We start from the raw sequence: 72,089 nt of genomic DNA, 5'->3' as shown, positions 1-72,089 counted from the left end.
TTCCAGAGCTTCATGGTCAAAATTATGGCCAACTATTACACGAGAGTTCCTGGTCTTCTGCTGAATTATTCCAGCTGGAGAAGAAACTGGGGAATGAGTTTATTGTCTTTAAAGCTGAGTTTCTGTTATTTTGGGTAGATGATCTCTTTCTGTTTCTTTTTAAAGGCCACGACTGCAAGTCCTTAACATATGAGGAATCAAAAAGACATTTACCCAGGCCACAGCTCCAAGTCTTTCAATCAGCAACCTGGCTTACATTTTCTGCTTTTTCTGAAAGCTATACTAGTAGCATTAGTGTCTAGGTGGTAGTAAGCTTTCATTTCAGTCTCTTCTGTTTTTCACTGTTGCTCAGTTTTCATCACTTCTCATACTTTCCTTTACATAAAGTAATAGTCTGGAAAGCTCTCCTTAATTTTTCCCAGCAGCCTTGCATTCACCTTTAAGCAGAAAAATGTACCTAACTTTTCTTATCCGAAGTAAATACACCGGTTTCAATGAGGTTTAATCCAATACATAACAGAAATCTAATGCCAATGCAATACCATTCTTACATGCCTACAATATTTTTTAGTCCTAAAAATTTAAGTGTAAAATAATGGACATTTTCTGTTGATCATAAAGTCAATGTTACAACTGCAGACTCATATAACTTTCTGTCTTCCCTTCCCTGCTTCGCCCTTCATTAGCTTTGAGATTTCTCCTCAGTTATATAGAAGCAGTTATATAGAAGGGATTATATTGCAATTGTAGTTGTATCTGAGTAATCTTTGAGGGGAAAAAAAAAAATCACTTTTTTAAGCAATTGGGAACTATTTTACTTTCCCATAAATCAAAATAGGTGAGCAGATTTTAGTCTATTTCGCTGAGAAAAGTAATCATTCTAGGACTGAGAGCAAGTATGGAGAATTCATCTGGAAAAAGTGTTGGTTTTCAGAAAGGTAAAAGAAAATGAAAAGCAGAAAGAAGCCTTGAAATAACCTTATCTACAGAAGGAGTCAAATTAATGTCTTCCTGAGTCCTCTTTGAGCTATAGCTATGTTTAGGAAGGATGAAGCAAACAATAACATGTTACCTTTGGCCTTGTGTCATTCTCTGTGTGCTGTTGCTAACTTCTCAGAAGCTTCAGGTACATTGTTGTTTAATGTCAGTATCAAGCCCCCTATTAAATTCATTAGGAGCAGCTGTTCAACCTGACTCTTCAATGAGGTGATTCCGTGAGTTTTGTTGTGCTGAGCAGGAGCTAGACTCTGCAAATCTTTCTTGCCAGCACAAATAATTTTCTTGCCGAGCCCATTAGTGTGTGCTATTGAACAAGGGATAAGGTAACACCATTTGGTTCCTCAGTTGAAGCAAAGCCAGACTCAAGATGACAACCACTTAAGAAAATTCAATAGCACTGTGCAAAAAGTTAGATTCTGAAAATATGCTAAGTGCATGGACTTCACCATCGTGTAGCTGGTTTTACAGACTAGTTTTGCACTGTGATCTAACCATGATAAAATTATGAATTGTGTTTATTCACTTAAGGCTTAACTAATTCTGGTCTCACATCTTAAAAGACACTGTCACCGTGAAAGCTACCAGCCACATTTTGTCCCTCGCATCAGGTACTGCAGGAGATGAGGGACACACAGAGCTACACCTAAGTAAACACGGGCACAGCAGATGGGTCTTGAGCTGCCTCTTCTGCCGTTGATCCATGTACAGAATCATAGAATTATTTAGGTTGGAAAAGACCTTTAAGACCAAGTCCAACTGTTAACCTAGGACTGTCAAGTCCACCGCTAAACCATGTCCTTACATGCCACGTCTACACATCTTTCAAATACCTTCAGGGATAGTGACTCGAACACTTCCCTGTGCAGCCTGTTCAACACTTGAACAGGCTTGATTGGCAATCCTTTTGGTAAAGAAATTTTTCCTAACATCCAATGTAAACCTCCCGTAGTGCAACTTGAGAACAGGATAATTTCCTAATGCTGCCACTGAAAGCCTATTTGCACAATGTAACATTTTCCTTTTGTTTTAGGTATAAAAGATATAAAACTTAAGGTAGTGAAAATAACACTTACAGGGTTGTTTGTTTTTTTAAACCCCAGAGAAAAAGAATATCAGAGTTAAGGTTTCCTTTCTTTTTCTTTAAGCTATATTGTTAGTCATAAAAAAAATATGATGGCAACTTGTGATCTTTTGTAACTCTAGCTGTAACACCTATAGAGAACAATGTAAAGCAAGGATGCAGTGACATGCCTTAAATTAGATCTCACTTTAGCAAGCTTCAAGAGAATATTTTATAGTAGCACAATTTCGAAAAGCAATACATTCCATGGACTTTTTAATAATAAATCGCAATTTCTGTGGCTAGCAATTCCCAGTATCCCCTCTGCTATTATTTTAGCAGCAGTACATTTTTGAGTAAAATATTTCCTTCCTGAGAGTGCCTCAGATTCTTCTTGCATTCTGATCACAGACTGGACTTGAAATCACAGTCCTCTGGCTTAAGCCAGGAAACAGCACCACAAGTGGTTGTTCTCAGCCACACTCTGCTATCAACATGCATTCTGTTGACTGGCATGAAAGTGGTCTTTATCCAACAAATACAGAACAGAAGAGTATGAAGTTTATTTCCAATACAGTTTTGATACTGATGAACACTTTAAGATACTTAATGCAAACAATATTCACAAACCATTAGTGAGATGAGGAGGAACAAAAATGCAGCCAGAATTCAAAATACATCATTCTGTTATGGAATTTCCAACTTCTGTTTAGCAAAGGGTAATGTGGTAGCACAAGCACCATATTTCCCATTGTCAGTTCTTTTGCTGAGTTACACATTAACATTCCAGTTCTAAATGAGAGAAGGCTAACTTCTTGTTACTTTTTGTTGGTGGATGCAAATGACTTAGATTCAGCAAGTTATTTGAGCACACAATTGGCCATTGAATTAAATGGGACTTACTCACCCACTTAAAACTAAACGTGCCCTGCAGGCTGAGCACTATAACACTGAGATATTAAAAATAGATTAGGGTACAGCAGTACAAAAATTGAGACCATCCACCATCTGAAGTACAGAAAGAATGGAGATGCAAAAGAACAAATCCAGCAGATTATGTTCAATACCTTTAGGCACGATGGGATAATAAGTAAGTTATTGTTTTCTCAGCCATTAAAAGAATGCATTGGTTTTAGAGACATTCTTATTTCTAGTGAAATTTTAGTTTTCACAGGAAATACAGACAGATTCTTCCTATGGCTTGCAATGTGTTTGCTAGAAACAGCCATCTGCTTCTTCTGCTTTCTCCTAAGGGGAATAAATTCCTTACATCTGGCCTGTATAATAGGACTTAGTGCCAGATCCAAGACCCAATGAAGTTAAATGATGTCTTTCCCTTAGTCAGGAAAAAATCGGGATTGTATTGCTTTTATAGCTAACATCTCCTCCTGCTTTTGCTGTTTTTTTAGTTTGAGTCTTATCCTATTCCAGATAATGGGCAGATGTTGCTGCCTATATATCCTTATTTCTAGATTTATGCACAGAAACACTCTTACCTTGCTGACATAGATGTTCAGTATTATCCATTTTCCAAAGAACTTTTAAAAACTTTTAATTGCCTTAATCTTAGAATTGCTTAGAAAATCCAGAAATTGACAACCAGGTGATAACTTAAAGCTTTCTAGTTTTGCCAGTTTCTGTACCTACTTTCTGTTTAGATAATTATTTCTAATTTATAGTAAGGATCCTGTATCTGGTTGTAGGATTGGAAACGAATGCTGACAGTGTATTATATTGCTAGTAATTGTCACTATGTGTCCTTTTTTTAGGATCTTCTGATTACTTAGTACATAATAAGTTCTCATTATCTAATGAAATCACCTGGAAATTGTTTATTAAATTCAGCAGATTCAGCCTTAAATGCTTTGGTCATTCTTTTCAAAGAATCAGTGGTAATTTGTTGTCAGTCCAGATCTAATATACATCTCTGAATGTCCCTTGCAATTGTCATCCTGATCCTTCAAGACAATCTTCTCTGGCAGAGAATGCAATTATTAGCATTTAAATGGTAGTTTGTTTTGATGTAAACAGCAATAATCATCCTCCACAAGAACATTTATTACTGACTTTCTTCCTCGATGTGGGAATGTAACCATAAGAGCCTCATACACCTTTACTTGTGCATTTGCTACCATTGTGGATTTTTCCATTTTAAAATAGTGATTTATTACATGTGTGATGCATATTCAAAGAATATACCTTTCTTTGTTTGGGTTTCAGAGCTAGTGTGTGGATCTTGATATTAAATACGTATGTGTGTGCTGCTGCCTCATGCATGGAGCTTACTGTTTCTGATTTTGCATAGTCTTAGCAGTACTGCCAGAACTGATTGTGTGCCTGTTTGTTTAAGAGACTGATATCGACCCTGGTGCTCCGGTGTAGGGCAGCTACATAAGCCATGGGATGTGAAAGTAGACACCAGGGCAGTGTCTGATATGAAAACATCTTTCAGTACTCTGGGCTAGCAAATGCACAAGATATGTTCCAAAATTGCTTCTCTCCTCCATTCAATTCTACTTCAGGTACTTCATGAACTCGTCTTCATATTTTCTTTAATGTGTTCTTGAATGCAACCAATTCCTCCGTGCTCTGCATTAAAGCACTGCCCTCTGCTTATTCAAATGTCATCTCAAGGTGCTTTGATTTTGAAGAGCTTTTAATAACCCATAAATAGAGAAAGGTAGTGAAGAATGGGACATTCCACATTTTGTGGAGAGTGCCAGATTGTGAAAGAATTACCCAGTGTTGTAGGCATGTGATGTTTTGCGGTAATGCTTATTCCTGGACCTGTATCTGGACTGGGATGCCTTTTCCTCTGAAAGCACCAATGCAATAACTGGTTCCAGAAAAACAGGCTTTTAAATTTCTTCACATCCAACTAGAAAGAGGATCTTGCTACGGTAAGCAGTACTGCAGGGTACAACCAGCATCAAGTCCCTCCTGCTCTGTAGCCTCTCTTAGTGATCTCTAGTGGCCATCTAGTGATCCAATTTTTTTCCTCCATGCGTGCTAAGTGACAGATTTCTACCTTCCATGCTATCACCCTGTAGAGTCCTTCTGAAAGTATGGCATAGTTGTATCACTTGCTCCAAATATTACTTAGATGTTTCACATTTCATAGTGTGAAACTAATCAAAGGCTCTGGGGTACAAGACTCTTCAGAAGCTGGTAATCAAAGAAAGTGGGTGGGAAGGGTGATCTAGCTCCTTCTTACCCTGCTCAAGCCTCCTTTGAACATTCACTTGTCTTTCTGCACTACTGGTCTGGTCTTGCTTCATATGTCTGAAAGTCCTTGTAGTAAAGGTGGGAGACCCATAACACAAGTTACTAACTTCGCATAATAAACACAAAAAAGCATTAGTAATGATCACTTTTTTGGCCTTTCAGTTGAATATTACTACAGACAGGATGCATTGTATGGATATGCTTCCATATCGTTCTATGATTTCAAAGAACACTCACTTCTCCCTCTGCATCTAGCATTTTTATTCAAACCACCTGTTTTTTAGAAATAGGCAAAAAAAGGTTTAAACTCTCCTTCCTATGTTTGTTGGTTTGTTTGGTTTTTTTTTTCTCCTTAAAATATTTATCTTAAGTATTTCCCTCAAAATACCCATTTCAGCCAAACACCTGAGTCTTCCAACCTGGAAAACTCTTATAAGAAAGCATTTTCATATAAAAAACATATTGGTGACAGTATTTTATAGAACGGAGTCAATTAATGTGAGTGAACAGGCCATTTTTTAAAAAACCTGTTAAAAGTTTACATTACCACCATTGCATTTCTAAATACAAAGGGACAAGGGATATGAAAGTGTGATGCAGGCACAGATCTTGGATTAGACAAGCAAATTGTATTTCTTAAGATAAAATTGTATTGCTTTCTGTTTTCAATAATACATAATAGATATTTAGGGTCACAGAATCACAGAATATGCTGACTTGGAAGGGGTCCATGAGGATCATAGGGTCTAGCTCCTGACTCCACACAGGGCAACCTAAAAGTTAAACCTTCTGTCTAAGAGCATTGTCCAAACACTTCTTGAACACAGACAGGCTTGGAACCTTGACCACTTCCCTGGGGACCTTGTTGCAGTGCCTGACCACCCTTCTCAGTGAAGAATTTTTCTTAATATCCCATCTGAACTTCCCCTGACACAGCTTTAAGCCATTCCTCTGTGTCCTATCACTGGGCACCAGAGAGAAGAGATAAGAACCTCCCTTTCTGCTCCCCCTCATGAGGAAGGTGTAGGCAACAAAATGGTCATCCCTCAGTCTCCTCTTCTCTACACTGAACAAACCTAGTATCCTTTAGATATTAAGGTCAGATGAATTTGTGCTGTAACTATTAGTTTCAAAAACTTACAACAAAGATGTATTTTGCCCTTTATATTTAGTATTTCACTAACTAAAATACAATAAACATTGGGGTTTTTTTCAATTAAATGGATAAATAATATTAATACCATAAAAGAAATTTGCATTTATATAGCACTTCTCATTGACAAAGGATCTCAAAGCGATTTGCTGATAGCCATATGAATTTCTAATAAAGAATTCTTTTTCTGATTATTTCTGCTTAAATATGTGTCTTGTTAATCACCAGAACTTCAGGCTACAGTACATTAATTGTGACATACTCCATTCTACAGCCTTACAAATTATGAACTGGATTTGTAACTGCCTACTGCCAGCTAAATCCTTACTCAAATGGGTAATCCCAGTGAATTCAATGAAGCTACAATTGTTCAGTAGTGTATTAAAATATTGTATAGCTTAGACCCATGAATGTCTGAGACAATTCAATCCTTAAAATTTAGTAAACTATAACGTAAACATCAGGATAATATTAACTCGTTTTTCATCTGGAACCTAACAGAAAAATTAAATCCTGAAATGGGGAAGGTCCTTCTCAGAAACATGTGTCAGTCCTCATCTTCTGTTATTTGTTATTGGGCAGTGTTGGGGGGTGGCAGAAGTGGTGTTTCTGACTTGCTGCACAGAAACATGAATTATTTTACAGACCCTCTTGCCTTCAAACAAGGACCCCATGCCTGCAGTAAACTATTATTACAAAGTATCATGTATTACAACTTTTTACTTGCAATTTCTAGTCTGCCGATGTAGATGGTGAAGGAGTTGAGTTAGAAAATTAATCTGCTTTTGTGAAAGTTTCTCTTCAAGATTTCTACACAGATCTAAAGCATGAGAGAGGCAGTTCCAGCAGGAATATATGGATGAACAAGAACCTTCCTTGTTTCCCATCAGCTAGAAAAACTTCTTGTAAAAAAGAAGTGATAAAACCTAAATGGGGTGGAAAAATTGTCAGTAGCTCATTAAAACGGAAGCACAAAACGTTACTTCTGGCTTTCAATAGCAGTCTCTTAAAAATTAAAATTTAACTTTGCACTTGAAACATTCTGCGTGTTTTAATCTCTATGAAGTTTTTCAGTTCAGAAGAAACATGAATACCTCACCACTAAGGCACTGTGGCAGGGAGGAACCAGAAGTATTTACACAATCAAGGGCTATTGCTGTCACCTATGAGAGCTTTTTATCACTTTTCTCCTGGATATATCAATTCTGCATTTTCAGATGGCAATTTCACTTTTATCTCATCCCACCTATTGGAGAGCTGTCATGGAGCCCCTCATCCATAGGGCCACCTTTTCAAGCAGATTGCATTATGACTTCAAACACCCTGATCTTCATTCATCTGCTTTCCCTCTTGGAACCAGTTTAATCTCTTATCCACATGCCTCATGTTTGCTGAATTCAGCAAAACTATTCTGGATTTGCCATCAGAGCAACATTTCATACATTTATTTTGAAAGAGAAATTGCATGCAGTAATAATAGATTTTACGCTGATACTCTTCCATGTGTCCTACAAGCCTAAGCATTGTTAGGGATGCACCTTTATAATGGATACCAAAGGAACTGGCACTGCTGTGTTTAGGATATTGTTTTGAATCAAAAGCAGCAAGAATGCTTGTTTGAGGTGTTGTCTTATGTTAGACATGTGGAAATGGATGACTTTGTAATGGAGAGACTCTCTTTTCCAAACAAATAATGAGACCAAGGTTGGAAGAAAAGCTGGAAGGGAATTAGTATATTAAGAACCTTTAAGAACTGAAGCAGTGACTGCCAATACTCCTTTTACATTTGATTTTAGCTTAACATACAAATCAAAACATTAGATTCTATCCTCTTGTCTTTAGACCCAGCCAGTAACTCAAGACCACACAGCTGTTCGCTCATCCCTGCCTTCCCCCTGCCTCCAGGCAGGATGGGAAGGAGAATCAAAAGAATATAAACCCCACGTGTTGAGATAAGAACAGTCCAATAATTAAAATAAAGTAAAATATAATGATAACAGAAAGAATATCAATAATAATAATAATAGGAAACAAAAAGAGAGAAAAGGAAAGCTCAGAAAACACAAGCGATGGACAATACAATTGCTCACCACCTGCCAACCGATATCCAGCCTGACCTAAGCAGTGATCGGTCCCTTCCAGGTAACTCCCCCCAGTTTATGTATTGAGCATGACGTGCTGTGGTATGGAATACCTCTTTGGCTAGTTCGGGTCGTGTCCTGCCTCTGCTCCCTCCTGGCTTCTTGTGCCCCTCCTCACCGGCAGAGCATGAGACTAAAAAGTCCTTGATTAGAGTAAGCATTACTTAGCTACAACTAAACCATCAGTGTGTTATCAGCGTTGTTCTCAGACTAAAGCCAAAACACAACACTGCACCAGCTACTGGGAAGGAGAAAAATAACTGTTCCAGCTGAAACCAAGACACCTCTCCAAGACCTACTTAGATAGCAAACTCCTCCTTTTCTCCAGGTAAATTCCTCTTTTCTTCAAGTGCTATCTCTGCACCACTTCTCTCTCCTGAAGCAGGCTGCAGAAACTAGAAGCCCTTTAATGTCTTTAATGTGCAGGCAAGGTGCTGTATGGAGGCATCAAATTACTAATGCAGAGCTAAGAACAAGATATGATTCATTCATTCTTAATCTTTCTAGTCCCGCACAGCTATCTGATCAAGGTGATATTCAAGGAGGGTAGTTTTACGGTGTAACAATAATTTTTATGTAATTTTTTTCAAACATTTTGCATTTTAATATTAATGCTAAGTTTTGCAGGACAAAGAACATGTAGTTTAAAAACCGAGGTGGTGAAAACAAATCATTCACCAAGTCTGCTTCATCTCTTATAAGTATCAGAATAACTGTCAAAGCTTCCAGGTTGGAAACAAGTTTGATTTCTAGCATCTGTACATTAAGGTATATATAGGCACAGCAAATGGGACATACTGCAGACACCCCTGAGCTAATACTCAAAAAGTTGCCTCCAAAACTGAGAGCAGGCCTCACCAGATGAATGTGTGCCTCCATTTGATGCTGCTCCTAGAATCATAGAATAGTTAGGGTTGGAAAGTACCGTAAGATCATCTAGTTTCAACCCCACTGCAATGGGAACACCACACCTAAGTCCGTCCAACCTGGAACTGAACACTGACAGGGATGGAGCATTTACCACTTCTTTGGGCAATGACAAGTATGTGATTGCATGTGAGCTGTGCAGCTGCACAAAGCCTATACTGATCATTCTTAATAATTTTGATATGCTTTTATAAAACAAAAGAAAGGAAGAAAGAAGCCAGTGTTTGGAATTGGCAAAAAGTCCTCTTAAATAGTAGCCATTTGTTTTTAAAAGTATTATTTGCTTTGATTGGTTTTCTATCTGTAGAATAACAGATAAATAATTTCAGATTTTGGTGCATGCTATTCTCATTTCTACTTCTAATTAGAAAAAGTTCATATTAACTGGGTAAGAAGTATATGGCAGGCAGGATTTAGATGTTTCCACCATAGAGAATCCCATAGAAACCATGAATCAATTGTAGAACTGAAGTGAACTTTGGCTCCAGAAATTTCTGAATGGCACAAGCCTGAATGCAAAATGTTCAGAGGATTTTGAACTGGTAGTAGTAAACCAGATATAACTGTGGGTTATTCCTGACATTGAATATACATCTGATTTGATACAAATTAAGGCTGGTTACACATGTTGAAGGATGACACTGGAATTGTTACAGATAAGGTCAAAGATATTCTACAGCATCTGAGTAGTGGTCAAAGTTACTTTTTAAAAAGGATTATTCTGTCTCTAAAATTCCATAAATTCTATTTATGGTTTTGATTTTTATTTATCTCTAGTTAAAGACATAGTTTCCTTCTTTTTTTTTTACCCTTCCTATATCAGTTTCATCTTGTTATGCTTAATGAAATTACAATCCCTTTTACTCCATGCATTTTTCAGAAGATGCATGCATTTTCATACTAATGGCCTGTGCACTGCTTAATAATCCATGCCAGACCTAGTACAGTTAATCTGTCCCTGTTTCTGTCAGAATTAGTGGTAAGAATAATTTTGCTACAGTTGAATATAATTTCCTATCTCGGGATATAATTATTGTCTGACAAGATAGTAAGCAAATATTGAATATTGCGTTGAGAATGAAACCTTCTAAACAGTTCCTAAATTTACATAACTCAATTAATTAATTTTCTGCTAACAATACAACATGTGCAGCTGTGTTCAGTGTAAAACTTTCTAGTCTGGTAGCATCTTGGAAAGAGCATAGTGGGAACTCTCGAAACACAACAAACAAATCCAAGACCTTCGGTTAACTGCAGCAAACTGGATCAAGGAGCAGGAGCTCTCCTTGCCCTCATGGCCATTCCAGCCAGGTATCTGACTTTTCAGCCTGAGCTGGCAGAGAGGAGGAGCATTGGGAATCTTGGAAATCATTTTAAAATCCCCAGGAATTTCAGAGTCTCTGTGATGGACTCGTAACACACTGCCTCTTGTTGAATAGTGAGCCTGAGTACGGTTTTCCTTGCAAATAATTAGCATTTCTGTTGCAGTTGTATGTGTCAGGACCCTGAAAAGTGCTAAACTCCCTTCCTTCCCAGGAAGAGGCATGCAAGCCATATCAGATTAGGGAGAGCAACACAAGTAGAGCCTCTAAATATTTTGCTAGGATATCGCTTTGCAGCTCTCAATGGTGCAACGGTGTAGCCACAGGACTGTGTCCCTACAGTCCATTTTAGAATTTAGGAGTATCTAGAGAGATGATCAAAAGATAAATTGATCAGAGAAAGTTTACTTCTTTTTATCTATATGTGCTGTAGCGTATAGGGAAACAGTGAAACAAGGACTGGAGGTTTTATTATCACAGTGGGCCAAAAGTTTCTCAAAGCTTCAGTCCTTCTTACTTTTAACATCTTTCTTCGTATGGTTTGTATCCTTGAAACAGACCTTAGAGCTGAAAATGCCATGTGACAAGGAGTGAATTTACAATGTTATCATCAATAGCTGAAGCCTACTGGCCATCAAGAACCCACAGGAGACACAGCCATATGGCACCGTGCTGCCAGGCTAGCTCTCTTCTCATTCTTTTGAATAGTCTATCTTTGAAAAAAGGAGGCACATCAGCCAAATCTACTCTGCTTCAATGACCCCCAGCTTCCCAGAGCCCACAGGCACTATGAGGAACATAACACTAGCTAGATCAGAGTTTCTTTGAACTGTAAGCCTTCAGCATAAACCAGCACACTTAAGACAGATGATACCTTTGTTTAGAGCAATTCTTTGTGCCATAACATGGAGCAGGGCAATAATGTCTTAGGGGTTTTTCACAGTTATGTGCTCCCACCTTAGAGTTCTTGACGTAGTATCTACCCGTCTGCGTCAGTAACCCTTCTTCTTAGTGAGTTCTCTTTATCTGAACTATATCCCTTTTGTTTCAGGATCAGTTTTTAATTCTCTGGTTTCAGTTTCTAATTGATGCCTCTTCTGTACGTCTCTAATCTTTCCTTTGACTACCTGGATTCTCCCCTCTTACTTTGAGACCCAATTTAATAAGAACATTTGCTTGTCATCTGATGATACTTTCCTGTGTTTCAGGATTTGTGCTAAACGAGTTGTGGACTGGACCCATTTTCCTGGGGGTTAGTTGCATATGACTGAGCTTAAAAGGCAGTTTAAAAGACTCTGCCCATTCTTATGCTCCTAACAGTATACACAACACTCTCCTGAAATCTGGATTGCCTGGGTAATTTTTTTGCATGGATTAGTACATTTGCATGCTTTGAAACTGGCTGACAGGCAGGAGGATTAGGTTCAGGAGGGTTTTCTGGTGTGGTTACTGATAACACTTGTGGAACCAAAACAGTTCTGAACTTTTAGAAAACATTTTCTCTGGTTCTTTTTTGCTTCCTTGAAGTTCTGGGAGAACAAGAAACCAATTAACCAAAAAAACCCTTGCCTACTTTTAATCAAAAGCACTGTGATCTGGAACTGCTTCTGAGAAGGAGGACAGAGACTCATTTAACTTGTATATAATCATTGTTTTTCAGTGATCTATCTCTGTATGACAAAGTGAAAGAGTAGAGTCAATTCTGCACAAAAGATACAGGCATCAAACAGGCTCTTCAAATACATTCTCCTTAAAACACTTCATTAATCCCAAAATCGGCAGGCAGCTGGAAAGCTTATATTCACACAAGTGTGTGTTGCCATTACTTTTCTTTATTAGACTTCTTCCTGAAGCTGGTTTTTTGTGTTTGTTTTTTTTTTTATTATTTTTTTCTTTGTACATTGAAGCATACAGTATTTTGGAGCCCTTTGACTGAATGCGAATAAAAAGATAGCAGGCAATAAAAATACCAGTTGTTTTGATGATTGGAAAAAAAACTCAAACCCAAAAACCCCAAAAAAACAACAACCCAAACACAAACAAACAAACAAGAACCAACAGTATGAGGTAGCTACCAGTCTATGGCAGTTCCTCTATGGTAGTTCCTCAAATGAGTTCTGATTCAGGCTTGTGTCATATAAAGAGGGATTCACTCTTATTCAAAATCAATAAACCAGCCTGATGCTGGTTTTGGGTACTCTGAACTATCAAGTAGAGTTTCAAGTTGGATGGGAAGACTCTGAGAATCAAGAAAATCAAATAATAAAGTAATTAATGTCTATGTTCTGGTGTCATCTTGGCAGCATAATATTTCTAGAGCATGACCTGTGGAAGTTCTCTGCAAAAGATCAGTGGATTATTTTTTTTTTCTCATCTTACTTCAGGAACAACTGTCTATTATCTGACCACTTGGAAAGACAGAACAATACTTTCTTCTCACACAGCATATGCTTAGTTGGAAATGGATGGTGACTGCCACTGACTGTGGTGACACTTCATCCTCCTGTTAAACAGATACATCCATTTGTTCAGTAGGAGTGAAAGGTTAAATGGGTGCCTGGAAACACCTATAAGGAAAGGATGGACCCACCAAAAGTAGTGAATTGACCTGAACTCAGGTCATCTGGAGAGTAAGAACAGAAGAAAAGGGGTTGCCATGACTGCATTTCAAGATAATATAAAAACCCAACTACTTTAAAATTATTCTGAGAAGGATATGTCAACCAGAGCTGGTATGAAAATTTTAAGAATGTTGGAAGCAAAAGTGTTTTCTCTAGTGTCTCACTGAAATTTATCTGATACCATTTGACGAAACATTGAAGCACAGATGCAGCAAAACTATTTTTCTATTTTTAAAACTTCTAAGGGACTCGTTTATTAGCCTTATAACTGCATGGTCTTCACTTTCCCTTCTCTTCTTTCCTCCTCTTGCCTCATAACATTGATGTATCTTTCCTCTAAAGTCATTCTCTGTCTGGTAGAAGGTTTGTAGATTAAAAGTATGCCTGCTAGAAAGTTTTCTGTGGGAAAAGATGAACTTCACGATTTTCAGTTAGAAGAACAGAAAGAAGTAGTTCCACAGAATCCCATCCCTCCAGATAGCAGGACAATGAAGTACAGAGAAAACCAAGGTGTGCTGGTGTCTGCCTCAAATGCAAAAGGACAGCAAGGGGGCTCTAGAAATAGAGTGGAGAGATGAAGGATGTGAGGAATGTTGAACTACAGCTCCCATGAGGCTTCATGGGAGTCTGCATTGTCATGAAGAGCACTGGGAACCCAGCCCTAAATGTAACTTCACAGTATATTTCTTCCAGTTGACACAGTTCATAACATTTTATTCTCTCAAAGGCATTGTCATTTGTTTTTTCTATCTGATTTAAGATAAGAACTAATGATGAAATAGACTTTCTGAAGGCAAAAGCTCTGTTTTTGCAATCTCCAATTCTGATGGCCTTAAATGACACAATCCAACATTTATTTATTTCCTGAGGTCTCCTGGCTCATTTGGTGCAGAAAAGCAGCAGTGAATGAAACAAGATAGTTCTGTTGAATGCCTGCCATTCATTGAAAAAAAGAAATTGAGAAACATTTGCAAAAATCAACATTATTTATGATCACCTGTAGAAACCCATATTATGCATTTCTAATGAATTTGATCTTTTTTTCTCCATGATCATTTCTTTACTAGTAAAACTGGCAGTTTTAAACAATTTTAAATTAAAACAGATCAAGAAATAGAATAAAAAGAATGTCTTGCCTACAAATGCTGATCCTGCTCCTACTCCTTTTACTAAAGCAAAAGACCTTCATAATTCATTCATGCCTGTGTAGTCATGACTTATGGAGCTTTTACACTCATGAGAGGAACATAATACTCACCCTTCATGGCTGAAATATTCTATACAGATTTGGGATTTATTCTCTATTGGTCTCTCTTGAAATACTCATCATAAAGATCTAACAAAAAATTTTGTTCAAGGGTTAGATTTCTTTACAGAAATTACAGTGGTTAATTCCAGACCACTGACAAAATTTGACTAGTTTCTCTCTCACTATTCTGGTTTATCCTGACTTCACAGCTTTATTCCGATTTTCTTCATGTTCAGGTTGGACATGATGTGCCAAGACATTATGTAGAGGAGTTACCTGAGGGTACTGTACATAACTATTTCTAAACACAGCTATTACTGAGTATGGTGTTTACAGGTAGACATGAATTGCAGTCTGAGGAAGAAACTCTCATTGGTAGTATGGGTCAGCAAGTAGGTGTCAGCACCTCAAGACAGATTCCACCAAGCTAAACAGTCTGCACTGTATGGCTGATTTAAAGAATTTCAGAAAGGATTTTGAACAGGCTATTCAAGAATAGCAATTATGCTGGAAATAAAGCCAAGTGAAGCAGTCAGAAGTCTCATCCAGGACTTATCAAAAGTACCAGTGAAATACATTTATGTGTAATGAAGTTCATTACCTCACAACTGGATGCATGTGTGTATTGTTCAGACCCATGCACATGTGAGCAGGGTACCAGTATCAGTATGTAGCCTGGTTTCCGGTATGTGACCCATATCCTCTGCTTTCACTGAGACTCCAGTCCTGCCATCACAGTCACATGCACTGTGAAATTACCTTCACGCATTACGTTAGGTATGCATATGAGCATTTTAAAGAATTGAGTCTAAGGGCCAAATACACAGAATTGTATTCACACAGGAATGTGAAGATGCAAATACACAGCTTGTAGGATTCACAAAAGCACATAAAAGCTGGGAAATGAAAGTCTCATTAGGCACACAAAAATCCCTAAAATTCTGGCCTGAACTGAATGACCTTGTGCAAGATATGTTAGCCATTTTCTTACATTTCAAAATACCAAGAAAGATCTCAGCTCTCCTGAAACTCTGGCTCTGTGTGAGTGTGCTGGGATTTTTACGAAATCTGGACATAAGGTCAGAATATTGATTTTCTCCATATATTACTGAAAGCAATAGATGCTCCTCAGAAATTAAAGAATTTGAGCAACTTCTTTGTGTGTAGGTTTATCCTTATGTAGCTCAATGTATTATTGGCATTTTCAGACAGGTATTTTTAGGCTGACTTAATGTTCATATCACGTTCGGGCAAGTTCAGATGAAATCTGATGTACAAAAGTATATGTACAAATAGGGAGACAAGTACATTGTGGCTCAAATAAAATATTGGTGTCTGAAACATGAATTAGGGTTGTCATAATTCTAATATTGTAGAGTTGAAACATCTTATTGCTTTGGAGAAAGGGTTTTTTTGTCTGTTTTAGTTCTGTTTCTCACTTTACTGCTGACAAAAATGTATTGTGTAACACATCATTAGATAATTACTTGATTACAATTTAATTTCTTCTGCAGAATCTTCCAGAAGTAATGCACTTACAGTCTAAAACTTTCTGTGGATGGTATTATTAAGTTATTGTATTTTAAACAGATTGCATGATTATTATTATTTTATTAAAATACCAATTGTTCTTGTGTGTATGCTTGCTGGCAAGGAAATTATCAGATAATGGATTCTAAGGCCACAATCTGAGTTGCACGCTACTCCTCAGCTATCTAACCTGTAATTTTAACACAGCATTTTTCCGTTCACTAACACACACTGCAGTTATATTAAAATTATAACTAAGTTGCACAAAAGTCAGAAATTCTGAAATGAGGCGTTAGGTAAAACTGGCAGTTCTTTCCATGTGTATGATTAAATATTTAATATTAGAGGAGTGCTACAAAAAAGAGGGAAGAGGTGAGAGAGAAAGATCTGAGCTCTGGACTTCTCTTGTGCATCATCAGCAAGAAGACTTACTAATTTCTTTGTGGTGATACTTGTATGGTGTCACCATTGACTGGTTAAGGTGCTACAAATGCTGAAAAGTCCTATTTCTGGAGAGCCTGCAGTTTCACAGGGCTTGTTCAGTCTCTGGAGCCTTTATTTTCAGAAGAGACTTGCTGGGTGAATCTTTGGTCCTTTTGTAGGGGTTTGTAGCTGATTTTGATCCAGTTTTTAGGGCAGACTGCTGATGTCTGAAGAACCACCTCCTGTTTTCATGCACAGCCTCATTATGTACTGCAGAAAGGGGATTATGGTTATGATTCAATATATGCCTGCATAGCAATGAGGAAGGGATGTGCCTTGGGGAGGATGTTCTGTATGTCTCTTTCTCTCCCTAATCCATAAGTTTACGATATGGCATAGGTGAAATGCTTGAAGGCTGTTCTTGGTGTTCCCAGCACAACAGTTGATTCAGACTGGAATAGGAGAAAGAAATTAAAAAAGGAAGAGTAGAAAGATAAGGAAAAAAGGTGACAGGGTAGGATATGATTCCTGAAAGTATGAAAAACAACATCAGGGTCCTTCCTCTTTGTTCCCACTCACAGTTTGAAAATGTCTCCAAACTAGCTTAGAAATGACTGTGCAAAAGTATGACATGGAGAAAGCATTAAAAATAAGGTACAGGGCAAACACTGACAACAACTAAGGTTGGCCTTCAACTAGGAAGCCACAGGACAAAGTTAAAAAGAGGGATAAATAAGTTAGTATCACATTTTTTGTGAATAGTTAAGAACTTTTGTTAAGCAAAGGTATTTTGCCTCAAGGAAGCCAACACTTAAGCAGGGGTGAAGACTGAGCAGCACTCCTGCCATCTAGATGACAGTCAAAGCAAATTAGTGAGGTGGAAGGAGGAGTAGGGGGCAGGATAGTGAACCAGGACTGTCACTTGCGTTCTCTCTTTCTCTGTCCTGGGTTCAGCTATAGCAGTCATTTTTCTCCTGCTTAGTAGCTGGTGCAGTGCTGTGTTTTTTAACTTTCAGCCTGGGAACAACGCTGATAACACCGATGTTTTTAGTTGTTGCTAAGTAATGTTTATTCCAACCAAGGACTTTCTCAGTCTCATGCTTTGCCAGGGAGGAGGGGAAGCCGGGAGGAAGCAGAGACAGGACACCTGACCCAAACTAGCCAAAGGGGTATTCCATACCACAGCACGTCATGCCCAGTATATAAACCGGGGGGAGTTACCCGGAAGGCCCAGATCACTGCTCGGGTCGGGCTGGGTATCGGTCGGCGGGTGGTGAGCAATTGTATCCTCTCCCCTTGTTATTTCACTAATCGTTATTATCATTGGTGGTAGCAGTAGTGGTTTTGTGTTATACCTTAGTTGCGGGACTGCTCTTATCTCAACCCGTGGGAGTTACATTCTTCCCATTCTCCTCCCCATCCCTCCGGGAGCGGGGGGAGGAAGAAGGGGGGGGGGAGTGAGCGAGCGGCTGTGTGGTTCTGAGTTACCGGCTGGGCTCAAACCACGACAGTTCTTTTTGGCGCCCAACGTGGGGCACGAAAGGTTGAGATAACGACAGATCTGACCAGAGTGTGTTTAATCATATTTGTGATAAGCATTCATTGTTACTACTCGTCACAATGGTGATTATTTGGCTCTCAGACGTGTTGCGCTTGATCTCAGAGTTTCAGCATGTTGTACCTTACTTACAGCCACTATTTGCTGTTTTAGCATTTATCGGCTGGGGGGCCTGGGCTAAGGTTCTTGTTTCACTGTACTTCATGGTAATGACTTCTAATACAATAGACTCATTGATCATGAAACTGGTCTGGTTTGTGCTTCCAGCGTGGCCATCACCACTATACATTGGGAGGTATATAATGAAATATTTTAGCAATTGCATATCTTTTTTTTTCTCCTCGGGGGGTAAACTTACGAAGGAAGCATTCTCTTTCACCCCCCGTTCCCCCACCAGCCTATTTGCAACAGCAATTGAGAGTTCTGAAGGTTTTAGATGGCCTTTGAGTACCCTTGAAACCTGCCTGCTGATTGTGCTGGGGATCAGCATGTTGGCAAACATACGGAGTGTGTTTTACCCACGGCCATCCCGTCGTAGGAACATCCTAATTCGTTTAATGTCAAAAATTCAGCAGTATCAGGTTCGAATCTGGTCTAGGGTTAGACGACGATATAGGAGGACCACCAGGAGATTTTCCCTGAGGCTGGACAGTTATGAGTGGCAGGGTGTGTGGGATAGTATGGGCAAGTACCTAGGCCAGTGGGCCCCTCCAGTGCTTTGGAACTTCACCACTGAACAAGTGCAACATCCGGAAAAACTAGTAAAACACTTAAACGAGGTGTGCTGTCGTCCTGGTTATACCAGAGAGGGACAAATTTTGGCAACGTGTTGGGGCTTGGCCTATGCCTACAGAGCCCTGCTCAACACTATCCAGCACCTTCAAAGGGAAAAAAATGTCTCTGGATCTGATGGCAAAGCAACAGACAACGCAGCTATGCCAACGACAAGCACAACAGCTACTCAAACCCCGACAGCAACAGACAATGTGGCTACTCCAAGCACCGCAGCCACACCAACCCCAGTGACAAGCACAGTAGCTACTCAAACCCCGACAGCAACAGACAATATAGCTACTCCAAGCACCACAGCTACACCAACCCCAGTGACATGCACAGTAGCTATTCAAACCCCGACAGCAACAGACAATATGGCTACTCCAAGCACTGCAGCTACACCAACCCCAGTGACAAGCACAGTAGCTACTCAAACCCCGACAGCAACAGATAATGCAGCTGTTGGTGTTACTCAACTCCCAAGCACAACAGCTGCACCAACCCCAGCAATAGACATTGCAACCACTCCAATCCTAGTGGCAGACACTGCAGCCACTCCAACCACAGTGACAAACACTGCAGCTAAACCAAATGTCCAGTTTGTGACAATGTCTGTTGCCCCTGTAAGCAAAAGCAAACGAAAGGCACAAAGAGCAACCCGTGAAGCGAAGAAAGATGAAGACCCAGTGCCATTACTATATGCAACAGCACCTGAACAAGAGTTACTACTACGTGGGTCAGAGGAAGAGGAAGAAGAAGAAGAGGTCACTTCTCGACCCCGGACCTCAACCGAACTACGGAATATGCGAAAAGATTTCACCCGTCTTCCAGGGGAGCACATTGTCACCTGGTTGCTCCGGTGCTGGGACAATGGGGCCGACGGTCATGAACTAGAAGGTAGGGAAGCCAAGCAGCTGGGATCACTTGCTAAGGAAGGAGGAATTGACAAAGCGATTGCAAGAGAGAAGCGAGCCCTCAGTCTTTGGAGGCGGCTCCTGGCAGCTGTGAAGGAAAGGTTTCCCTACAAAGACGATATTACGAATCGCTCAGCCAACTGGACCACGATAGAGAAAGGCATCCAGTCCCTGAGGGAATCAGCCATTATAGAGATGATCTATTGTAGGCCGGATTCCAGGAACACATCCGTAGACCCAGATGAAGTCGAATGTACACGACCCATGTGGCGGAAACTTACACGGAGTGCGCCATCATCATATGCCCACACATTGGCATCAATGACCTGGAATGACGGAGTATCACCAACAGTGGATTTCCTGATTCGTCAACTCCGAGAGTTCGAAGACAATCTCACCCCTTCCATCATTTCAGCTGTGGAAAAACTGTCCCAGGAGTTCAAACAATTGAGAGACGATTTATCCGATCTATCCAGCTCTCCACGCGTACCAACCCATGTCTCAGCTATCAACAGAAGGCGCCCTACTGCTCGAGAAAGAAAATATACGAGGTACACGCCACGGGCTACCCTATGGTTTTACCTGCGGGATCATGGAGAAGACATGAGAAAGTGGGATGGAAAACCTACTTCAGCTCTGGAGCAACGGGTGCGTGAACTGAAGAGGAGAACAATGGTCAAGGATGATCCTCCCAGGAAAGCTGCTGCTCCAGTCTCTGGCGAGCAGTTTCCCAGATGGAGCGAAAGAGCTGATTTTACTCCAGCTCCTGTGATAAGGAATACTAATCCCTTTCTACAAGACAGAAGTGGAGAATTTTGTGATCACTATTAGAGGGGCCCTGCCTCCAGCCAGGTGGAGGAGAGGGATAATCGGGTTTACTGGACTGTGTGGATCAGATGGCCTGGCACATCAGTCCCACAGAAGTATAAGGCTCTAGTAGATACCGGTGCACAGTGTACTCTGATGCCATCAAGGTATCAAGGGGTGAAACCCATTTCTATTTCTGGAGTGACAGGAGGATCCCAAGCGTTAACTATGCTGGAAGCTGAAATCAGCCTGACTGGGAGGAAGTGGCAAAAGCACCCCATTGTAACTGGTCCAGGGGCTCCATGCATCCTTGGCATAGACTATCTCAGGAGAGGGTATTTCAAAGACCCAAAAGGGTATAGATGGGCTTTTGGTATCGCTGCCTTGGAGACAGAGGAAATTAAGCAGCTGTCCACCTTACCCGGTCTCTCAGAGGATCCTTCTGTTGTGGGGTTGCTGAAGGTCGAAGAACAACAAGTGCCAATTGCGACCACAACAGTGCACCGGCGGCAATACCGCACCAACCGAGACTCCTTGATTCCCATCCATAAGCTGATCCGCAGACTGGAGAGCCAAGGAGTGATCAGCAGGACCCGCTCACCCTTTAATAGCCCCATATGGCCAGTGCAAAAGTCTAATGGAGAGTGGAGATTAACAGTAGACTATCGTGGCCTGAACGAAGTCACACCACCATTGAGTGCTGCCGTACCGGACATGTTAGAACTTCAGTATGAACTGGAGTCAAAGGCAGCCAAGTGGTATGCCACAATTGACATTGCCAATGCATTTTTCTCAATCCCTTTGGCAGCAGAATGCAGGCCACAGTTTGCTTTCACTTGGAGGGGCGTCCAGTACACTTGGAACCGACTGCCCCAGGGGTGGAAACACAGCCCTACCATCTGCCATGGATTGATCCAGACTGCACTGGAACAGGGGCAAGCTCCAGAACACCTGCAATACATTGATGACATCATCGTGTGGGGTGATACAGCGGAAGAAGTTTTTGAGAAAGGGAGGAAAATAATCCAAATCCTGCTGAAGGCCGGTTTTGCCATAAAACGGAATAAGGTCAAGGGACCTGCACAGGAGATTCAATTTTTGGGAATAAAATGGCAAGATGGACGCCGCCAGATCCCCACAGACGTGATCAACAAGATAACAGCAATGTCTCCACCAACTAACAAGAAAGAAACACAAGCTTTCTTAGGTGTTGTGGGGTTCTGGAGAATGCACATCCCAAATTACAGTCTGATTGTAAGCCCTCTCTACCACGTGACCCGGAAGAAGAATGATTTCAAATGGGGCCCTGAGCAACAACAAGCCTTTGAACAAATTAAACGAGAAATAGTTCATGCAGTAGCCCTTGGACCAGTCCGGGCCGGGCCAGATGTGAAAAATGTGCTCTATACCGCAGCTGGGGAGAATGGTCCTACCTGGAGCCTCTGGCAGAAAGCTCCAGGGGAGACTCGAGGTCGACCCCTTGGCTTTTGGAGTCGGGGATATAAAGGATCCGAGGCCAGCTACACTCCCACTGAAAAAGAGATACTGGCAGCCTATGAAGGGGTTCGAGCTGCCTCAGAAGTGATCGGAACTGAAGCGCAGCTCCTCCTGGCACCCCGGTTGCCTGTGCTGGGCTGGATGTTCAAAGGCAGGGTCTCCTCTACACATCATGCAACTGATGCTACATGGAGTAAGTGGGCCGCACTAATTACACAATGAGCTCGAATAGGAAATCCCAGTCGTCCAGGAATTCTAGAAGTCATCATGGACTGGCCAGAGGGCAAAGATTTTGGGATGTCACCAGAAGAGGAGGTGACGCGTGCTGAAGAGGCCCCACCATATAATGAACTGTCAGAGAGTGAAAAGCAATATGCCTTGTTTACTGATGGGTCCTGCCGTATTGTGGGAAAGCATCGGAGATGGAAGGCAGCTGTGTGGAGTCCCCTGCGACAAGTTGCAGAAACTGCTGAGGGAGAGGGTGAATCGAGTCAATTTGCAGAGGTGAAAGCCATCCAGCTGGCCTTGGACATTGCTGAACGAGAAAAATGGCCAGTACTTTATCTCTATACTGACTCATGGATGGTGGCAAATGCCCTGTGGGGGTGGTTGCAGCAATGGAAGCAGAGCAACTGGCAACGCAGAAGTAAACCCATCTGGGCTGCTGCATTGTGGCAAGATATCGCTGCTCGGGTGCAGAACCTGGTGGTGAAGGTACGCCACGTAGATGCTCATGTACCCAAGAGTCGGGCCACTGAGGAACACCAGAATAACCAGCAAGTGGATAAAGCTGCTAAGATTAAAGTGGCTCAGATGGACTTGGATTGGCAACATAAGGGTGAATTATTTTTAGCCCGGTGGGCCCATGACACCTCAGGCCATCAAGGCAGAGATGCAACATATAGATGGGCTCGTGATCGAGGGGTGGACTTAACGATGGACACTATTGCCCAGGTTATTCACGAATGTGAAACATGTGCTGCAATTAAGCAAGCCAAGCGGTTAAAGCCTCTCTGGTATGGAGGACGATGGCTGAAGTACAAGTATGGGGAGGCCTGGCAGATTGACTATATCACACTCCCACCAACCCGTCAAGGCAAGCGCTATGTGCTTACCATGGTGGAAGCAACCACCGGCTGGCTGGAAACATACGCTGTGTCCCATGCCACTGCCCGGAACACTATCCTGGGCCTTGAGAAACAAGTCTTGTGGCGACACGGCACCCCAGAGAGAATTGAGTCAGACAATGGGACTCATTTCCGGAACAACCTCATAGACACTTGGGCCAAAGAGCATGGCATTGAGTGGGTATACCACATCCCCTACCATGCACCAGCCTCTGGGAAAATCGAACGGTACAATGGGCTGTTAAAAACTACACTGAGAGCAATGGGTGGTGGGACTTTCAAACACTGGGATACACATTTACCAAAAGCCACCTGGTTGGTCAACAGTAGGGGATCTGCCAACAGGGCTGGCCCAGCCCAATCAGAACTTTTACGTACTGTAGAGGGGGATAAAGTTCCTGTGGTGCACATAAAGAATTTGTTGGGGAAGACAGTCTGGGTTATTCCTGCTTCAGGTAAAGGCAAACCCACTCGTGGGGTTGCTTTCGCTCAGGGACCTGGATATACTTGGTGGGTAATGCGGGAAGATGGGGAAGTCCGATGTGTACCTCAAGGGGATTTGATTTTGGGGGAAAACAGCCAATGAACTCAATTGTACGCTGTTGCCTGCTCTATAACACTTTTATAGCCCACCAGCTAGATATCTTCAGGTCACCAGCCATTGACCTTGACTTCCCTCCGATCATCACCTCAACAAAGAATGAATTTTGAGGAAACCAGACGAGCTCAGCAGTGACCAGATGAGTTTGGCGGTATCATCAGCAGGCAACAACCCAACACTATGTACCGTCCCTCCTGCCCTGAAAGACTATTACAAGAGATGGAGCCTGACATCATGGACTGGATGAGTTCAGCAATTTTACAGGGATTGGTCCATGGACTAGGGAACGATATCTTTCTCTGTGTGTGGGTGTGGGTGTATATATATGTGTATATATGGGACAGGGGTGATGGTGTGCTGAGAGATGTGGGATCTGAGCACGACGTGAATGGTATGGAATAAGGGGTGGATACTGTCCTGGGTTCAGCTATAGCAGTCATTTTTCTCCTGCTTAGTAGCTGGTGCAGTGCTGTGTTTTTTAACTTTCAGCCTGGGAACAACGCTGATAACACCGATGTTTTTAGTTGTTGCTAAGTAATGTTTATTCCAACCAAGGACTTTCTCAGTCTCATGCTTTGCCAGGGAGGAGGGGAAGCCGGGAGGAAGCAGAGACAGGACACCTGACCCAAACTAGCCAAAGGGGTATTCCATACCACAGCACGTCATGCCCAGTATATAAACCGGGGGGAGTTACCCGGAAGGCCCAGATCACTGCTCGGGTCGGGCTGGGTATCGGTCGGCGGGTGGTGAGCAATTGTATCCTCTCCCCTTGTTATTTCACTAATCGTTATTATCATTGGTGGTAGCAGTAGTGGTTTTGTGTTATACCTTAGTTGCGGGACTGCTCTTATCTCAACCCGTGGGAGTTACATTCTTCCCATTCTCCTCCCCATCCCTCCGGGAGCGGGGGGAGGAAGAAGGGGGGGGGGGAGTGAGCGAGCGGCTGTGTGGTTCTGAGTTACCGGCTGGGCTCAAACCACGACATTCTCTTATCTTTCTTTTATATCTGTTCCTATATAAGCATGCTCTAGATAAGTTGAGCATATCGTACTACAGTCTATCATTTGACAATAGTCAAATATTCTTCCATTTTTTTAAAAACAGAAACAAAAGCAGCCTATGGAAATAATTACATCTGTCTTCTTTCAGCCACTCTTTGATTTTTTTCCTTTAAAATGTGCATCTAGCTTCAGTTATTGCTGAAGGCAGGGAATGAAGAAAACATGAGCTAGTGACAGCTGGTTACACTTTGGTTCACATAAAGTGCTCTTAATCCTTGCAACAGCAGTGAGAAGTACGCATTAAAGAAACAAACTGTATCGTATGCAGGACTAGCAGCTAAGATTGTAGTTGAGATTGCTCAGTACTTCCTTTTATTATAATAATAGCTTTTATTTCCCTAATTGCCTATAACTTTGCTCAAATGTAATCCTGTGGATTAACACTTGTCAACATAAGCATATACCTCAGCTGGAGTTACTGAGTTGAAATTTTCAACAACAACAGTTTATCCACTTCCAAGAGTAAGATTAGGGGAGAAAATTTGTTCAGTGCTATTTTAAAGTTTTATAGCAGCTCCTTTTCAGAATGAGCATATACATATAAAGGAATACAACTGAGGCTGCCCTTATAACCCTTATTTTGGCTTTTTCCAGCTGCTGAGCCTTTAACTTTCAACCTTGATGTTGTTGTCTAGTACTTCATGTTGGTCATACTATGTAATTTCACAGTGAATTCCTGCGAAAACACAGATTTGATCTGAATGTACAGAACACAAACTGCAGAGAAATAAAACCACCCAGTGCTTTTAAAAGGAACCTTGGTTTTATTTCTGCACTTCTCCTGCTTTTTTTCTAATGAACATGAATCTATTTCTTAATACATCTATCTTTGCATTAAAATCTGCTTCTTTTTGCTATAATGTAGTGTCTATGCAACTGTTCCTGCTGTTTCTTGTCCCAGTTTTGTCTGACACCTGTATATTAGATCTTTGGGGAAAGAGCAAAATAAATTGACTGCAGCTGCTTTTAAAAATATTAGGTTATCTCTGGAAAGTGTTTTTTCTCTTCTCTTACCACCCATGCCTGTCTCTTCCATGAACTTAATAATAATTTTGTTTCTTTTTTAGAATGGAGTTTCCTCCATTCCTGCCATTTAAAATGACAGTTTCTTCTGACATCTTCCCTTGACAATGCAAAAGGAATGGAATCTAAACAAGAACTTTTCTCTGTTTTGTGCTAAGAATACTGGCAAGCCTTTCCAGAGCAACCTCCTGGAAATCAGGAAAAAGATCAGATTAAACTACCAAAATTTCACTAGCCATGGAAGTTTTGGTTAGTGCAAGAATCTGTCTCTGCTCTAAGACTGAAACAAGCTTTATGTAACTACAGGATGGAAAGTGTATATCTTTTAGCAGTGCAGATAGGTAAGTGTCTAATTGCTATATCTCTTGACTACTCGTACAGTAATAATCTTTTTAAAATACTGTGTGTACAGTATAGACAAACTATACATCTAAATATAATCATTTAAGAGTCATATTAATTAAATCTGTTTAAAGTTTGGCTGATCAGGCATGTCTTGAGCTTGTTTTGAAAGATTAGAAAATATTTTTTATTTCATCTTCAGGTCAGTCTGAGGCAGAACTGTGGCTGAACACCCAGGAGTGTATAAACATGGAACGCATGCTCCTTAGATCTTCCAAGTTCTCTACCATTAACTTCAGCACTCTAAGCTGATGCATTTTTCCTGTGTAAAAGGCTGAGGTATATTTTTCGAAAAAGCCATATTTCATGGTCTCCATGAGAAACTCTGGGAAAATAGCTTTGCCTAATATTGTCTATAATCCCTTGCCTGGCAAATTGTTTTGCCAGTTAATATATTGAGGAACACAGAATACAGAGCGAAGTAGCAGAAGGATGTAAATCCCTGAAAAGATGAAATTCAAGAAAGAAGTTTTCAAGTGGCTTTTAAACTCAGGTCTCCAAAACTCACGAATAATGAGCAATAATCTTTCAGCAGAGCATGCATGTATGTTGAGAATAGAAGAACTAGCAGTTTCTCAGAACAGTTTTTGCAAAATATCTCAGGAAGGAGATCATCAAACCTCTTCCCAGAGTTTGCATGATCAGACTGTAAAGACAACACTAGACCTATTAAAGTCAATAAGAGCATTATCCTTGGGATTTCATCATTAACATTTATTCCCCTCTTGAGACTTTGGTTTTAGGAAGGGAACAGTAGTGGATTTTATAGAAGGAAAATGTGGAAAAATAGGGAGTTCAAGATATGCTGCCTACAGGAGTTATGGAAATAGTGCACTAAAGTAACTACAGAAGGAAACAAAAGTCTAGAAGCAAAATGACATAAAAGGAGAACTGAAAAAGAGGGAGTGAAATGAAGGGGTTGCAGTTCTGGATTTGGGTATTTCTTTGTCAATCTCCTTCTTGCTAAATGCGTAATTACCATCCTTACAGACTAAATTGTGTTAATCAAAAAGAGGTAGTGGTTAGCAGCAGCTCAGCAGTTTGTATAAATAGAGTTTTAGATATTAAATGGCAATTAAAGGCTTTTAAAAAGTAAATTTCCAAGTGATGAACTCAGCCTCATGAGGTCTGGAAGGAAAATAGTAAAGCTGGATTCAGCCACAAACCACTAACTATAAACAAACTACTGGCAGCATGCCTGCTTCCTAAAATACCTTATTAACACCCTGTCTTTAACTCTTCCATCACAGAACAAACTCACCAAGAGCTACAAAAAAAGTATTGAGAACACTCTCTCAGCTTCTGAAACAAGCAAATCTGGAGAATGCCTTATTTTAATGGGAATATAGCTAGCAACCTAAAACCAGGATTATTCTCTTAAATTTCATTGCAACCTTATATCCTTAAGCTTAAACTTCACCTGAACAGTCTTGACAAGTTTTGAGTTATGATCTATCAAAAATCTAGCCTGATATGTGGCTGATAACAATGAGTGACAATCAAGAAGAGGGAGAACTAGCCCGGCCAGAACAGCTAAGCCCAAAGGAGGGTCCTGGATGTCCCAGAGTGACTGTAGATGCTTTTCTGGTGTGACATTTATGGCTTCTCAGTGCTTGTCTCACTCATTTTTATAGACTGTGTGAGATAGAGTAGCCGTGGCTGGTTGCTGGTGAGGACCTCTCAATTAGGGGAGCCTGTGTGACTGTCCCATAGTAATGCAGTTGCATATTTTCCTCCCAGAGCTCCTCTCCTTTGCCAGAGCCAGAGGAAAAAGGTGAAGCCATGGTTCTCTGATGAGGCAGTGATGCTCCATGCTTGTCTCAGGTCCTGGATTCATCCCATCAGTGTACTGAAAACCTCATTTTTCTGTCACCATAGAGTATCCCAGAGTCTCATGATGTTCATCCTTTATACAATTTATGGATACATAGTCACTTCGTGTTTGGAAAGGGAGAGAAATAAGCATTTTGATATTTTTTTTAATTGTCAGTGGTGTTAGAAAGAGCTACTTGCATGGCCCTGGAAATAGAAGACCTCTACTGCAGCGCTGAGTCAGGAAGGGGAAAAAGGTATTTCAGTGTTCCTACACCATCCCCCGCACACTTTGCAGAGGTGCTATTTTCTCAGTTGTGGAGAAACCATATTAAAAGATGGTGATTTGATATGAAGGCGAGCTTCATCCTTTAGGATATGGATTAAGATCACCAATTTATTTCTATGCTAGGCATTCAACAAATCTTGGAATCAGTGTAATGACTTAATCCTATCTGAACTTCCCTGTGCCACCTGGTCACCCTCCTCATCCCTGTAGAATACACCTCATTTAAATTTCATCTATTTTCTTCTTACTGCAGACTTTCATTATCTTACTCTTTATCTGCCCTGAAGTGTGAAATGGTAATAGTGTTGCTTATATAGCTCCATTCATTTTCAAAGCATTTTACAAACATTGACTAATTAATGGAGAAGACAGAGCATCAAATAATGGGGTTTTTTTTTCAATCTATTGGTGAACTGATATAGACATAATATGATTTGTTCACCACCTGAGTAGTTCAGAGGTGGACTCTCATTTAAAGCGCTGACCAATTTGATTGTCACTGATGATGACAGAGAGAAAAAAAATCTATTTGTTTCTCCTACATGAGGCACATTATTTTCAATTGAATTCATACTTCAATCCTCCATTTAAATTTAGTTCTGTTGAATGGGATGCCAGAAGCACAATATACTGATTTTCACAGAAACGAAGAAATTAAGATCCACACAATTATTTCCAAATCATCAAAATCTGTGGAATTGACACTTCAGCTGAAAAAATAATTTCATACAACTTTGAAAGCTACTTTCATGCAATTTCATGCTCTACAAAAAAATCTATTTGGATACAGAACTGTGACGCTTTGTGCAAATATCTCACTTATTGGTTAATAATGATGGTTTAGTTTAGGATTTTCCATCTTCATTTTCATTGACCACCTACCATCATTTTCTGCTGAGGAGCAAGAGAAACTGCCAATTTACAACCAAAGTTAAAGACACATGGTCCAAGTAAACTAAACTGGGGATGGGGGAGAACTGTTAGTGCTGTAATACAGCAGCAAAAGAGTGTTCTCTAAACTTCCCTTTTAAAAAATTTATTCTCTGATTTGTGATGTAGTAGGAGGAAGACTGAAGATTATCAAGCTGTGTTTCTTGTAGTGGATGTGTATATATATATGTATTCAGGGAAAACAGAAGGACATGGGAGATCAGCACTGGAATGTGCAACTTTTTGTCTCCCAGAGTCTCAGCATGTCTGTGCTGGTTAATCAAGGTGAAACTGTGCAAGGGCTGGTTAATGGTGAAGTCTTGTTCTTAGTCCAGAGGTAATTCTACTGGAAATAAGTTTGCACTGAATTCAAATGTGCATCCAGAACAGCTGAAGTCTGAACAGATCATGGAAAAGAGATGAATCATTCTGATAGTATAAAAATAGTGGGAAGGAACCACTTACGAAGTCTTTAAAAAAAACCAAACCCCAAACCACATTTGGTTTGAATTGGAGTGTGGGTTCCCATTACTCATGACTGCTGGCAACTATTGGCAGAGCGTCTAAACTGCAAAAGCATGGGGGAAGTTAACATAAATTATTACTTATTCAAGTGCAATTACTCTCTGAAAAGCATTCTTTTCAGAAAGTGGCAGTAGGTATGGGCAACACGAGCTTCTGCTTGGGGCAGCAAATGGGTCAGAGCCTCACCAGCTGCTTTACCTAACACAGATCTGGAAAACCTACTGGAAAACCAAGATCAGGCTTTGTGAGATGCAACTACTGCTAAGGAAGGGGTTTTTCCCCAGAGTAGCGGTTGCTGGTCCTTGTTCACTTATATTCTTCTCTAGCCGTACCAGGAAGTATGTGTTTTGAGGGACCTTCTTCCCCTTTTTCTCTCCCAGCTCTATCCCTTCTCCCTTATGTACCCTTCCTGTGAATGAAGCAGCATGGTTTTGGCCTTCATCTGCAGGGTTGCAAACCCCTGTCTTGCCAATAGGATCACAAAAGCTTGAGCTAGCTCCAGTTATTCATTAGTTGCTCTCTGTCACTCTACTTTTAAAAAGAATCAGTCCTCCATCCAAGGACCAGGAGCTGTATCACATGATTTGGGTGACCAAACACACAACAAAGATCAGTCGAAGGCATGCTGATGAATCAAAATTATTTAGCAAATATTTGCAAATAAAGAATATCTTTCAAGGTGAGTTTCTTGTTAACAATTCATTAGCAATAAAAGGAACCTTTTTTGTAATGACTTGTCTCTGTGTAAGCTCTGGGAAGAGCAGTCCTTGTCTCTATTGCATATCAGTAGATTTCATTCTTTGTGACAGTACATCCACCATAGTATCAGGAGACTGTAGCTGCAGGCGAAATCAGTTTTAGGAATAAAACTTTCTGCTGTCTCAGAATTGCTGTGGTAACGAATAGAAGTTTGAAACAATGACAAGTTTGATTCAAAGAGATTATTTCAACAATTTACCCAGAAAACGTCTCTAAATTCTGTTTAATCCAGACAGGGAAAGAGGAGGGAAGGGGAGAGGGAAGAGGCTATTTAATTTGGTTCTAGATTAATTTGCAAATTGCTTGGCAAACAAGTTTATGCATATTAATTACATTTCTAATGAAAAATATTTGCAGAGGCACCTGTTTTCATGGCAAAGTATAGATTGGGCTTGCAAAGCTAATATAAATCATTCAGTAACTGTTGACTCAACCATTTTGATAGAATACATATTGCTGGAGGAGCAGATGCTGTCACATAATTTTTTTTTTCTGATATCAGACTGTGCAAGACGCAGAGTGGCTGGAGTTGGTGGTTGGTGGAGACCCGAGATTGAAGAGGCCTGTGTGAGCGTAGGTGACAGCGGAAACATCCCACAGTAACACAACAGAGTCATTTTTTCTTGGAGCGAGGGACTAACCAGAAGACAAATGTTGATAGAAGTCCATAGTTTATGTATGCAAAGACTTGCCAAGTGTATTTGCTTGCTCTTTCCCAGGGTTTTACCATGAGAACAGTGTTTTGAAATACGTCGTCAGTGTTGATTCAGCTAATACTGGACTTGTTCTTTTATTGGCAAAACGGCTCACGTGATTGCCACAGAGAGGAGCTGACAGTTTGAACCACATTGGTCAAAACCTGAGCCTAGGCAAAATTTATATGATGGGTAGTGCATCATGCAGCTACAGTTTGTTCCTCCAGGTATCTCTGAGCAGTATATTTGATTTTTACTGGTACAATTTGAGTTTCGCAAATCACTCTTGGTTTTGTTATTTAAAAGAAATTTTGAACTAAAATGCTTAATGTTCACTGTTTATTTCTGCTTCATTATTTAAAGTGTTTATTCAGTACCACAATTTAGTCTTCACTGAGCTTGTAATGCATCTTGTATAGAATTGCCAAGACTAAAATATAACGTTAGCAAGTCTAATGCTAAATGGTGCTTGGTAGTGGTTGAAATTATAGTTTAGATCCTGAGAGTATAAAAGCATCATGAGATCCTTTGCATTTCGATATGGGGTTTGGAATTCATATTAATGTTGTTGAAATTTATGCTCAGGGATCAGGGAGAAAATATGCACCACACAAGCTGAATGTCTCATAGCTGTGCTTAGCCACAATATGTAGTGCTGCAATGGTCCCCGCCTGTTGCAAGCCTCACTCAAGGCACAGTAATTATAGTAATTACAATAATTAATGGCATTGTAAAGCACTACTTATTTTTAGTAGGTGTAATTGCCAAGGATGCTTCTTTTTAAAATGCTTTGAACTGCATTCTCTGACAGTAAGCATTGGGGCTGTCAGGTATTTTTTTCTAATTGAAAAAATAAATCAGTCATCAAAGTCAAAAATCTTGGGAATAGTGGAGCCATAGTTCATGCTGAGAAAGGACTTGCTTCCTCAGGAGTGACACTGATTGATTTTTAATGTGTCTGCTTGTGAAGTAAGATACTGTTTTAACACCTGAACAAGGCTGTGACAAGCGATGGTGAAAAGCGATGTAAAAAGCTTACCCTGTCACCTATGTTCAGCTCAGATTGTGCTTACAGGGATAGCCTGTGCTTTCTAAGTATCAGTTTCTGACAGGTAAGCATCCTGTTTTCCTTGTGGCAGGCTTGTATGCTTTCTTCAGAAATACACTGTAAGAAACTGACCATTTTTCCGCAGTTTAATGGGTAACATTTAATAAATACAAGAAGAACAAAAGAAATATCTAGGTATGAGAATGACTTTTGGTTGAACAAATGGATTTCACCTCTGCAAAATCAGAAGCATCACGATTTTCTGTAACATTTAAATGACTAAGTAACACACAGAAAAAGAAGTAAAACCAGCTAAGTGAAGAATATATGAAATTATTTACGGCAGATATCCCAAAACCCAGGAGACTTATGAGGAGAGAAACAGTGAACTAATATGAGAAGCACAAAATCCCCTTTTCTATGTAGTTACAAGACAGATGATCTTGAAAGATAGAACAGAAGGTCAGCATATAATGAAACATGATTTAGTAAAATAGTACAGATGTTAACTAAAGAAAGTAGCTGTTAAAAGGAAATTAAAAATAAAAATGGTAGAATCCTAGTAATACATACTCCTGGGGTCTGGATCCATCACAGTATTATCTCCCTTCTCCTGGTGGGGCTAGTGAGTGAAAAGATCAACAGTGTTTCATTGCACCAAATCCAGGGTGCAAAACATCAAAATGCAGCCTAACATTTCTTGACATTTAAAGTCTGTTATCTACTGCAGAGTACTGATAGCATCAATGCTCATTTTTACAGGTACTGAAGACTAAGCACTCAGCATGGAGTCAAATCACCAGAACTTGACTGACTCACAAGAAGGTAGCCCTGTCCCAACTAGCTGAAGACTCAGCTTTAAGCAAGTATGTTTAGTTAAGAACTAAATGATTAAATTACTATGTAAGACATAAGGAAATTAGCACCACACAGGTTTTATACCAGAGATACTCATCCGACTTGAGACAAATGACTTCTAGTTTTCATGTGACTATAACTAGTTAAAACAGGAACTGTTGTGTGGTGGTAAAGAGACTAAGTTGCAGAGTGCAGCCAATCATACAGACTGGTTTAAACTGGAAAAGTTTAAAGGGGGTGCAGAGCAGTCTGAGAAAGAAACCACAAAATTCAGGCAACAGGAGTTTTCTGGGGAATAGGCATTTACTGGCTTTGTCTTTCTCTCCTGTTTGTTTCTGTTTTAAAAGGTTAAACACAAAGAATGTGCAAGTCTTTCTTGAGGGGGTGGGTTGGGCTGTAGCATGGAACAGATGAGAAGTCCAGCTGCTTGTGCTATCAGAAAAGCCAGCCTTTGCTAGCTGCAGGTCTGTGTGGAAGCAAGTGATTTGCTACACTTTGCTCTGCAGAGGACAGCTGTCAGATTAGAAGGACTGACTGCAACAAATTAAGTCATTAGATCTGCTCAATCCAGTCACCTTAGACACTATTCTCTGCAAGTTTTATCAAACATTCATTGACACAGTGGTGTATATATTCAGCTGTGTGAGAGAACCAGCAGCCGGTGGAGATTTTAGAGCCTTTAGTTTCAGTGTGCACTGAGTCTGAATGTACTTTATTTCATTGCTGGTTTTGGGGTGGGTTTGGTATTGGGGATTTGTGTGTGCGTATGTGCGATTGTCATTCCTCAGAGGAACAAAGTCTGTCTCAGCTAATGTGGGTGTTAATATGCGGAAAGACTTGGTCTGGAAATCACCATGTAGGCTGGCAGACTAGGATCCCTTTTGTTGTTTTGCTCTACCTCTGATTTAATATCCACATCTCACTGGAAACCCAAACACAAATAACGAGGAGGCAAATGGCAAACCCACTTGTGTCAATATTTCCATTTTCTGATGATTTCTCAAGCAGGACTTTCCATGGCTGTGTTTGCAGTTCAAATAAAACTGTAGGAAATAATGCAAGTATACAAAAGTGCTAAAAAGTGATGGTCAACAAATAAGGGCTAGGCATATGTGCGTTTTAACGAGGTGTTAATTGAGAGTAGGGTGATGGTAAACAGAGAGCTAGAGACCAGAACCATTTAAATGCTGGGCTCTCTAATACAGGATAAGAACAAGTTCAATTCTAGTTTTTCCTACTTCAGGCTGTGTTACAGTTATATGGCTGGAACCTTTGTAATTTATTTACTAAGAGCTATCAATCCAACTTCAAAAAAACCAGATGGGTAGTATATAATTGCTGAAGCAGGATTGCTCACATACTTACATATAGAAAATGAAGGAAGCAAAATATTCATTCTGACCCTGTCCCTTCGTTAAGCCTCCAGTTAAACTGAAAATTTGTCTAGTGATGTGTTCCCGAATCACATCGCAAAACACTGAAGTAATTTCCTAGCTTTTCCTTTTCCTCCTGAAAGTGTGGCAACACTATACTTCTCTATTTTGAGTGTTTCAACCAAGGAGGAAGTCATATGAAAGGCTCTCAAAAGTGTTACTTTATCTCCATATTCACTATTCAGGCTTGAAAGTGAACCCTTTTTTGGCTGCTTCACAAATAAAATATTTAAAGACATGCCTTTGATTTCCTACTTTAAATAGAAAACAAAAACACTGTTTCTATGAAGCTAAATCACTTTTTACTCTGATACTTCATTAAGCTCACTAGGGACTTGTGTCTATCTCAATTTTCAAAATGCTGCAAGAGGTTTTAGTTTTCTAATTCCTGTTTTACTGAATCCCTTATTCCCTGCTTGGAAATGTCATAAAGCTGAAATGTCAGTCTGATGATAGCTGGGAATATTCTTGTGCATTTTTTCCTGCAAAACTAGCGTGCATGTAACTAACGGGCATGTTTTTAAAGTGCCTTTGATCTACATCTGGAACTTGAAGGGAAGCATTAGGGTTTTCTGCAGGGGGCAGTTATTTTTACCAAAGTGTGACTCTCTATCCCATTTGCTTATCCAGTGACAAAACTGACCTATAGGATGTGCAGCTGTCAAAGGGCTGCATGAATGGGCACTTGCCTTGTGATTAGATGAAGGGAAATCCCTGAGTGGCAGAAAGCCAGCATCAGTATTTTACCTACGTATGCTCCTGGGTTATAATACCCTGAAGAAGAAAACAGCCAAAATAAGCATATCAACCTTTGCAGAACTATTGTCTGCCCGTACTAACTGACTAGAGCAATTCAAAACTCTTCTGTTTACAGGAAAGCCAAGCTGCCCTTCTGCATGGCCATTAATTAGGGAGAGCACAGTATGCCATGTGATGTTAGGATCAGCTGTGTCCCTTTATTCTGTCCCAAGCGTGAGCAGGTCAAAAACCATCTGCTTTCAGCCTAAACAAAAGTGTCATAATGCCACTGGACAGGCTGTGTTTCATGTAAGCCCTTTGCAACTGGGAGACATCCAAGACCCACAGCATTTACTGCTCAGATGGCTACTCAGAATGGTTTGGCTCTCCAACACCATGTCTCTCCAATGGAGCACCTGAATTTCTCTCAGTCCCATGCAGAACCGTTCAGTTGCCATCCTGATCAGGGCAATGGTCCTGCGGAGCGCCGCATAAGTTGGTGATCTATCATCTTGATAACACCTGGTCTGGGACCTTTTTTGGTCAGTCTGGATGAAATCAATTACGTCACAGAGAAATGTAATGTGGCTCAGTACACATTTCTCCAAATGCCTATGGAACTTAATAGAATAATAAAAAATATATTCTTACTTATAACAATTTTTTTACCCGCCTGCAGAGTTCTCTTGCAAAAATGTTTTCCCTATTAAATTTCACCAGATAGTTTCAAGAAGTTATTTTGAGTTTACTATTTTCTACAAGAATTGGTGGCCCTTTTTTTAATAACCACAGATGTAAGGATCAAGAAACATAAGAATATGGGTAGATATGCCAGCAGGAAAGAAGTCAGGTAAAATGAGGAATGGCTCATGTGCTTTTTCTCTCTTGCTTTACTCCTACAGCTAATTCATCTAGACCTTACCCTGCGCTTTACCTCTAATCACAGGTGCATTCAAATATGTTGCAGTGTTAAAGCATTGGTGTGGAAGCAAATGAACTTAATTTCTCTAAATAGTCAATAGCTTATACTGTTTAAACAGCTTTCTTTTTATGCACTTTTTGTAATCTGAAATTTCAGTATTAAAAAGCCAGAGAACCTCAAGGTTCAGCATAATACAGCTCAACTACAGATATTCTGTACATTGAACTTTTCGCATCCATTTTGATTAAAATCCATTAACATTTCACCTACAATGCGCAAAAACCTGGCATGCCAGGATCTGCTCTGGAGGAGAAAGGGTTGACCAGTAATAGATTTCACCTTTCAAAAATGAGGAAAAAAAAAAAATCCATGAAGCATTGTAAAATAATAATTACATGGAAGTGGTGTGCAAATGATAATGTCTGATTGAATACCTTCTTTAACTGGAGATTCTACTACTATGGTAACAGACAAAAAGCCTAATATATTCTGACTAATCAGGATTGATGTTAATTAAAGAAGAGTTCAAGATAATGACTTCTCATTACTATGTGATAGCTAGAAATAGATTGTTCTACCTCTAGGTAAAATAAGCAATTAGATAACTTCTGTTTTTAAGGACTTCTTTTTCAAGTCTTGTTTCATTCTCTGTTATTTTTCTGTTGTCAAAATATTAATATGTACATGTCTGATTTTTATCGCTGCTCATCTAGATGGACTTATTTAAGTGGTTCTCAAACTGCATTATTCTTTCACTTTAGTGAATTTATTTTTTCCTGTTGCTGCAAGTACAGCACATCTTATTGGTTAAAAAAATTAAAAACAGGGATGCTAAAAATAAACCCTTGGGTTATACACTGGAAAATACAGACAATATGAAATAGAAGCAGAGTTGAATCCTTCACCAAAGTGGTAGAGTTTTCTTTAGAAAAGGAAAAAACCTTTTAATTTTGTATTCCTAGTCATTTGGCTTCCCTGATAGAACACTGGAATGCTAAAACCTCCATTTGGAAGGTGTTTCTTGTTTCTGCAGAGAGTAAAAAGCAAGATGACAAAAGCCCTCTGAAAAATCACTGGCTTTCCAATCCTTTCCTAAACCCACTATGAGTGGTGGTTTCAGTATCATCAATTACATTTCTCACTTCTGAATGTATGAAGAAACCAACAGCCACTCCAGACCCTAGGTGCTTACGGCCTGGCGCTGACTTCCTCAGAAAGGAAAACAAGAGTCTACATTTCAATGACAAACCTGAACTGAAGGTATCAAACAAGGTGAGCTGTGTCATCGCAAACTTGTAATTATCCTTAATAATCAAAGGACATTGACTTAAATTCTGGCTTTCTATGTGCCATTTGTCAGAGTGGTTACCCAGGACTGCTACTGATACAGGAGCAGACCTGGGATCAGTCTCTGTGGAATTAAGTTATTATACTTTTGAAAAAAACGTTTTAAAATGGTGGTTTGGTAACACTTGAGGTTTAATAAATACTTTCTGAAAGTATGTACAGTCATTAGAGCTGTGTAAAACCAAATAAAATTGAAATCTCATTGGACTGGAGGTTTCACTGAAAACCAGGCTTACGAGTCTTTTAGAAAATCCAGACTTAAACATGTAGGATGAAGTTTGAGAGAAACAGAGCTGAATTTTCTATAAACACAGAGTTTCTTGGTGGATGAATACTTGTAATTAAGCTACGAGGCTTTCCAGGTCACTATTACTAAACAGAATACAATGGCTTTGTGTAAGACTTCCTTTGAAACCTGAGATTTATTCAAATCCAGAAATATCAGGTGATACTTTAGGTGCACAGACACATGCAAAATAAAGCTAAAGGTTTTCTGTTGCCATGCACAAGAAAACAAAATAAAACAAAAAACCAAACACTGAACATAATGACAAGGAGATGGCAGATGACATAGGTAAATTGCAGAGGAAAGGGCTAATGAGTTTGCCTGTTTCTACCTGTTTGCATACATATAAAACTGTTCCTTATGGTATATCCTTCACAGTTTTATTTTGCCTTGCTGTAAGTTCCCCTTGAAAGCCCAAATAAGCAGGACCTCATGAAGCCCATGCTGTTATATATTCTTGGAGAAAATTGGCTTAGAAACCATTAATTTGTTTCAGAATGAAATTAAGTGAAGCACTAGACACTAATGGAAATGTAGTTCGTATTAACTGTAGAATTGTAGCGACGTCTTAGAATACAGTATATAGATTAGAAACAGAAGGACTCACAAAGGGGAAAACATGTTTATGCTATCTGTAAAGGAAGAGTAAGGAAATATTTGCATCAGAGAAATTAATGAGTTCACATTGTACCACTGGATTCACAGTGTTCCATGATACAACTGCTTGGAACTAAATAGCAAATATACTGTTCCCTAAAAGTGGAATTTGTTGCCACCTGAAATAAATTTTCACTAACTACTATCAGCAGAAGGCCAATGGCACACAGCTGAGACATTAATCACACATGAATTCTCCAGACAAATCTTTATAATATTTTACAAAATTGGGCCAAGCTATATAGGACCCTTTCAAACTAACCTCTGTGTTGCTATTTAATAAGGATATATGTGTAGAGCGTTCTAAATTGGATGATGTGATAGCTCTTTAAGTTTTGCAACTTTAACTCCTTTAAAGAATGTAGAAACTAGTATGTGGGAGACATTTGGTGACGTATAGGGATTCCCAAAGCACTTGAGAAGCTTGAAAATAATTTAATTATCCTTGTATCACACTGATTTTCCCCCTGATCTCCTGGGAACTGTATAGTTGCCATCTGTGTTCATCGTAGAATATTTGAGGCCCCTAGCTAGAAAATCCTTGGTTTATTATGAGATTTCTGTTTTATCACATGTATCATTGTCATAGATTGATGATCTAATGGAAGTCTTTTCAGCTTTCACCAATACTTAGTACCAAGGAACATTTGATGAGGAACGGGCAAGTATAAATGTTAGGTTACCGTCATTATCTGACTGGGAGAAAAATAATTAATGCCATAGTCTGTACTGAGGGAGCTTTAGAACAAACGAAAAATAGTTGGCTTTAATGAAGAAGCTGAAGCAAGAGAAGGAAACTTAGCAAAAAGGTGAATTAAGGTGCTGTTGGATATCTCATTAGTGAAAAACAGTCAGACAATAAAATGGAAATAACAGTCCACTAATAACTTGCTTAAGTTACATAGGTGAAACAGAAAATTATCTTCAATGTATTTCTTTATGAAAGAACAGATCAAGCAATATATCCCAATTTCAACACAGTCTGTTTGGTTCATAATATGCTTTTCTGATTCCAGATCAAGCTTTTCAGCAGACAAGAGCAATAAGCACCCTGCTGCTTCTGTGTTACCGCTTCTTACAAGAAACAGAATATTAATAAGGACACTCACTCTTATAAGTGCCATAATGAGGAACAAACTATGGCTGCTTCATGTGAAATAAACCAAGTTAGAAGTGGTTTATCCCAGTGGCTGGTGGCAATGCCAACAACAGCCAGTAAGAAAATGAGGATAACCAGACTGAGCCATGATTTCCAAGGGGTTGCCTGCAGTCAGATTTGCTGTATGGGATTGTTCCTGTATAAATACCCTGACTGATGGCTTCACAACCAGACCTGTCATGTCATTCTGTTCAACCATAAGTTTTAATTTATTTTTCCAATGCTTAAGAGCTTAGCAATTTCTTTTGCTTTGTTTTGTTTGTTGTTTTGAGCACCTTTCCCTTTCTTTTTCTTGTCATTTTCAGGTACAAGGAATGGTTCATCTCCCTTCTTCCTTGTGACTTTCCACCTCACGTGAACAAAGGAATGCCATTTTTTAAATAGAAGGTTTATGGGATTGGTCTTTTTTTTTTTTTAACATCCTTTTGTCTCAGTTGCAGTTTCCTAGAAGCAAGCCTATTCTTCACAATATTTTCACAAATAAATCTTATAATTTCCCTGTTCACCTATTGATTCCAATAATTTCTTGGATACATCTTTAGACATTTTTTAAAGCACTGAAGTCAATAGCAAGCTTGGGCAGTAGAGTAGACTGCAAGTGAATAGCACTATAAAGGATTGTAAATGAACTCTGATGCTGGCCTTACAGAACAAGAAATAGGATACAGCTGTAACCCTTATCTCTATTTTATCTTCCCATATGGCAAGAAAACTTGGTAGATCTGAAAGCAGCTAATGAAAGTAGTATAAAACTAAATCTACTGTAACTTGTGGTCAGCCAAATATGCAGTAATATGCTTGTTAAAATCAACAATAACTACTTGGAATTGGCCAAGAAGCATACTACTTTGGGAGGACTTGAGGTTCATATGTAGAAAAGGAACAAGACCTAAATGTTACATTACAGGGAAAATGAAATAGTAGAAGGAAAAGCAGCAGGGCTTCAACTATAATTTTTAGCTAAGATTTTTTTTTTTTATGTAGCAATTAGAATGGGAGTCAGAAAATATCTCTGTAATCACTGACATGATCTCTGACAAAACACTTATCATCTGGAGTTTTGGTGCTCCTACCTGTAAATCTGTACACCTGGAAATTCACAAGGGAAAGGTGTTATAGATAACATCTGGATTATGCTGTTCAGAAAGGCTCCACCTATGGGCAATATGTAATTCTTCACTCATTGGCCCAGTTCCTTCTGAGACTAAAGATTAAACTAGAACCATCAGCTCAGATTTTAGTCCTTTAAAATTGTAAGGGCTAGGAAGCTTTTTATTTGAACATGCAACTGCGTTTATAGCTGGAGGGAACCTAAAGGAAAAAGAAATCCTTTGTATTAGCACGTAATAGAGATGTCATATCACTGTGATTTTGGCCTGCTGCGTAAGTTATGCAGGGTGCACAAACTACAATCTGCTCTCCTAGCAAATAGCTGTCAAACTGATTAGAAGACACTCTACAACATGGTATGATGGAAAGATTTGCCAAACTTCTCTCTACAATTCGCCCTCTTCAAGAATTTTCAGGTTTTAGAAGAACAGGGAAGACATTCTGAAATGTTGATAGTTGTACTCCTCTGCCAAAACCTCGCAGTGCAGAGCAGGGGTAGCATCACAGAGCTCTTCCCTTGCCCTCTCTGTTGTACTTTCCAGCTCTTGAGGTCCAGGGGCAGGGGCTGACCAGCTGCTTCTATCAACTGTCCCCTATTAAGGGGGTCCACCACCATGCTGCAAATATGAGCGAAATTGAGATGTAGGACCTGGCATCAGGGTCCTGAGTTATACTTTGCTCTAGCCCTGTGCCAGCTATGCTGCACAGCTGACAGCTGCCAGTGGCTGAAAGACACTGGAAGTGTTTATCACAGGCATCTTTTCCACACCCTTGTCACGCAGGGAAAATGTATGAAATGTAGCAGGGAAGTGCTTCTGAGTCCCATTTATGTGCTGCAGCAAGGCAAGGTAACTGCCATTAGTTCACTAAGCCTGAAAGAAGAGAAAGTGACTCTGGCTGGTGTTGACCAGAGTCCGGTATGGAGAAAACTCCATGGGAAATTTCTTAAGGGTGGTGAGAAGAAAATTTGGGATGACCTTATGGTTTTGCTGCTGTTGCTGAAATTATCAGAAAACCCTTAGTCTCTGGGTGTACTTTGGGGATTCAGCAGTCTGTTTATCCAACTGAATTAAACTGTTGAAGCTCTGTTGATTTCAGGAAAATTGATGAAGATGCGACAATTTGCCTTGGTGGATGAGATGGCCTGGGATACCACTTTCAATGCTGAGCGGGAACTCAGTCTGCTGACAAAGAGCTGTCAGCATGTCATAGTGGTTGTAAGATTCATTGCATAATGTCACTTAAAGAGATGGTAAGGGGAAAAGGAGACACCAAAAAATAGCGGCTGTTGTCAGAAAGCCAGAAGCAGTTATTTCACTGCCATATCCATTAAAAGAAAAGGGGGAAAAAACCATCTGTGGCAGCTAAATTGGTATAATAAAGTCAGCAGATGAAAGCAAAAAGATCAGAAGAAACAGAAAATGTAGAAAAATGAAACTGGAGAAGTTTAAACGTGCTTTTTATTTCCGGAAGTTTGCAATGGAATAGGAGGTAGAGGAAAACATTTGATTAGAAAAACATGAAGACTTGAGACTGTTTCCTCCTCATGTAAGGAAATCGCTCGCAGAAGGCAGCCAGGGTTGTAGCACAGTGTATTCATCTGCACTCCCAGCCGTGAGGGAAAGATCCTGTCACAAGTGAGACCAGGGCATGGTTGGTACTGGAGAATCTCCAAGGGGGTGCCGTGATTTCCAACAGTTCTGTTGCTTTTGCCTTTAGTGTGACACTTCTTAAAAATGAGCTTTCAACTGCTTTTCACGAGTGACTTCATGGCACATTTCACAAACATGTTGATCCTCCTGTGCTGGCAAAATTCCAGTTTGGGTAATTACATCTGCATTGGGTAATGACATCTGCATAAACTCAGTTAGAGATATCATCCAGAGCACAGGAAGAATCCTGCACACAAGCTGCTGACCTCAACTTTAAAAAGAGACCCTGAAGTTTGTGTATTGTTAAATGGTATTGTAATTTTTAACCCAAGGGTGGTAAATTCAGTATGACTATTTTGCTGCCTGCTTACGGTGTGCTGATCAGTTAAAGTTTGCAGAGTACTTTTACATCCTTCAGGGTAAACAGAGTCGCATAAATGTGCGCTACTTCACAATGAATAAAGTAGGGTGCATATATTAGGGAAAGCAAAGAAAAAAGTAGGAAAGACTAAAGCTATAGAACAGAAAGAGAGAGACTGACTGAAAGAAAAATGGTAAGGAAGAAAAATTCATTTCACACATTTGGTGTCACATCCAGGCTACTACGAATAGTCTATAATATTATTATTACAAGAAAATCTTAAAAAATGACTGAAGACTCACATAAAATTTAGTTGTCCTATTTTATTTTAAGGCTATAAATATACTGTTAAACACTGCACTTAAAATACAGAAGCAGAACTTTGCTTGCTGTTATTCAAATACGAGTAATGCTTGATGGCTGTTGTGAAGTTCCAGTATGTATCCTTGTATAAGGTGCCATTTAAATGCACAGGACCTCACTGAAGTTCAGTCCGGCTGCCACTGAGATTTTTTCAAAGTATGTGTAAATATACCAGGCTTGTGAACACATTTATTCATACAATTGTGAAGGAAATGTGCTTTTTTATGAAACACTGGGACTTTGCTTATAAATAGCTAATTGTATATTCACAATGTGCATCATCAATAGAAACGATACATTTTGGCCAGTAGAACTGGTACTGCTCTGGCCACTGTCAATTTGATTCATGGATCACCGACATGCTGATGTACAATTGTGTTAGCAAAGGGAGCTTAGGAAACGCAGAAGTAATGAATTCTGAAAAAATCTGTTTTTTAAAAAAAGCATTTATTGTATAGAATGCGTTTTTGGGATGACTGCTGAAGAACAGGACTGTGGAAAGAGGATAACTTGGTAAAACACATTTTTGATGCATGATTATTTGCCAGTTATTGCAATGTCAGAACCAGGCATCTCTTCTTGTAGTGAAATAAATAACAAAAGCCTCTGAATACAAACAGACTATTTGCACTTCATTCATTTAAGTCTAGCCTACTTGGCTGCACCCAGTTCCAGAAAATGGAATCAGCCATGCAGAGTATTCCCATGTTTTCTCTATGGTGGCTTTAGCCACTAATCTATTGTTCAAAAGAAAGAAGGGGCAGAACAACTTGTATTTCTCCCATTTTATCGGTGTGCTATAAAATGTAAGCGATGGCTATGATTTTCTTTTCCATTACTACAATGAGTCACATTCAGAGCGTTCCTAACCTCCTCAGGTGGGTAAAAATCTGCTTTGTAGATCCTGTTGTGCCACACTGGCCGGAAGAAGCTTCTAAGTAAGTTAGCATTGCCAAGACTGAGAAAGTATTGGAGATGTATGGAAGGTGATTTTCAGATGCCCTAAAATGCTGCCAGGCAGGATTGCATGCACCTGAGAACATCAGGTACCTAGATCCTTTTGAAGGTTTAGCATTTGGAATTTTTTCATGCCAGCCTAATTAGTCAGCAGTCCATGCTATTGATCGTAAATAGGAGAGATATAGAAAGGGTTTTAATGCAATAGGTTGCGCAGTGCTTAATTAAGATCAAGCCTTTGATTTAGTATGCATAGTAGTATCCAAATGCATCCTGCTTAATTGTAAATAATTTAAGATTGCAGTCTCTCTTCTATAGAGAATGGTAAGCAGACAGTCTCAAAGATAATTCATGCCTTAATGGGGTTCAATCATGTTCTGGAGGTGCCTATGGCCTGGGACAATAGGCGATTATATACTTGGAGTACTTCAGTTAGGTGAGGCTTTTAAGCCACAGTTTTAAAGCCAGAATGAATTCAGCCAGTGGACCTCCAGTGCGGTGTAAGCCATAGAATTTCACCAAGCACCATTGCTTGTGTGCCAAGCCTTCCACTTATACTGGAGCACCTGTCTTAAAAAGATCAGCTGGAGAAACTGCCTGTTTAAAACCAGGATATTCATTTTTATTATTATAGTTCCAGCATATTTCCTAAAATTGTTGGAATGCCAGATGCCACTTTGGTGAACTCCAGATGGTGGAACTTTAATCAGTAGTGAGATGATTTACTAGAAATGCTCCTTTACAGAAAAAGTAGGTCTCAGGCTCCTTCTTTTTTGAAGTATTTTGGTTTGTTCTTCAGACCATGCGCATAAAATTTCTTTGCTGTACAGATTTATGAGAAGAATCATTATTGTATAAAAGTACCGCAGCACTAAATATTGCTTGCAATGCAGGATGCTAAGAAATATAATTCTGCATTAGAAGGATTACCCAAGAACCTAGAACGCCAGACTATCTCTTCTTTTTCAGGCTGAAAGCCTATTTTTGTTTAGCGTTCACAGTATGCCTTAAAATACTTCCTCCACTTCTTAACCTCAGGATGCTGTTTTGTATGGTAACAGCATGCATAGTTTTAAATATTTGCATAAGGACCAGGTTAGCTGGTCTGTTTTGTTTTGTGCTGCCTGTAGCTTCCCAGCTGGGGTTCCTGCATTGATGAGAGAGCATATAATCAAAGATAGCTCTCTTCGTCTTCCCCTTTTCCAGCCCACTCACAGGAGCAAAGCAGTGGGCAGCAGCCAGAACATGATACTCTGCTATCCCCATCCGTCCTATATTCTCTGTGATCACATCTATCATCTTTATTCAAGGAGACTGAGCTGCTGGAAGGAACGCAAAAGATTTGACTGCATGTTTGTGTTCTAGAAGCCTTTTATGCTCTTTCTTTCAGCTAGAACAGCACCTGATAATACGTCCAATTTCCCCTATGGGCCTCAGGAATAACATGACACTGCAGTGTCATATAGAAAGAGTGGAAAAGTGCAGAGACCTGTTGTGATTCCCTGCTTATGCCTCCATAGACCCTATTTGTTTAACCAAAATTGATTTTTTTTTTTTTTTAACTTCTAACTCTATGTGTGCGTAGTTCAGAAGGCACAAGAGATTAGTGGTGTGAATTTTACTTATTATAACCTGTGAAAATGGATAGAAATAATTTGGGGCTGGGGAAGTAATTCACACCAAAGAAATCATACTCTACATCTTGAAATAGCATAGATATACAAAGCTGTATGAAAAGCATAAATATTACAGCATGTATAACTTTGAGTGCCCTGGATTTACTCCCACCTGAATTCCAGTGCTCATACTCTTGCTTTCCTAGGCTGCATCTGCTCTGCAGCGCTGCTTTCAATGTGACTCATTCAGATTTCATGTCCATTAAGCAGGGGACATGTGGGCTGATACAAAGCCCAGGTGCCTAAATACCTGCTGGTTTTCGGGTTGGTCCTGAGCTTTGTGTTGGTACAGTCGCCCAGGGTATCAGCAATAACAGCTTTAATGCAGGATTAGAGAAGGCTACGGAACAATACACTATTAGAAGTAGCGGTAGTACCAGCTGCGTATGTCTGACATAGATTTATGGGGGAACTAGGAGGGCATTACCTGAGAGGCCTGTTGTCCTGCTAGCCTCATTCCCCCTCCAGGCACACTGAAGCTGCATCCACACCTGATGGCATACCTCTAAAATCAGCTAGGTTAGAGATAGAGGTGAGGTCAACACTTCAGATAGGTTAAAAGCAATTGGTCTCCCCATTTCTACCTCTCTTAATTTCTCTAGGATAAAGAATAAATCCTGCTACAGGGAGAAATTCAAGGTATTGATTTGGTCTTACCCAATTTTTGTTTTCCCTCACCCTCAGTTATAGGGGTCAATGAGCAGAACATATGTTGAAAGAAGCAGCAGCATGGCACAGAGTGGTCAGGTCAGATGATCACTATGTGAATTGAACCCTTTGAGCCTCTGCCTCGCTACCAGCAAAATCATAAGACAACTTTCATCCTCAAATATCTCATTGCTGAGTGCCTTGTAAAAACTTGACCTGCCTCTCTAAGAATGACTTCATGCTATGCTGAAACACAGCTCCTTTGGGACTGCGGAGTGCTGCCTGTTAAGGGACATACTGTAACATGAATGAAGCTGAAATTAATACTGGGTTGTCTGGTGTATTCCAGAAGGCATTTGGGTCAAGATTTTGGGACTGAATCTCCGTTCAAGCCAAAAAGTTGATGGGATAATCAAGGACAAGAGGTATTCATGAGATCAGTTTTACACCTCATCTGAAGTGTGCCATCAGTCCCATCCTTTCTCAGGGTATAATGAAGTCATTACTTCAGTACACACTAATAACTTCTGATCACATAATTCTGCCAGGACCTACAACTTTTTAAGTTTTTCTTGGAAGTTATTCTAACACTAGCCCTGTTCTGGTTACCCTTTGAACATTGATAAAATCTCAGCTTTCAGTAACAATGCAATAAAAGCGCACTGTCTTTGTGTGTGTATCTTCTGCTGCTACACCATTAACCGACCATTTATCATATAATCAGATCCTTGCTGAACTATATGCCGTCTGTGATCAAAAGAATGATTAATAAATTCAGAATGCAATTTTAGCTAGCCTATTTTTTGTTCATATTTCATTCTTAGTAGAATTTGAGTCTTTTTGACCTGGTGAAAAATGGTTGCATTTGAAATAAAAATGTGTTTTATTTCTAGATAATGGACTATGCCAACTTCCATTTCTTTTGGAATTCAATAGAAACTGTTTGGTGTATCAGGACATTTTCTACATCCTTATTTACTTATTCTTCCATCCACACTATACTCTTTGATACAGCTAAAACTCCAGTCTTATATCTCCTGGCTCCAGCAATTCTTTTTTGATTTCCATTGTTTTCTGTGTGGCAGGAGCTCTTGCTATCAAGCATTACATTTAGTTTTCCACTCATGTAGCTATGAGCTAACAAATTACACCAATTTCTTGAGGCCTTCCGAGCTAAGCGAATTTGGCTCAATCTTTCTCAGCTATCAGACCTTCCATTATTGTTAGGGAATGCTTCAGTGATATTTATTTGTCATTCTAGTAATGCAAGTTCTTTTGCTTTGATGCTAAGACTTTGAAACCTGGATGTCTGACAACATAGTACTTCCTTCAGAAAGAGTCTAATTAAAATCTGCTAATGCAGTGACCGTTGGTCACTTGCAACCTCTGAAGACATCTCCTACGGATATCTGGGTTTCTTGTATGTCAGCTTTCAGGAAAGCAAAAAAGAGTTGGATTATTCACAACATTGTGCAAGGGGCAGTGTGGGACTTTACGCAAGGCAACAACCATCCCTTCTAAAGCTGCTTGGGAACGGTGTGATTTCCATGGCCCTTGGGAGAGATGCAGACTGCTCCTTCCTCATGAGGTGGCCACTGAGCTCTGCGCAGGAGCTTATCAGACATTTTCTGCAGCTTCTTTAATAATCTGATTTGCATGTTTACCTGTGCTGTGTGCACAGCCATAAACATTGCCTTTGCTAAACAGTGTTTTGGCAGAAGTGATCAGCATCAGATGGAGACTTGAAATGCTTGACAGAACTCCCTGGGGCAGAAACAGCAGATGTGGGGAGGCAGAAATCGCAGCAACCCTCATAAAAATACTAGGCAAAGGCCTTTGGGAAGACAGAAGCAGTATGAGCTAACCAGGGGAGCCTGAGGTGGATGCAGTTGCTCAGCAGAGGGGAGCCCTCCTGTGAGTTTCAAGCAGATTGCCATTAGCTTCAGTAACTCTTGGCTTTTCTGTTGGGTCCTGTCATCCCATTCTGTTCCCTCATTAAGTCCTCAACTGCTTCTGCTTTTCTCTAGCTCTTCCCATCGATATTTTCATTTCTGTTTTTTCTCAGGTTAGGCTCTCACCACATTCCACCTTTCCACCTCCAGTTCTCCCCATTGACACAGTTTCTCCCACTTTCTTCTTGCATGGTTCCTGTTCTTTTCTGTCAATTCCTCACCACAATTTTTTCCCTGCTAATGTGCGGTAGTGACACTGTTCATGACACTGCTGCTGTCTCAACCCTTTTTCCTCTGTGGTGGAAGCCCACAGAGCCCTTTGGTGCCTGGTTTGAACTTCAGTTTGGATACACACACTTGGTGGAAGCCCAGTCAGATAAATAGTATATAAAGAGTAGTTAAGAGCTGTCAGACAGAAGAGGAGTAATCATTTGCATGCATGCCAGCCACAAAGTGCATAAATGACTGCGATGTCTTCATCAGGCTTTGAACATAGGACTCCAGGTAGCTGTAGCTTCGGCCAGACTCTCAGTGAATATTCTTCATTGGTAAAGGTGTACAGACAGCTCCATCACAGTTGTATCACACAAAAGTTGTAGAGATGACAGAACCTGGCATGCTGAAGCAATTCTTCTGACACAAAATAGCAGGACAGATGCTATACCACTTCCCTTCCTCTCGAACACAGAGGAGAGAAACATCTTTATATAACTTCACGTGCCAAGACACCCATGGAATTTAAAGGACTGGTTAGAGTAATCCGTAGACCATTTGTACTTCATGAAGGTGAGCCTCAGGCACAGGGTTTTGCAAGCATTAAAGGTGACTCACTGGCAACTTAGGCTGCTAGTACAAGCTGTGCTAAGGCAAAAGAGCTGAATGCAAGCCAGAAGATAAAGACATACACTGTCTGATCAGTCAGCGTAACATATGTTGTTGAGAAAGTCTCTTGAGATGTTCCCCCCCAGGCTTTGCTTGAAGAGGCTGTTCTCTGCCATTGCGTGGAGTCTTGCACTACAACATGTCTAAGTTGTGACTCCTGAAATTTTCCCTCATAATACTTCTTGTACAGTGAGTTTCTGCCTGTAATCTGCACCTCAAAGAAGATATATTCAGCAGTGTGAGCTCTCCACCTTTACTCGGATCTACATGCCTTGTAGCAAAACATGTTCAACAGGCAAATTAGGGGGGTAACTTGCTGCCACACACATTGACCAGCTAGATAGACTGAAAGGTGGTGCCCCCTTCAACTGCCCTATGTCTGGAACGTTCTAGGTAGAGCACTTAGTTATACTTCTGCACCATCATAGAAAAGTTTAGAAGGGAGCCAAAGGATTTCTAATCCATCCTGTGACCACAAAGAAAGATGAACTGTGTGTAATCAATCATATGGGTTGGGGGATTCTTTCCTCTTCTAGTTTATGAGAGATTAGAAATTATTGGTTTGATACTTGGAATTTTAAAGGATATATGTTTGATTTTTCTGATAAAGAGTGGTTGCTAGTGGTTGATAGTTTAGGATGATGTATTATTAAATCATTTTACACTGAGCAATATTTAAACAAAAGGTAAAAGTATAAGGCAGTATCACAATATAAAAAACCATGTCTAAAACTAAGGTAACTGCTTAACAAATTACAGTTGTGATAAGTTTACTGTATCTGAGTGAATACTACACTGCAAAGTGCATTTGGAAAATTTGCTCTTTTTAATGTCAGTTTTTAATTATTTTGGTGTTTTCAAAAGCAGTCATTGATAGAAGCTATTCATCTCATTACTTGTTTTATCAGGGGGTAAGGCTGAAAGAACTAAACACACTTCTAAGAAATAGTAGCATTTGCAAAAGTTTGTGTGTGCTTTACTATACATTAACAACAAAAGGAGTGAATAAAACTTTTTTTTGCTTGAACCTTCAAGCCATCTGTAAGCTTTACCTATGACGTCTACGACTGGGCTCCAAGTTCAGCCTTACTGGTATACTCTGGTCTACCATCATATGTTCAAAATTAAGAAAAGAAAGTTTCGGTTTAAGATTCTTTCTGCCTGTCCCTTAGTAGAGGTGACAGGCAGTCTCAGTACATTGTAGATTGCTGGATATTTGGATCTAGCAGAAGTACTGCTGGGGACAGCACTTTTAATTCAATCTTGAAGGGAATGGAAGATGTCTGTTGCCAGAGGAGTGACTGCAGTGACAAAACAGGGCTATAGATCAAATGGTTAGGTTGAACAATAAGTAAGATGATGTATTTTAAATTGCACAATGGTATAATAGTGGGGACGTACCAAGCACTCTTTGGAAAATGGTTTCAGATGTTTCCTACCCAGAACAATACAGATTTTGGAGACTTTATTTAAAAGCAATCACAAGGCAGAAGGTCACCATGCAAGCTGACTAATTGGTTGCTGGCCAGATGGAAATGTGTACTTAGTTCATTTCAAGGACAAGTTGCTGCTGGCTAATGCATGGCAGATGGGGAGCCAGGGGAGTTTATTTTCATGAGTCACACTGATGTGAGGGCTGCATAACTGTTTGTACTGGGGGTTAAACTAGATCTTGCTTTTCTCATTTGAGGGACTGCCTGTGTGTGCCCCATGTTAAAACAAAGAAGAAGATGTGTATGAATCAAAGTAAAGATCTCACTGAGAAATCCTATTTCACTGTGAACTCAGACTGCAGTATCATATGCTTACTTAGTCAAAGTACTATATAGGGCTGACCCTTTCCATTCTTCTGTGTCCTCTTCAGGGTGCTTTCTGGATGATATGATATTCATCTTCATCCACCATTTTGTGGTGGATGTACTGTCTCCATAATACAGTACATAAATCGAAACATCTTTCCAGAACAAATCTACAAGATGATATCCCTCTTTCTCTTCCCAAAGACCCGAAGTGGGGAGATTTTCTGGGAATTGCATGGTAGCTTAGAGAGGAATAAACCTCTCTAACCTAGGTGATTGTCACTCGTATGAAGTATTAATTAGAATAGCTTGTAGATAATTCAAGTAATATTTTTGAAACAAAGATTATTGTGTCACCTGGCACTTCTATGAAGATCCACCCATTCCCATCTTGAACATGGTCTCTTCTGTTGCATATCCTTCCACATCCATTGCACATCCTTCAGCTTAGTCTATATCTCTATTTGGTAAGATCTTTAGAGTATCTCCTTTTTCCATTTTTGCTGTGGAAGTCAATTCTTTAGCTTCAGGCAAAACATACAATCTAATCCTTGCTTTCAGAGCTTTGTAAAGTTGCCTTTCAATTCTGTTCTGGTTTCCAGTATCCTAGGAACAAAGAAATGTTCATGTTTGAAATATCAAAACTTCTCAGTCTTACTTTAAAAGCAAAAATCCAAGATTCATGAAGTAAAGAATAGCCAAGATTCCATGTAAAGTTTTTGTAGGTTTTGTTGCCTTTATTTTGTATTATGCAGAGAAACAATGGAGTTAAAGGCCAGCTTTCCTCAAGTACAGGATTGTCCCATATGTGTGTATCCAGAAAGCACTCTCATAAGTTGCATTCGGATTTGACAACTCTTCTTCATAATATGAATCCTTATTTTATTTTATTTTTACTGCCTGTCTTTTCTCATACAATAGGTCCTCTAAAACTTTAGCTAGCTAAAGAGAATGCACAATGCTATGTGTACTCTGTGCAGATGACAGCTCTGGGCATACCATCATATGTTTACATCGTAGAATATGACTTTCATAAATATTTTTCTCCAGTGACTTAGGTTGTAAATATACTGATATGTAACTTGGTGTCAAGCTGGAGAGCTAATGTGAGGAGGCAGCTGTCAGTACGGGCTGCTATGTGTATAACATTTGGACTATGCTTTCAGAATAGACATAGATCACACTGAAAGCTAGGTGAGGTTGTGACTTAACTAATTTCTGCAGTTATGAGGAAAGCTGCTTACTGTTTAGACTTAGATGTAATTTTGACTCTATGAAGCCTGAAGAGAAAATAAATTTACAGTGAGAAGCATTAAATATTACTATTTTCTGAAAATGTTGCTCTGAAAATTAAAATCTTGCATTTGCAAAAAAAGGGAAAATCTAGAAAAGCCTCAGTTGTTCCGTATGCTTTTCCAAATAAAAATAAATATTTTTTAAAATTTAAATGGAAATGTACATTTTTAAAAGTGACCAATTTTTAAAGAGATCCTAGGTCATTCCTCTGAAATCACAGCAATGGATTAAAATTGCAATGAATTCTATCAGCAGTAAGGATCTCTACTTGCAAGTGTAAACTCTCAAGCTCCAAAGAATTTAATTACTCTAAAAGGCACGATATGTGCAAATAAGCTTTTTCATTCAGCAGCAGCAAACTTTGGTGTTTGTCTTTTTTTTTTATTTGCTTACTCACAAAGGTATTGAAAAATGTCCTTAAACAGTCAAGAATAAATAACCTACAAAGCCTAATACCAAGCTAGCCAGCCTGTAAATGCCAAGCTAAACCCAGGGGAAAACAATTCAATTCTTAGCTAGTTAGAGGAAGTGGGATAACAAAAATAATTAAGCCAAACCAGGAAGAGATAAAAATAGATAGGCAAGCTGAAACAGGGAAAACTATTTGCACTCTGATAATTTCTATACTGTCTTGATCCTTGTAGTTATGAAATTGTTTTAAAAGTTGTCAGTGGAAGTTTTTAAAAACTGTATAGAATTAATTCTTTTTATGTTATTACCTTGTTCCTGGGCTTTCAAGCGTGATACCTTGCAGAGTTTCTCTTCAAACTTGAGATCAGAAATTTACTTTAAGGAGAAAGATGCATTAGAACTTATCCTGCAATCCCATGACTGCAAGAGCTGGATATTTAGGTGAAATGCCAGATGCTGGCGCTCTTGGAAATTAAAGAGCATTAATGGCACTTCTGCCTGAAACTTTCTCCCTGCTGATATTTGTGACCCTGTGCCTCCAAGGGCAGCTGACCCTCTGATTCTGCAGCCAAGGGGAGGCCCAAAGAGGTTGCCGGTCTGCAGAGTGACCACAGCACACAGCCTGACTTCTTTGGAGCATGGCATGGCAAAAAAAGGCTTTGCAGTGAGGTAGAGAAGTGTAGAGCAGACACCTCTGAAACAGCTGGTACCTGTGTCTGGCAGTGTTTGTGTAGGTGTGTTGGTGCTGAGCTCTGCACACAAGAATCTGACCAGTTTGCAACACAGAACAATATCAAACACAGCTAAAACCACTGTAACCTCTCCCTACACAGCACATAAACCCTCTGCTGATCTGTTTTCCCTGGCAATATCAACTGCATCGCTGGTATCATGGGGAACTTTCCATGTTGGACTCTGCAGGAGGGTCAGTGGCCTCAGCTTGTCCGGTATCAGAGCTGATCAGGAAAGGGAAATTGATAGACTGAACAGTAAAACAGATTTATAGTATTTTGAAAACCAGCTTTCATCATGTGAGGGGCTCCTTTGGCTCCATATTGATTTGATTGGGTTATCTTCAGCAAAGCATCTGTTTTAATTTACAACTAATGCTCCAAAGGCTTGAATCCTGAGTCAGAAATTCTTCTCCACCCCCTCAAAATGAACAAAGGTAATATTTATCTCAAACACAGAAGGCAAATGAGTGAATGGAAAAAGACGTGGGCATGCAACTACTCTTTGATTTAAAGATACATCATATGAAATCCAAAACTGTTTCTCTGTTATCACCCTTAGGTGTTTGCTGTCACACTGTTGCTTTAACAAGAGCAAGCATTGGCTGGAGATTTTGATCAGATTTTGGAGAAAGTTGACTGGGGTTTGATCCAGAATTTATCAGGAAATACAATTTTGTAGTGGCCAAATTCATTTGAATCTGTTAGACAAAAATTTTGGCCGGAAACATGGGGGGAGAATCAACAACAAACCAAACCAAGCCAACCAACCAAACAAAAAGTGCTCTTGTTTTGTAACAGATCTATTTTTTCACAGCAAAAAGAGAAAATATCAACAACAGTAAAACAGATTACAACCCCAAAACAAACAATGCGGTAAGTCAAAGAAAGTGTTTGATTCAACCCAAGAGAGCATTTCGAGGTTGTTTGTTGTTGCTGTTGTTGTTGAAGAAAGTAGTCATCATTTCTGTTTTAGGTCAACCCAAATAAAAACTAATGTAAGATTCTTCAGGTTAGCAGCAAACCCAGCAAAACCATTATTCATATGGATATGTTTTTCTTAACGTTTATTATTGTAATATGTTTTATCTGTGCAGTATGAAAGCTGTTATTCTAATAACTGTTGTTATGCCTGAAAACATCTTGCATGTCCTGATTCTGAAATTTTCCTGTGCAGACAAAATTGTTATTTACACAGTTTAGGTTTGTTTCGTGATATAATCTACCTTCTGCTGCTGACTGGCTTAAGATTTTCAGGGTAATTTCACTTGCGACTTTGAGTGTATTGGGCCCAGGCAGAGGAATGAAAGGCAAAGGTCTGAATTCACAACAGCCTCTTCATTGCTGCCGCTTGGCACAGACTCTGCAACTGCACTTCAAACTGCAAAGCCTTAATAAACCCAAAGGATGATTTCAGGAAATGGTCTCCCAATACTCAAATAGGTCATTGGCCCTCGAAGTTGTCGGCAGTCTGTGAAAGATGAGCACAGTGAAGCTGCCAGAGGAAGATAAAGACAAAATACAAGCCATGTGCATGACACTGAGGCAAGGTCAATGCCCCGAAAAGGGGCACTCTGAGCTAATTTGCAGCATGTAAGTTGATCCAGAGCATGGGAGGATTGAAAACTTCATTCCTCAAAATCAAGACTCAGCATGAGGGAAGAGGGAGTGGGATAGAAGAGCTCTAGAAAATGTCTGCCAACTAGCTATCACTGGCTTGTCTTATCAAGCAAGCAAAGTCATCTCAGTTACTGGCATGTTCTCTTGTCTTCCAAAATGTCAAACTGATGAAGAAAAAAACCTGATTTTCTTTCCTGCTGCTGGTGTTGCTGTTGAAATTGCAAAGGTTTTAGAAAGTGCTGATACAGAAGATTTGCAATTGGGTATAGCTGTTGACAACTCCTTTCCTGAGTAATGAAGTCTAACAAAGGCAGTGCCTGCTGCTGCACGGAGCTGCGTTGCTGCCACTTAGCGTGGCGACAGCTGAAATCTGTACAGCAACTTTTCTTACGACACACCAAACAAGCCAGAGCTCTTTCAGCCTGGGAACAAGGGAGTGAAATATTGATCTAGGTATGGCGAAATAGTAAGACAAGCCAGGCTGCATCTCCCTTCAAACTGCCAATCTGCCATCTGCTACCCTTTCATTTTCCCTCGCACCACTGATGCAAGGAGTGTCCAAACTTCAGCACATGTTTTGCAAACAGCAGTGCCCAATGGGCTGTTGCTGTAGGTCTGCCATCACCGTCAGGCCCGTTCCAGCCTACTTAACTATTTAATTTGGTAAATGTCAATATGGCCTTTTTGTTCTTCTCGTCACCATATGCTATCCGATTAAAAGTCAATCAGGTTTCTCTCAGCTCCTCTTTCTTTCAGGAAGATCACAGGCAGCTGACAGCCCCATTGGGAGTTTTAGGTAAAGGAGAGCTGTGTGCTGTGGACGTGCTGCTGCTATTGTAGGCATTGCAGTTCTGCTTCATAAACACTGCCATGAAGTGGGGCATCACTGAGCAACTCACACTACAAACACCGTATGGAAACTCACGTGAGCCCTTAAGGGAGAGCAAGGGAAAGATTCGTAGATAAGGTAACAAGTATGCAGGTGAGTATGAACCTGTGGAGTTTTACTAATAAACCAGTTAATAGGAAGTGTACTAAACTTGCTGACAGAGTTTTATTTATTTCCCTTAATACTTGAATCAAAGAGTGACACGAAGAATGTTATTAGGCAAAAGTCAAAGGTTGATGAAGATAAGAGGTGAAAAAGGGGCAACAAAAGAAAAAGAGAAAAAAACAGTAACAGGTCCTACCATCATTCACTTAGAGACATTGCTCACAGAGATTCAACATAGAAATCTGTTTTACAAATTCTACACTGCTTTCTCCTGTCTCTCATACGAATGCTCTGTGCACACGCTTCTTGTTCTTTGAGGGCCATTAATTTATCTTCTCTTCTTCATGATCCTCTGGATCATCTGGTTTGATTTTTTTAAATAGGAGCAGAGAGGAATACATACAAAGCAGAGGGAAAGGCAGGGTTTATTTGCAGAATTGGCAGAGTTATTTAGTCGAAAAGAGCATTAACCTTGGACAGGACAAAGGCAGCCTTAAGTCTTATTTCTGGCACAGCCACTGATCTGCATAACATTAGCTGTACAGCACCTTTCTGGTTGGTCTCTCTAACTCCTACAACCCCATCAGAGGAGTCCCAGGAGCGCTGGCTCACTCGCATTCACTCTCCAGCTGCATGTTTGCCTAATCTAGGATTCAGCCCACATGGCAGAGTTCACCTTGGCATTTTCTTCCCCTCGCACTGGAAGTGAAAAACTTCTCTTTCTCCCTAAGGGGTTTCTCTGTGCAGGGAGGAATGTCTCTAGGAGGCGGGGGGGTGAGGGGGTGAGGATTAGGTGTATAAGTGAGCACGTGACAGAGAGAAGTCCTCCAACCTTTCAGCTAGCATGCTTTGAGGCACGGATGGGGAGACCATGGGTGCACTGCTTGCAAGAGATGGAGAGAGGAGTGGTGGTGGAAATAGGCGGGAGACCTGCCGCCAGCTCAACCATCAGTCTGCTCCAGCACCACTTTAAACTTCAGCCACCACAGAATCCAGCCCAAGGTCAGGCTTACAGCCAGCACATGCTGTGGCTTGATCAAAGACAAAAGACCCAGGGCTGCAGTTACATTTGGAGAGTGCCTTTTCATTGGTTTTGTAATATGAGCAGGGGGAGACTGGTTATAGAGATGTAGCTTTTCCTTTCCTGATGTATTGAATTTGCGCACTCACTGTGTTTTTTTCTTTTTAACTTGCCAGTTTGGAAAATGCAGTTCAGCTATGTCTCATCACAACTGGACTGCCAGCTCCCAGCTGAAAACAGGGGTCTGAGCTCCTGCTTCAGGAGCTAGGTCTTATACCCCAAGATGAGTCATGAAGTGATAGGCAGCAAACTGTGAGCATGGTGATGACTGCAACAGCTGCTGGGTTTTACTCTATGGATTAAAATATCTGTCACTTTTTAAACATCTCCTTCAAGTTTTAAACCTCTCCTTCAAGTTTGATTCCTTATGCAGCACTGGGCAGCCTTAGACTGTCCGTTGGAGGGAAGATGGGGATTTAGCTTCTGTAAAGGCAGTTTCACTGAGAATTGTTACTTGGAGATATATATTTTTTTGTCATTCCTACTGCTGCAGAAGGATCTGTGTATCTGGGTTGTTATTACATTCATTTGCTATCCTGTTTTTTCCATCCTCTTTTTTATGTATCTCATCTTTTGGACTGTACTTTTCAAGCAAGGACTAAGTTATCGAATGTCTATACATTAAAATACTTAACGTTTAAAAGGACTGATCATGTTACAGCTCTTTGGATGCCATCACAATGATCTGTTTGCTATTAATTATTAGTAAATAACAGGTTACTGAAGCTTATCCTCAAAATATAAAGTAGAATTCTAACTTTATTCATTAATTGATTACTTATGTTAAATATTATCTGTAAATTTAACAATCACTGTTGAGGACAGGATTTGGAAGTTGCTAGATAGCCCATGTCATGCGATTAGTCTAAAATATATTAAATTTTTTTCTACCCAGTTTTTTAACTCATGTGAGTCCCTAAAATTATTGTCTAGATATGGCATCAGATTCTCTTACAGAAAAAAAGGCTACATACATGTCAATCTTAAAAAGTTGAAGAAAAACGTTTCTCTTGTTTCCAAGACAGATGCCTTACACTGTCGGGCTAAAGTAACCACAATCATAAGTGGTGGAGAGTGAATTTTTTGATCTTCTGAATGTTGATCAAGCCCAAGAAAGAATCTGTCCTTTTAGTCCCACCATGGTCCTTGCAATTCAGAGCTGAGTTAGATTAGTGTGGCTTTGCAGAAGTGTTGCACTCCCTGTCAGCCATGTGCCAGCGCTGTCGCTCTAACATCACTCATGAGTGTTCCATTCGCTTGAGGGAGATGAAGGGTTTTGCTTTTTGCTTCCTGCAATGACTTCATTGGCCCTGACTAGCACTTGCACTTGCTCAATTGGTAGTTAGTGTAAATTGAGGAGCTAAGGGAGGCAGAGTGACTAAAAGGACCAGTAGACAGGATTAAGAAGTGTGTTTTCTCTATGAATGGGTTGAGTGTGAAATTAGTACTCCAGCTAACTATTGGAGCAGAACACCAATGCAGCACACATGGAGCTGGTCTTCCGTTTTCACAAAATTAAGTGCTTGCTACTGACCAGCCACAATTAAGCTTTCTGGCCTTTGATGAAGAGACATGCTGCGGTTTGTGCTAAAAATACTCTGCTTTGGCTGAAATAAGAGGATGAGACTAGATAATCACAGAATGCAACATTAACCAGCGGGACAAAAATGGATAGTCAATTTAATCCAAAGCTTACTGGTTCATTATTTCATATCACTGGGCTCTTCAAAAGAAATTACAGCATTTACTCAGTGGAAACCGGGGCTTGTCTGGTTGCAACACTCTCCTAGACATTCTTTAGGTCAAGCAGTGTGTTGATATGTGCATTTTGCTGTGACAAATGAGGCAAATTGAATTCCCTAAAAGATCAATAGATTTTGCTGCTTTCCACATACTTTTTAAATACATTCAGTGGCTAACAGAGAAGACTGCAGACACCCCAAAACTTAGGGACTTGACTGAGTTGAGGCTAAATTAAAGATATTTATTAATAATGTGAGCATAATATCTGAAGCTAACCCAAGAGAGAAGAGTGTCGAGAGCTCAGAGACAAGGACTGAGTTTTGTCCCAGTCTCTGCAGGGCAGTCTGATCTAAAGGAAAAATGGTAGCTGGAGACCCAATCTAAATTAGCGCAGTCTCCAGCTCTAGCCACAGCCATTGATTAAGCAGCTTAATCAATATGAGGAGACAGAGACCATGAATCTGTTTCTGCCTCTTAATTTGGTATTTTTCAGTACTCGGAACAAGGCTTAGTTGGTTATTTTCCTTATTAGCACAGTAATGCTCTAGTGTCACTGTGAAAACCCTGGCTAAATGGCTGCCCTTTGACTGAGGGATTTACAGCTAAACCAGAGGTGGGAAGTGGTGAGAGAGGGAAGCAAGGACGAGAGGGAGGGATGGAGGAAGGGCGGAAGGATGGGAGGACAGAAGGAAGGACAGCAGGATGGATGGGAGGAAGGATGGACAGGAAGGACAGGAAGGACGGGGAGGACTGACAGGATGGAAGGATGGACCCAGAAGGAAGGATGGACCAGGATGGAAAAAAGGATGGACTAGGAAGGAAGGAAGGAAGGAAGAAAAGAAGAAAACAAGAAAGGTAGGTCTTGCCTACCATGTCAATATGGGGTGACCAACACACAAAGCTCATTTGCATGATGAAATACACTACCAAGTTTGCTATTTACCCAGCTGGTGGATGTATATTTAAAGAGGAGAAAGCATCCTTTCATCACATGACTCTTTTTTTGGTTGTCTGTCTGAACCTGGCCCCATCGCTCAGCCTGACACCACATAGTCCTCAAGGCTGGCATAGCCCCTGACAGCAAGCTGTTGCTCTGCTGAACCTCCCTCAGTGGCAGCCTATTTTTTGTCATAACTGTCCCAGCAGTGCGTCTAAAGACTTCAATTATAAAGTCTAAGTTCAAACCATTCATGCTTAGCTTGGTCTGTGTAGCATCTGCTCTGTACAGAAGATGTGATGGCAGTGCCTGTGCTGAAACTGATGGGTAGCCTGACGAAGCAGGAGGGGCTCCAAGGAGAAAGCCTCTGCAGCAGCAGGGAGAAGAGATAGGCAACGCCAAGAAGACACACCACAAAGGACACTACATGTGTCTGCATTTGCTGTAACTGAAATCAGCCTCTCTTAAGAGGGCCGCATGCTGCAGCATTTTATTCTGGCCTTAATCGTAGGCTTTCCTTGATGCTTCTGCTTACCATCCAGTAATGCTGATGAATGGCTTGTGCTTGTGTATGAGCATGGCTATGCACTTTTCAGGACCTTAGCAGTTCATTTTATCCTCCTCAACTTGCTGCTGAAATTTTTAGCCCTTTTTTATCCACTTACCGGGCAACTTGAGTCACAGGTCTCTGACAAGGTGGCAGTGTGTCACTGAGGCAAGGAATTAGATTACATTTTTGTACATTTTTTTCTTCCACTTGAATTACTTTTGCTTCTTTTTTACCACTCTTACAAATATTTCTATGCCAGTGTTTGCAAAGCATCAGCATTTTTTGCTGTTTTTTCTGACCCGTGGGTGTTACGCGATACGTGATGAACTATTCACTCCATTTTCTTTGTGATCTTATTGGGATATATAACTCCTTACTATGCACAGGCCATTTACACTTTTCTGGGATTATAAAAGGGGTGGCAAACCTACTAAAAATGAGAAACAGTTTGGTGTAAGGGAAGAACTTGAGAGGCAGCCTCAGAAATATGGAAGGGGCATGTGGTATTCAGTTTATTACCACCTTACTGGCTCCTGAAGTAGAGAAGCTGTTAAAGCAGGATTGAGCATACCCTGCTGTTGAACATCCCTTCTTAGCTCAGATGGAAGCTCTCATCTCCTCCACTCTTTCATCCTCCCTACCACATTCCTGCATTAAAGTTATTTGGAAAGATCCTACTCTTCACTAGAAAGTCAAATGACAGGAGGTAAATAAGGAATGGAAATGGTATGGAAAGCCAATGTATGTCTTCCGTATGGTGACTAGAATGTACAGTAGGAGTTTCAATATCTTGTTTCAGTAAGCGTAGAGACTTGAAACTTTTAGGCAACATTTTACAGCAGGTTGTGCCTATGAATTAGGTTTTCCCCAGTCAATAGAAACTGAGATGTAATAACCGTAATTAACATTTGCATAATTGTGATTAGTAACTTACAAAAGAACTGTTGTAGTAACACTATAAAAGATTGTTTAGCAGTTATTGAATTATGCTTTTATCTAATTTTTTTCAAGTCACAGTGAGCAGCAAGCAGGATGTGTCTACTTGATTATGTAATTAAACGTATTAAGTGGCTGTAAGCTGAAGTAATTAAGTAAAGTTTGAGTACTTTCTAGGGCAAGTAAGATCTACAAGAAGGCCAAGTGTTTCCTGAGTAGTCCAGCAAAAACATCAAGGTTGTCCAGCTTTAAACTCAATTCTAGGTTGTTTGTCACTGTTCATTGATAGTTTCATATGCTTGTTCTCAAGAAGCACTCCTTGAGCATTAATGCATAATTCAATTAGACGGTATACTTCATTATTTACTGCTCAGCTTCAGTGGTGCTATGGGAATTGGGGCCCCAGATAACTCTTTTTTCAATGTCAAATTACCTGAAGTGTTGGTTGTGATGGATCCAGGACTAACTTTGGACCAAAATTAAAGCTCCATGACTTTGCCCTCTGTGTGTTTTGAAATTTTATGCAGATGCTCAGAAAGTAGCTAGCAAAGGGGAAGTGGGTAGTGAAGCAGTAGGGAGGCAACACCTGCAGGTCCCTCCAGAAACCAAAAGAAACTAGTTGCAATTAACAATCAGCAGCAGGTTACCAGAGACTTAATGCAGAAACAAGGACAGTTAAGTCCCTGATAAGGCACTGTGGGAAGTATCAGCTCTGATTTTTATTTTGCAGTTTGAAAACACTGAGGTGATGGTGTTGAAAAATGCAGAACATTTTAAAGAGAGAGAGATCTGTGCTTTGGTCTTGCAGAACTCAAAATATATCGTCATTCTAAAAAGATCAGAAAGGAATAAAATACAGAAACTAAATGAAAAAAAATTAAACTAAATTAAACTACCTTATCAAACATGATGAGGTAGTTCATTTCATTCCCTCAATCCAAGGGTTGGATATTAGAGAACCACTTATACACATGGAGTAGTGAACTGTTTCTCCATCATTTACAGAGATGGCAGCAAAGAAGTATTTCAATGTTGTAGGAGTTATTAATGGGCTGATATTACTGTTAGTGCTGCTGAAGAACTTTCAGCAAATGAGACAGCACACAAAGAAAATCAAAAGATGATAGGACAATTTCCCTTAAAGTTGCCCACCTTTGGATTTATTAGTTTATCTGTACTTACAATCTGATGCTTGTTCTTCACATTCAGCCTTCTTGCCTTTATTCTACCTTTAGGTTTCTTGGGCTTCCCTTTTTCCTCTTTTAGTGTCACATTATCTATGGGACAGCACATTGACAAGGAAGTCCATTCTCTGACATCCCTACAGTCTTTGCTCTCATTCCTCTGGTTCCGTTTGTTCTCAGATATTTTTGGTCACATTTGGAAAAGATTTATCTTTCCGGTCCCAGCATGTTAAATTATTCTGATTTTTTTAAGTTGAAAGTGACTGAAGGTATATGTTTTCAATCAATTTTTAAGACTCATTCTTTCTGAGATAGAACATCTCTCAACTTGAACTTCCTTTATGCTTTGGCAACAAACTGAAAATGAGATAATTTAGTTAAGAAGGAAGTGAATTATTAACCCTCTCAAATTCTAAGAGCATCACCTAATAAAAACTCTGTATTTTAGAGATCTTTGAGAATTATGGTATGTAGTTCAGAGGACTCACAAGGAAAGTGACTGAATTATGAACTTGAAACCCAGAATGTTTATAAGTCATGTAACTAACTTCTAAGCTAAAAAATCAAAAAAACCTGAAATTTCATGCATTGCGAAAGTATCAGATGAGGGTACAACAGACCACTATGTGCAATAATTACTAAATGCTCAGATGTTAGACTAGAGGATCCAAAACATCATTTCATTTTAGCATATAGAAGACCCACGGCTCTTTTTATTGCATGCTTTGGCTATGCTTCTGTGTGTTCCCAACTGTGAATTTTGACTGCATGTTAGGTATGGAATAATCCAATTTTTCACAGCAAAACTTGGCAGACTCAACTGAATTTCCCTGATTCAAAGACAAGATGTTTTAGTTTTGTACAGATTCCACATCAAACTTGAAAATTCTTTTTAGGGCACAAAAGCTACACCAAAACCAGACTGCAGTTTTCTGAAGCAAGTCATAATAAAGCAAAAATACGGTTAAAGCACAGTAAAAGAGGACAAATGTACCACCCCCATTGGAACAAATGAAAGAACAACGGCTTCTATTGACAGTTGCTTTATTATCGGAAAAATTCTTTTCTGGGGAGGCTGGATTGCACAGAGCCATCCTGTAAAGGCAAAGCCTAGCTGCTGTTAATCCTGGCCTTTGGCAGCTGAAAATCTGTGCTCCATCTCTGTTCAGCCCACTCCTTTTTGAGAGCAGTGGCAACGATGATAAATTTCTACTCTGCAGCATCCGCAGCTCAAGCTAAAAGTCTCCTGTAATCAGACACCCTTTCAAAGATTCCTCCTTCAGTAACACCACTTCAGTGTTTACTGAGCCAGAAATGCCTGGCAAACCTCGTGGAATAAGGCTTTCTGCCTTTAAGCAAGTCACGCTTTTTGAGCTGAGCAAGTTGGTTCAGTTCTTCTGGAGGCAGGGGCTAAACTGGCCATCAGTGCACTGCAGTCAGTGCTGGGGTTTGGTAATATCGCTGTCTCCAAACCACAGCAATGCGGGAGCTGCTTCATGTGTAGTTCACCCATTCACTTTGGAGTCTGGGAGATTGATAACAAAAAAAGACATGTACAGGCACAGCTCCCCCAGCTCTACCCGCCCATGCTCACAGATCCATCTCATAAATCTATCTTAGTCTATTTACTGGGGCCGTAGAGCCTGCTAGTGTCAGTGATTGCTCATTAGCTTATATTCATGACAATTATCCCTAAGGAAGGGGGAGCTATAGCCTCTCCTTTTAGCATGCAAATTAAGCAAAGTTTGGAACTACTGCACAAAATTACTGAATGCCAGGCTGTCATTACTGCGCTTGGTTTTTCAGAATACAGTTTTAATTGCACTAATTATCACAGGCTTCCACAGGTATTTTCAGGCTTTAATGAAACACTTTATAAGAATTTTAATCATGCATCCGTTGAAGGCAATGACAAAAAAGCTCCAATGGCATTGGATCAGAGTACACACAGTGCAGATTATTTATTTTTCTGTTATAACTAAATAATGACATAAATTTGCAGCTGTACAATAGGAAGCTTTAAACTGAGGTACTCATGATTCATTCTGTTTGGAATATTTAGACAAATAGACCCTCAAATGAAAAATAGGTAAAGCAAATTAATTGCTAATTTAGAATGTTAGCAAGAATAACATCATAAAGACATGGGAAGTGGAAGCACCATGTTTCATACTCATACCAAATGAGTCAGCCTCCAAACACCAGCCCTGCCACTGCAAAATCCTCCTGACACAGAACCTATGGCAAAGGCAGAAAGAGACTCTGTGCTGCACTCACGAAAGTACATGTGTGTCTAACTTGGTCACAGTAACTAGGACTCCACATGAATGAATAATAATAACCTTTTCGATTTCAGCAGGATTACTTATCAGATCATCAGCTAATATGTGCAAACAAAGGAATGTGCTGCCCAGAGGAGTGGGTATGAGTAACATAAAAGTTTAGATTTGGTTTCCTACAGGGTTTTATTTTGCACAGTCATTTACCTCACCTATGGAGAGGTGCATGTAGCCTGCTCCCTTTTTGACCTGTTGAGGTGTTCCCTTCTGCCTGCTCTGCATATTTTTAGCATGATTGTGCAGTGTGCTGAATCAGGGCTGTCACACGGGCCATAATGTCAGAACACGTACAGGACAGTAGTTGTCTTCTGTAGATGAACAGCTCTTTTGACTACAGCTTGTTGCTACCGAAAAGCCAAGTGCGGGATTTGGGTGCTGAGGCGGAGGGTGCCCTTGAGTGTCTGAGATATCAATGCAGGGCAGTCAGGTATGGCCTGTGCCCTTCTGGAGTGGCAGTGGGAGGCCAGACAAGGTGCTCTAGAAACAGATCCCTAGTGTAAAATGGAACTAAACATCCCGGGTTTGCCACCTGAGCCTCTCTTCAAGTGTCTGTCTATGATCCCCTTTTTCTGGTAGCACTAAAAAAGGCTGGGGATGCAACCAGCTCTCCCCAGCAGAAAAACGTATGGACAAAAGGTAACGGCAACCTCCACCATGTTGCTCTAGCTAAAGTATCTAGAGATGAGGAAGAGTAAGCCAACTTAGCCAAGTTTTCAAGAAGTGTGTCGTGGGTAATCTGGTGAGGGATACAATGTCCAAGGGCAATAAAGATGTAGGAACACAGGACAAGAGAGCTAAAAGCAGTTGTCTGGTCCTTCTCACAATCTCACCAGGGTCAGATTTCTAACTTATGTCGTCATCGCCCATCCTTTATAAACAGCTTTTATGCAGAGAGTCCTCAGTCTTACCAAGCAAGTCATTGAAGTGTCTCTCTACCTCTAACATTCAAAGGCTCCCTCATTTTTTCTATTAACCTCCCTTGCTTAGTTAAACCCATTATTTCTTGTCTTAGTGCCACTGGCAGTGGCTTTTTCTGTATTTGAAGACTTATTGTGACATCTTCCCACTGTTGAAATCTCTTGAATTGTGCCACTTCTTTTCTTTTGAATTTTTTTTCCTGCTAGATCATGTTTTCTAAACTTCTGATAATCCTTAGTGCTTTCATCTGACTACCCTCCTGCAGAAGCTCTGACTTCTCAGTCTCATCTCTTACTTCTTACTGAATCCTTTGCAAAGTATACGAGGCTGGTCCTAGCCCTCGGTGCCTCCATCAAATGTATGAGTGGCATAAGAACAACCACATATTACCTGTGTGTCTTATGCTAGCTGTTCTGAGGGTTTCACATAGTGATTGCCTTCAAGGACAATGGGTATTCGCAAAAAAGATCAAGTGATGAAAGCCAGACAGAAATTACAGAAAAATCTGGAGTAATGGACATTCCTTTTTTTTTTTTAATGCATCTCACATCTGATACCAAAGTTCAGATTTAGTTCTTAACATTGTTTGAACTTCAAAAGGTGTTAACCTTTTTTCAGTAAGAAAGGAAGGTTTCCAAGGTTTCCTGTAGTTCTGCTGAAAGAAACCCCTTCCTTTTTCATTCATCTGTTCAGTGTTTGACTCTTTTTATTTGACCTTGCGTCTTGTTCTTAGTGAAACATTAGAGCAGTGTGGAGCTGCAAAATTGTTGCATAGTTGCTTCTCTCTCTCCTTGAAATTACACATCACTGTCAACTCAGTTTTAGTGCATTCACCTCTAGAAGGCCATCGGTGTCTGACAACTTTAATTTTTCATTCTCTAAAAATGAAGCATTTAATTACAAAGGAAACCTGTCTCTGAACCAGTGCAGCACCATCTTACTGCATCCACAGAAAAGCAGACATACACAGTAGCTCAAAGAGGAGTGTAAACTACCCTCATTTCACCCTGCCCACTACTGGCAATAGCAAGTCAAAATTCAAGATAAGACTGTGTGAATGTTGTCTGGATAGGGGAGAGGGAGGGCAGGAGGAAGGAATATTGTAATTCTGGATAAATCTGGACTAATGGATCATCATTATTTTGTCCATGGTCTCTCACAGCAGATAACAAAGCTCAAAGCTCTCAGCCTCCCTGGCCATCAGTTTCCAAACTGCATGGGTAGGAAAATTACCCAAATGGATTACTTTAGTTACTGTTTAATTTCGAGGATTTATTTCTCTTGTATAGATAGCAATAAGCATGCAATTGGTGCGTTGGATCTGCAACAAATCATGAGAATTAAAATTTTCCTTCCACATCCCAGCATGGTTAAATAGAGAATAGACATATAATATATATAATAATATATGTATGGTACATACCTTTAAAAATATCTTCTTAGAGAATTATCACCAAAGAGACAAAGGGTCATACTAACTTCTGGCATAGCGCTTGTTCAGACCAACTGGAGTGATATTTGCATCTCCTCCAGATGAGATCTTAAAGCTGAAAAATTGTGATAGGTAAGAGAGCATTGTTGGAATGTCTAATTTCTGCACTAGGCACTTTAAAAGCATCTAAATGGCTTATTTTTCATCTGTGAAATAGAAGTCTTTTCCACTGTTCTGGAAACATGGGATTCAAGGTGACTTCACGGGGTGTTAATGGACGAATGATCTGCACCCTGCTAACAATATTTCATGAGCAGTGATGTAGCAAATAACATAGTCTATTATACTGTGCCACCAGATGCCATCTGAAAAACACATTGCTGGTTTTAACATCCCAGACTTAATCAACTTTCCACAGAAATAACACTGATGCCCACTGTGAGAGACAGCACGTCCCCAGTGTTGACTTGCAGCTCTGTAGATGATATCCCTTTTCCAGTATGTCTTCCAGCAGTTGAATCTCTCATGCCCTCTGATGATGAGGGCATTAGTCTTCCCTTCAATATGTACTGATACCCGTATGAATGGGGCACTTCTTTTAGTATGGGATACTTTCTTCAGTCCACACAGATTTATGGAAATTACCACCTTTGAGACCTTATAGTAAAATAGAGTTAATTTTAAACAAAGTCCTCAAGCATTACCGTGGGGAGACGACCCTGAAAGAGACCCATGGAGAGCATGGGATTGCCTAACTCCTGTTATTTAGGAGGCTAAAAGCAGCTGACTATGAAAAAAGAGGATGCAAATAGCCAGTGGAAGTGTTAGAGGTGCTCAAGTTGTCTTGTGCCCTTCAGCAGCTCCCCTTCTGACTGTCAGCAGCCTCCACACCTCCATGTCTGCACCATGGACACTCTCACACCCTCAGCACAGTTTGGACCCATCTCCTTTCTGGGTCCAAAGGATGGGCAAGGGAAGAAATAAAGCTGAGGATGTATACTGCTTTCTTTAAAATATGCTGTCAACAGAATATACTCTCTTTTGCTTTTTCAATTGCTAGACACTGTCAAGGTTTTCATTGCAAATCTCTTCTCCTGGAGTACTATTAGAGTGATCAACGTTGTAAATGGAATCAACCTATTCTGAAGATGAATAGTTATGATAACATGCATGCTTTCTAGTGAAATCCTGTTCAAGCTTGCTCCCAAGGGCTTACGAACTATTATTAAGGGGACAGATGGACTAGGACACAAAAGGAATTTTCTCCAAATACATTGACTAGTGATTTGTTTGAAGTTTGAAATACGTTTCCAAAAGTCAAGGTCTTGCTGTTTCTCCATTTTGTTTAACAATTGCTGCTGTTGTTAACTTCCACCAAAAAAAATTTGCCAGCCAGCATTAGTAAAAATATCCCCTGTAATACCCATTCCAACTGGCTAAGTTAAAAACTGTTCAAGAGTCCAGGCTCTCTGCTTAGATCCTGCCTAGGGTAAGTGTTACTCAGAAAATAACAAACTTTAATGACATTTTAATGGAAGAAAATGAAAACTTATCTGTGATCTTTTGCAGTTCAGTCATTGGTAACTGTTGTAATTGTGTTCTTTTGAAGTTGTATCATATCAGGATGACTAAAAAGAGATATAAATTGCCCTGAGCTATCTGGAGGTAGGTAATGCAAGCAACAGTGTGAATAGTAGCCACTGATGATGAGCAGAAATTAATAGAAATTCAAAAAGAAAGAGGTGAGGAGAATAGCTGGAGAGGAAGTAACTATAAACAATTTATAAATTTTAAATCGCATCTTACATAACACAGTGAATATGGGGAGTATTTTCTGTTACATTTATTTTTATGTTGGGGTTTTTTGCCTTTTCCTTATCTTTCTTTTCTCTTTATATATGTATATGTAAATCTAAATACATGCATATATGAATGTATATTTATATACATATATAAAAAATTAAAATATATAAAAGGAATATATAATTAAAACTGTATATATGTATATAATTAAAACCTATATATGTGTGTGTATATGTGTATATATGTATACAGTTTTGATTTTAAAAGAACGCCTTGGACAGAAAGAAAACAAAGCAATACAGAAATAGTAACTCCAGGTTCCTTTTTCCAAACACAATGTCTCATATGTTTTACAAGTATGAAACACCAGTGTGAAGATTCTCTGGGGGGCTGACAAATACAGTGGCCAGTACACAACCCCCTCAACAAACCCCATCGCTCCTGCCTTCTCTCCCACGTAGATGCCATGAGGCCTTACTTCTCTAAGATAGCCAGCTGCACAGTGCCATAACCCTTCTGTCCTTTTTAAAGCATACATATTAGCAGCAGGAGATATTTTATTTCAGAGGAAGCTATTCCTTTGTCTCACTCCTGTTTCAGCTTGCAGCAGAAAGCTTGGTGACCACTCAGATTTCGCCTACATCCTGTTACAGTTCCCTGCAAACTTTCACACTCATACAGTTAACTTCTCTTCAGCAATAAAATGCAGCAGGAGGACTTTCAGAAGCAGCCAGGAAGGCAATATTTTCCCTGCTCAAGTAAATTTTGCTTGGCATTTTCTTTCGCTGCTCTTCTCAGTGCCCATGCAGCCTATTCCCCTGCAGTGCTCAGCATGAGCATCAGCCTGCAGATGCACACTAACTGCACTTAGTCTGCAGCAGGAGCTCTCAGTACTTGGTACTTTTCCTAACACTTGACTGGGAAAATTGGCTGGGGAACCAGAGACCTGAGTCAAGGAGCAAATACAAGGTATGAGCAGCAACCTCCTTGTTTTAACACCTGGAGGCAAAGCACACGCAAAGGAAGAGAATGGGTTATTGAAAGTCTTGTCTCAAAGGGGTTCTGCCCCCTCCTGACCTTTTTGTCCCGCATTATGCTTTAGTTTTACATTGTCATTCTCTCTCCTTTGAAATTACAGTGACTTGTCATGTAGTGAGAACACCAGCATCCCTGTGGGAGAGGAGGAGGAATGAAGCTAGGCAGCAGGTCCCACCTGGCAGGAGGTTGTTTTCATCCACAGCTGGATAGGATCACCAATCACTGCCAGCTCATTTCATTTCTCTCAAGTTGGTATCCTGGCAAGCACTGGGCAAATTGCTCCAATACCTAAGGAGAGGTAAGACTGTTATGCTCTCCCTGAAGAAGTGTGTTATAAGGATTAATTACCTCCTGTTTGTAATGCAGTTTGTATAGAAGAAACTATCTGTAGGATGGCCAAGAACTATACACTAATGTTACTAAGTTGGTGTTTAAGCTAATAGCTCTCTGTTAACTGTAGATTTACCAAGGAAATAGAAGAGACAGGTCTCCAGTCCACCACTTCGAATCCAAAGCTAGTTCATTACTCCTTTGCCTCCTGGATGAGCTCTCAGTTATTTCCCATCATTCTCCAGAGTTTCCCACAGGCTGTGTTTACAGTGTGAGCTGCAGGTGGTGTAAACTGGTATTGCTTGGAGTCACACCAGGTTACACTAAAGCAGGTCTCTCCCTGGAGGTCCTTCAGTCCTGGGCCAGCTGCAGGCAGCTCTGTTGTGGCCAGGTTCCATGCATGAGACCAGACTTACTGTGGTCCAGCCTTTCTCTGGACTCAGCCTCAGCACACATGAACAAGTGATGTGTTTTCTTTCAGCTCTGAGACACTTGAAATTCGTCCAGATCTCTTAATTCTGAATTGCCCTGTGTCTCACAGTAGGTCTTTTTAACTCCTGTCTCTAAATGAGGCAGAACTTCCCAGCCACAGGCAGTTCATTTAAATATAAATGTAAAAGCTGTGCTGGAGGAAATGGTTTCTGCTCAGCTATTTGATTATGAAATCAAATCATTTCTCTGCTGTTTTCAAATTGGTGGCTAACGGACAGTAACAGTGAAAAAGGGGGACTGCAGGGGTGGGTTTACATGAATTAAAGCCATTCATTCCTGTGTGTGCTTTAATCTATATTGAAAGTAGTGTGTTTTCAATTATGACCTGAGCCTATGGGATTTTTTTTTTTTTTTTTATCTCTGTAGCAATAGAGAGAAAAGCCTTTAACTCTCAGGAAATTGTTAAAGGTAAGATTATACACCAATGCCATCAATTATTCTTTCTTATGTTCACAAATGATAGCAAAGAGATGAATTGATGGGTAAGGTCTCTACTTCAGGCAACAGGAAACACCAGCTACAAGTAAAAGAAAGACATGGATAAAGAAATGGCTTAGTTGAGCTTCCTGAAACACAGAAACAAAATGCTGAAAACACAGGAATCCAATAGTGATTTCTGATCTCTGGTGTTACAGAAAGTCACTCAAGGAGTTGTCTTCTTAGTGAAGTGAATGGATGGTTCCTGTTCTTTTTCAGAGGAAGTCAAAGGGCAACCAATACATCAGTATTTGCTTCAACATCTAAAAGTGTTTGAGATTTCAAACTGAAGTCACAACAATGAGCTCTCCCTTCACTGTAATTTGGATGTTGGAAGGAGCAATGCAACTTTGGAAGCCCAGAAAGTGTACACTAGAGTCCTGTAGTTCCTTGTCCTCTTGCCTTGAGCTGCCTTGGCATAAACTCGCTTGCCTTAAGTCACCTATAAGTCACTCTTCCCTACTAGGTGTCTGAAACTCTCTCTCACCTCATGAAGAATAACTAA

General features: G+C 40.1%; 2 long non-coding RNA genes across 2 annotated transcripts; one reads left to right on the top strand and one right to left on the bottom strand.

Annotated features, from left to right (window-relative positions):
* The first annotated feature begins 26,206 nt into the window (after positions 1-26,206).
* LOC115601558 lies at positions 26,207-40,322 on the top strand. The gene is made up of 5 exons (XR_003989387.1): positions 26,207-26,353; positions 31,232-31,302; positions 33,235-33,338; positions 37,457-37,695; positions 40,178-40,322. It is a non-coding gene; the product is annotated as an uncharacterized LOC115601558 (long non-coding RNA).
* Positions 40,323-42,424: 2,102 nt separating this feature from the next.
* Positions 42,425-67,547, bottom strand: LOC115601566. Its single transcript, XR_003989395.1, has 2 exons — positions 67,436-67,547; positions 42,425-42,816 (listed from the first exon to the last, which is right to left on the bottom strand). It is a non-coding gene; the product is annotated as an uncharacterized LOC115601566 (long non-coding RNA).
* Between the last annotated feature and the right edge of the window lie 4,542 nt (positions 67,548-72,089).

Source organism: Strigops habroptila, chromosome 2 (genome assembly GCF_004027225.2).
Source record: "Strigops habroptila isolate Jane chromosome 2, bStrHab1.2.pri, whole genome shotgun sequence".
NCBI lineage: Eukaryota > Metazoa > Chordata > Aves > Psittaciformes > Psittacidae > Strigops > Strigops habroptila.
This window is presented reverse-complemented; position numbering and strand designations above follow the sequence as displayed.